This window comes from Hordeum vulgare, chromosome 6H, assembly GCF_904849725.1.
Source record: "Hordeum vulgare subsp. vulgare chromosome 6H, MorexV3_pseudomolecules_assembly, whole genome shotgun sequence".
Taxonomy (NCBI): Eukaryota; Viridiplantae; Streptophyta; class Magnoliopsida; order Poales; family Poaceae; genus Hordeum; species Hordeum vulgare.
In genome coordinates this window covers 23,552,932-23,625,020 of record NC_058523.1, presented here as the reverse complement: position 1 = coordinate 23,625,020, position 72,089 = coordinate 23,552,932, and positions in this window count along the sequence as shown.

Sequence of the window (72,089 nt, the reverse complement as noted above, 5' to 3'; positions counted from 1 at the left end):
TACGATTGGCAGATATCGAAGAACACTAATGGGGATTTTGGTCTGATTCTTCTCACCCATTCCGTTGCCTACCACAATATACCTGGAATAATTGCAAATGGGGCAATATTTCAAGGCCGCATACTCAAGCCTAAATAAGGCACATCCATTCTCACACGCATGTATCTTCTCATAGGGCATCTTAAGTACGCGGAGGATTTTCTATGACTGGTACAGGTTTGCAGGCAGTACATGGCCTTTGGGTAGAAAGCGTCCAAATATCGTCATCATCGCGTCGTAGCATTCTCTGCCTAGGTTGAATTGAGCCTTCAGAGCCATTACTTGCGCGATGGCATCCAGCTGACAAAGCTCAGTCTGCTCGTGGAGAGGACGTTTTGAAGACTCCAGCATTTCATAGAAGGCCTTTGCAGATTCCTCCATCTCATCGTCCGAATCACGAGCATCATCAAAGTCTTGCACCATGTCTTCAATCCCGGTACCATGCTCGTCGGTGCGACGACGAATCAACTCAGCTCTGGCACGTTGGTCAGACTCACCATGAAAAGTCCACACCGTATAATTAGGCGTAAAACCCCACTTCTGCAGGTGTTTACCCATTTCAAACTCTGTCTGCTTTCTCCAGTTGTCGCAGTTGGGACAGGGGCACCATGTTTTATGCTGGCCATTTGCAAATGCGGCTCTCACAAACCCCCTGGTTTTTGTTAACCATTCATGGGTCATGTCTTTCTGACTAGGGTGACCAGTGTACATCCAAGCACGATCACTCATGTTGCCTAGCTACCTATGGGGGCACAAGAAATAAATATATAATTCATCATCTATATTCATACGCTAATCAAGTTTGTCAATTTTATTACGTCCATGCAACCTACACGCTGATAGGTAAAGATAGGTCCTAATCCCACCCGAGTATATGTAGACTGGGTTCGTTTTCCCATGCTCTGCTCCAGATGCGACGCAGAATTTCGATAGCACCTCCCCGCTGTTCTCCTGATACACGTCACGGCAATAAGCAGAGAGGATGTGTACCCGGAGAACAACAGGGGAGGCACTGACGAAATTCCGCATCGGATCCGGAGCACAGCATACGGGAAAACAAACCCAATCTACACATACTCGGGCTGTCCATGGATAATGTTGGACAATTCGAAAGGATGGCGGTTATAAATATGCAAAGAAATGCATATTTATAGATGTCGCCCTTTCGAATGGGAGACGCATACTGGTCACGCATACTCATGATTGAAGAAACCTATAGCTAGCAAGTTTCATCGGCACGAAGACCGGGACAGAGCAAATTAAGGGGGTAGGAGGACAAGTCATTTGTGCTCACCAACAAACGCAAGGGCGGAGCTCGTCCAACGCACGTGGAGGTTGTCGAACAACTGCACATTGAAATTCACCCGATCAACACAAATACGATGTTTTTATAATTAACATAACTATATGACCTAACTCATAACTATGTGGGTCAGTGTCATCGGGGGTCGAAGGTCACTGGCGTCAGGGATTGGGGTCTTTTCGGTCAACAAGAGGCCGAAGAGGTGTCGGGGCTCGGGGGTTGGGGGTCAGTGGCGTCGGGGGTCGGGGTAGGGGGTCGGGGGTCGAGGGTGAGTGTTGTCGGGGGTCGGGGGTCGGGGGTCAGTGGCGTCGGGGGTCGGGGTAGGGGGTCGGGGGTCGAGGGTGAGTGTTGTCGGGGGTCGAGGGTCAGTGGCGTCGGGCGTCGGGGATCGGGGGTCAGTGGCGTCGGGGGTCGGGGTAGGGGGTCGGGGGTCGAGGGTGAGTGTTGTCGGGGGTCGGGGGTCGGGGTTACCTATAAAACTTTCCAGGTCACCTATAAAACTTCCCAGCTCCAACTAGCTAAAACTAGCTCTAGCGGTGGCATCCAAACAGGGCCATTGTGTCGTGCTTTCAGATGTGACCTCTACTTATACATAAACCAGCTCCAACCATGTTCCCCTAATCTTTTCAGATGTGACGTGGTAGTAATTTTAAATTATTTTATTCATAAACCAGATTACTTACTCAGTCTTCTATTGTATATACGATGCACTTTTTTCCATGATCTCTACTTATACATTGGTTTTGTTCACTAGATTCCTGAATTCAGGGCACGTGCGTCTGCTCGGATTGATGCATGGATAGTACTTGATGTCCTCTACATGTGCGATGAGTGTATAACTCTTTAACATCACATATTAGGGGCACTTTTACCCATCTTAATATCACATTGAGTTGGTGTAAATATAGAGAGTCGATACCAGGGTCTATATAATTGATATGCATACAACCAACAGGAAGTTAACACGCGCGTATCAAAACGGCCAAACATAGAGCCATGACACAAACTAAGCGCACTAGGGTATGGAGGGCTAATGACATGCTCCACATGCAGACACGCACCATTGTTCGCAGCAGTCTCAGAATTAAGTAAAACTGACATTTATATGTTAATCATATTTCCACAGCAGACAAAAAGATATTTGTATTTGCATAATTTCTATAACAACATTGTGCCATTCTACATATTCGAAGGTGTCACCTCCTTTATTTTGTATCATTTATTCAAAGAGAATAGATATTAGCATGAGAATATTTTCTTTGTGTAGGTATGATGTGTCATGTGTCCAAGAATTACTACCAAATTGATGGTAAATAGCAGTACGAACTCATTTTTTTCATTTTCTCCTATACCGAATAATCTCACCGTTTTTACAAGGAAATAATCTCACCGTTTTTGCTGGCTGCTCCGGCTAGGCGGCGAAGGAGGGTGCGGGTGACGGAGGGGGGTGGCGACGAGGCTCCAGGGCGTCCGGGGCGAGGAGAAGCGTCAGGGGGGCTGCTCGTGCTCCTGACGGCGTGGCCGGACCAGGGGAGAGGTTCGGCCTGCAGGGGGGAGCCGATGGGGAGGTGGGTGGCGACGGTGGGGAGGGCGGGGAGGCGCCGGCCGGTGGGGGACGGCGGGGAGGCGCCGGCCGGTGGGGGAGGAGGTGGCGACGGTGGGGAGGGCGGGGAGGGCGAGGAGGCGCCGACCGGTGTGGAGGGCGGGGAGGCGCCGGCCGGTGGGGGAGGCGCCGGCCGGTGGGCGCAAGGGAGGGAGCGTGCGGGAGGAGGGCGACGAGCAGGTGGTTTTTTTTTTAAACAACGAGGTGGGGTTGGAGCGTTAGTGGGCAGCCGGGGGTTGATTTCTTTGCCGTCCGCCGTGCTCCAAGGCGGACGGCAAAGGGGCTTTTGGCGGACGGCAAAGACACGGCGGTTGGAGCGTTAGTGGGCAGCCGGGGGTTGATTTCTTTGCCGTCCGCCGTGCTCCAAGGCAGACGGCAAAGGGGCTTTTGGCGGACGGCAAAGACACGGCCGATGGCAAATGTAATGGCTACAACTGCGATTTTCTTTGCCGTCTGCGTGGGCCATCTTTGCCGTCCACTAGCTGATGGCAAAGAAGCGACTCATGGCAAAGCACTTCTTTGCCATCTGTCAGATCTTTGCCATCTATTTTTTGGTAGCTGACGGCAAAGAGCTTCTTTGCCATCAGCCAGCGGACGGCAAAACCAGGCAGACGGCAAATTCTCTGATTCCAGTAGTGTGTGCAGAATAGAGGACTCAATTTTGCTCCTTTTCCAGTACAGAATTACAGCTGCCTGAATTCTCCCTCTTCAAACAAACCTTGCAAAATAAGAGAGAAAAGGCATAAATATGGTACCACAAAGTAATATAACAACCCATAAAGCGATAAATATCAACATGAAAGCATGATGCAAAATGGAAGTATCAACTCCCCCAAGCTTAGACCTTGCTTGTCCTCAAGCGAAAACCAAGTTCCATAAACTTGTCCACATGTTTAGGGTCGAAGGTGTCGATAAAACATAATACGGACATGAGGGCATCATGATCACAAATAGAACAGCAATACATCATAAAGATTCTTATGGGAAAGTAACAATTCCTTCACAAAGCAAAGTATGAAGCAAAAACCTTAACAAGAAGTAACCAACAACAGTCCAAAGTCATTGAAGCAATTGCAATTTATCATAACATCAGCAAGAGTCAAATAAGAGCTTGTAAGGCAAACCCACATACTCAATCATCTCTTTTGTTTTCCACAATTGTTACAAGTGGTACTCATGGTATCAAAGTTTCAGCAGGACACAAAGGAAGATAGAGGCTTATAGTTTTGCCTCCTAACTATTTACCTCAAGGTTAAGTCAACAATAATAAAGCATAAGTACTCAACTCCAAGTTGATATATGAATATAGATCTTTCCCAAGCATGTGACGGTAGCCAAGACAAAGGAAAAAATAGGGAATTGGTGAAGATCACCATGACTCTTAAAAGGGCAAAAAGTAAAGGTACAAGATAGGCCCTTCACAGAGGGAAGGAGAGGTTGTCAAGCGCTTTTGAGGTTTGAATGCGTGTCCTCTTAGTACGGAGGAACGTCACTTTATATTGCCTCCTGTGATAAAGAACTTTATTATGCAGTCTGTCGCTTTTATGTCTTCCTCGTCACAGGTTCGTATAAAGCTTATTTTCCACACACTAATAGATCATACATATTAGAGAGAAATTTTTATTGCTTGCACCGATGACAACTTACTTAAAGGATCTTATTCAAGCCATAGGTTGGTATGGTGGACTCTCATGGCAAAACTGGTTGAAGGTTTATGGATGCACAAGTAGTACCTCTACTTGGTGCGGGAGTTTTGGTTAATATGAAGTGGAAGCAATCGTCACATGCTAAGGGATCTCTAATCATATAACATTGTTTGGAACCAAGCAAACCAATTCATTATGTTGTCTTCCTTGTCCAACATCTACTCCTAAGTATGTAATAGTTTGGTGAGTGCTCACAATTGTAAAAAGTGTCTAAGATGATATATTTATATGTGAACCTCTCTTTCCTTATTACTTCTTATTAATTGCAACAATGACTGAGGTATATGTTGATTTATTCTCAACAAGTTTCAATCATCATACGTGTCATATGTGAAGCTATCACTTTCCATAAGATCATCTCATGATCTTTCATGATATCGTTCTTTTCATACTTTTGATCACGACATAAAGCAAAGCCCTTGACTAAGATAATATTTATTATATAGCTTGCAAGCTCGAATACATCGAGGGAGATACAAAGCAAAAGATTCAAACTAAACACTAAAGACTTATTCCACTAGGAGAAGAAATAAAAACTGAAAAGAAAAGAACTAAAACAAAGGTGAAAGCAAAAGATATAAAGGTGATACGATACCAGGGCAACTCCCCCAAGCTTGGCTTCTGGGATTTCCCATACCAATGCTTAGTTGTCTTCCTTTGGTGGTGATGGTGGTGGAGTTGTTGAAGTAGTCTAATCCTCCATCTTCCAAGGCATAGGTGCTCCATCATGGCAGGATGAACGAGTCGTCGGAATCCTCAAATATGCAGCCAACCTTATTGATTTAAATCTATACTCATACTCGCAGTTTTGGTTCTGCTTGTCATAGATCTGGCCCTGAAGTTGGTCAACCCTGTCATAGAGCCTAGAGAGGTGTTTCCCAATGTCAATGGCATCCATCTTGTGATTGCTAGTGAACTCCGTGATCATCATGTGGTTGGCGTTGAGTCCACGCTCCATCATCCCTTGGCACTTAAAGACTTGTTGCTCCATTGCTTCGAGCCTCGTCTCCATGCTTCCGGTCTTCTTAGGCCCCTCAACCACTACAAGGAATATGCTAATACACGACAATATATTTTCGTCGCTACATTGTCATGGTTTTTAGTTTACGATGATCTCACGACGAAAAACCAAGCGTCGAAAACGGAGCATCGCAAATGAACAACACTGACGTTTTGATCGAAATCGTCGTAACTTCTACGACGATTCCTGGATCGTCATAACCTTTACGACGATCCTAAATCGTCGTTGACAATATAACCCAGTCCTACGTGGCAAAGTTACGACGAAATCAAAACATCATAGTTGAAATCAGCCCAACCCATTTTTATTGATCACATGGGTTGGTTTTATTTTTTGGGCTTTTTCTTATTGGGCTTCTTTTTGGGCCTTACCCTATTTACATCCACTTTAGTTTTTTTTTCAAATTTTTTTGTATCATTATAATTTGGGCCCTGGCCTTTTAGTGCCCAAATACATTTGGTCTAGTTTCAGTTTTGGGCTTTTGAATTTTAGTTTTGTGTGTAGGTCCCACTTGTCATGTTCTTCTCATAATTTGTCCCATATGTCATGAAGTTCTGGTCAGGTTTTCATTTCACACATTCTCAAATCGCATACGATATGAATATTTCACATAGAGCAGAAAGGACATGTGAAATTCATCAAATTAACACGAAGGTAGTATATTACAATTTTTCCAATCTATTACAAAGCAGATATGTCTATTATTACAATATATAATATGCATTCTTGGATAAGTAGAGCTTCACACAATTGGCTTCAAGGCTTCGCACTTCAACTTTCTTAGGCCTGGAGGTCGTGCAGAAGAAACAACCATATTTGCAAGAGCTACAAGATACAGATCAAGAATAGAAATAAGGCACAAAAACAAGCAATCCATGGCGGAAACCTTGAAGCAACAAATGTTTCTGAACTCAGATGAGAGAAGTTTGAGTCTAGCCAATTAAACCAACTACCACTGATGTAACCTATAAAGATGGACTGAACAATAACAATACAAAAAAATGACAGCTGAATTATGAAGAGTCCTAAAATTGACCCCTTTTGGCCTTAATTAATTGTGTGAAGCTGAAATGATTAATCTAAAGTAAGATGCACCGGTATGTAGGCAGAAAATGTAGTTGAATGACCCATACTTGAATAACTCAAAAAAGAAGGCAGCATCAAATACTATAATAATTATTATTGGACATGATATAGTAAGGTACTCTCACTGGTTAAGGTACTCTGCAGTACACGTACGTCGTACCAAAGTATGCGTCCAGACAGTAAGCAGACACAATTAGCTAGTCTTGTACGCACATTTTTCCACATGTATTTATAATAATTATTTTTTAGTAATATATGTTGCCAATGCTATGTATCACTAATTCAGTCCAACTAAACCCACAAATGCTACGGGCAGAAGTCCCATCAGCATCACAAATCAGAAGAACATACCCCCCTAAGTCTGAACAACTAATCCTCGCTTGCGACTACCGAGATGATAGAATAAAACCCATGCGATTTAGTATGATAACAAAGTGCTGGTTTGACCGCCAACTCAAAACAGCAATTAATTTGTACACTATCTGACACGCAAGTGAAAGACCACTAACAAATGCTCTATCTAACAGTACCTCGGTGATGACACACTCTGGAGCCAAGTTCCTCGAATGCACAAACAGTAGTGTATGGAAATCTGAGTTCAAATGCTACAGGAGTAACCAGTTTTTTCAATGTGTAAATCATGTGTTGTTGAACAAAGCAGAATAATCATAAACAAACAGAACTACTGCAGATCCCATTGCAATGTCTAACAAGTAGATTAGAAGTATCTCTGCTACTGTACTAACCTCAAATGAGAGGCCAACCTATTGTTTTAAGTTAAGCCAAATGTGAGCTAGTAGTGAGTGCCAAGTGCCATCTAGATTGAAAACTACTGTAACGACATTCATCTACAATGGAAACTGATACATTTTGGCATCAATATTTCTTCTTGCCAAAATATGACAGCAAGCACTGCCAAGACATGATCCCCACATTTTTCACTCACAGCAAAAGTGCAAAGCATGCTATCACACCAAATAGACAAATCAAGAAACGCCTCCTATCAAGTGCAAAGCATGCTATCACACCAGAAAGATTTGGCAACAAATCACAAGAGAGCGAGCGAGCAGTAAGATCATACCCGTTCCTTCCTATGCATCGCCTCTCCCGCGCGCAACGAGTTGAACTGCGCAAGAGGAAACCAAGAAACGCTCAGGAACGCACTCCAGTCCAGACGAGTTGGGCGCCTCCCTCGTCTCCGCCACCGCGGGTCCGGCTCCATTGGAGGGGGCGTAGGAGCGCTCATGGGCCAGTTCTTGGTCGCGGCCGTCCTCGCCCGGTTCTGCTGCTCCTGAACCGGACGATTCCATCACGAATCTGCTAGTAGCAAGTAACATAATAGCTCAGTTCAGATCATAGCAAGAAACTTAACTCAGTTCAGATCATACTTATTGGAAAACAGTAGCAGATTGGCTATCAGAAGAATTCAGAAGTTCAGTACAGAATACATTACTGAAGCTTAACTCAATTCTTAACAGAGATAATAAAGATGCATCACAAGAAACTGCTTAAGCTCGCATGCCAAGATTAAGAAAACATATGCAGCAGCAGCTATAAGAACAAAATCCAACAACGAATGACTGAAGTCTGAAAGGATCCTTATTATTTAGAACAAGATTACAACAGCAGATAGCATCTGAGAACGAAATGTGGCTTACTGTAACAAGTAGCACGTCAAGCTTTCTCAAGAGATCACAAGCATATGAGATTCAGTTCCTGAAACAAAACAGGGAAATGCACTTGGATGTATCATCGTCTTGTCAGTCGCGAGCTACGCAGATGATTAGCAAAGCAGAGCAGAGCAAACCTTGCTCGTTCTTCCAACCCATCCCCTCGGCAGCCGGAACACCAGCTCGCCTGGAGTGAGAGCCCAGGCAGCTTGCCCAGGGTACTGGCTCGGCCTTCCTGCTTGTTACACACAATTATTCTTCCGAACAGAAAAGTAAATCATGCGTGGACGAGCGATTCATACAAGTTCTGTATATGCTGAACATTCATCCTAACCAAAGTTACCAGACAAGCCATTTGATTTCATTCCAAGCCGCTCTTGTGCAGAAACAGTATAGATGCACACAACACAAACAACAATATATAACCACACAATGGATATTTTGCCACAACAATGGGCAAGTAGACAGAGTTGTGGAGTTTCTACTCGGTACTATGTTTACCCCACAAATGGGCCATGGGCATGATAAATTGATGGTAATTATGTCATCAGTATCAGCGTAGCATTATTTTCTGTCAGAAAGGAAGATAATTAGGAGCAGAGCAGTACACTCTTGAGCATATGCATACAAATGGCTCGTGCCCATGGAAGATGTTCACTAAGAATTTTATTACACGCTTTTGTGCAGCACAAATCTCATAAACTTATTTATCAAACTCCTTTTGTTTCTACAGAATGAATATATAGGGAGATTTGGAAAGTCATTGACTACTAAAGAGACTGAAAAAACAATGAGCTCTAGAACTTCCTACTAGTAAACAATGGGTACCATAATCAAGCTAGCGAGGCAGTGGACATCACGACACCCGTGTTTAGCGGCTCCCTGACATGCTCCTCCTGGCTGTTCTCCGAAGTGATACGGAAGATCCCTTCCGCATGCATACATATCAATCGATTCCACCCACACAGATTAGTCTAGTCACTAGTGAATAAATTGGATTTTGGCAACGAACACAGTCAGCTATTTGCTCAGCTCCAAAATGAAGCTTCAGGAATCAGGAGCAAAGAGGAACAGAGTAATAGTGTGCGTGCGCAGTTGTGCTACCTTGAGGCCATCCTGGGAGTAGAGCCTCTCCTGCATGAGCAGGAGGATCTTGCGGACGGAGCTCCCCCTGTCATCGTAGCCGCACTGCATCGACTTCGGCAACATGCTGAAGACGCTGGCGCTGCAGGCCGGAAAGCATGGACATTTATTAGAAAACTGAACCGAATCCTCATCCTCATCCGCGTGGGCGCACGCACGCACGGCTCAGCAGGCAAGCAAGCAATAATAATAATCTACTAGAAGAAGAAGGGATGTATGTACCGGCGCTGGGGGCCGGGCAGGGGATCTGGAGCTCGAACTCGACGGGGAGGGCGAGGAAGCCCTGGAGGCGGTCGAAGGTGACGTGCTCGACGTGGCGGACGTCGGTGGGCCAGCCGATGTTCATCCCCTAGCCGCCCCTGCGGCGGCCGGGTCGTCCGCGTCCGCCATCTAGCACGGCAGCGCCACCGACTTGTGCACCACGGCGAGCAGCAGCTCCAGCACCTGCCCCTGCCTCTCTTGGTGGTTCGCCTTCCTCTCCAGCATCGGCTCCCCCATGAGTTAAATCCATCTAGCAAAAGGAACGAACAATAATCAGCCAGAGCACCACTAGGAATCGAAAATTACAACAACTAATAAGCGCTCAAGTTGACGGGGTTACCCATGAGGAAATCTGCAGCCGCGATGGATGGAGCAGGGTCGAGAACAGATCAAGGATGGCAGGGGCTAGGATCGACGGCTACGGTGAGGTGCGAGAGGATGCGGTGTCGACCTAGATCGGGGAGAAGGGGAGAAGGGGGAGGGGAGGCGACAGCGTTCTCGGGAAGGAAGGGGTCGAGGGAGGAGACAGAGTGTGCTAGGTTTAGGTAGGAGAGGTGAGTGTTTGGTGGACCGGTGGATTGGATGGACGGATGGATGGATATACAGATGGACGGATGTTTAACACCTCATCGATCCATGTCATAGGAGATTCCACCAATTAGAATTAAGCTGGTATAAATTTTGTTTTGTTTGTTTGTTTCTCTTATATTTTATCCTTTTATAGTTTGTTATAAAATTAATGTTCCAGCAATTTAATCATTCGAATGTTCCTGTGATTTTTTTTTCAATAATATCATAGCGGTTTTAGATTTTGTATTTTGATGAGCCTTTGACCGAAGCAAGCTGTAGGAGAGGTGAGTGTTTGGTGGGCCGATGGATTGGATGGACGAATGGATGGATATACGGATGGATGTTTGACATGTCATCGATCCATGCCATAGTAGATTCCACCAATCACAATTAAGCTTATATGGTAATTATTTTAAAAAGTGTTCTAGAAATTAGCTACCATGTGTGAAGACTCATGGAGGATAAAATACCAGCCCAATATAAAAGTAAGATGAAAAAAAATTACAAGCCCGTGCCATGAATGTGGTCACTATATTGGAGGGAAATTTTGATAGTTATTTTTTAGATAGATTTTCTGCATAATATTACAATCTTAAAATGGAGGACAAACCACAAACCAGCCCATTAGCAATCATGGAGGATAAAATACCAGTCCAATATAAAAGTAAGATGGAAAAAATAGCCCAACAGAAAAGTGGTATAAAAAATAGTTCAATACATGGATGAGGTGGGATAAAATGGACCCACGAGGGACATGTCAACATAGTTAAAACATGTTACGACATTTTTATAATTGTCGTAAAAGTTATGACGATCTCATCTTATGCGGTTACGACGTTTTTGACTCACATAATCGTAATTTATATGTAGATTTGATCCCCTCAAACGGTTTACGACAATCTCGGATGAAATCGTCATAGATTTATGACGAATTCATCAACGACGTCTTAGAAAACATCATGTATGAGCATATTTCTTGTAGTGAACATCACGGATGTGCAACATCCCCTCGCTCATCTTGATAGATTGAGGGTGTTTCAGCACTTCCGTAAGGTAGGGATTGATGACCTTCTCGAAGATCTTGTCCTTAGGAGCCTTTGTGGAAGTCATGATGATCTAAATTTGCCATAGAAACATGCTCGAAACGAAAACAGAGGAAATCTGCCCGATACGGAGATCAAAACCTTTGGGCGTATATATAGTGATTTTTTCTGAACCAGAAGGAGTGCTCCGCAAGAAAATGGAGCCCGGGAGGCACACGAGGTGCCCACAAGCCCTCTAGCCGCCGCCAGGGGGTAGGTGGCGGCTACCAAGCTTGCGGCCGCCTCGTGCGCTCTCCGGACTGCTTTTTATTTTTCTAATTTTCCAAAAAATCCAAAACGGATGAAATTTCCTATTGGGAAAGTTTCGGAGTCCAATTACTTACCGAAACAGATACCTCTTCGTTTTCCGGGTCTGAAACAGGCTGATAAACATCCCTTATGTACTCCTTTGGAGTTATGATATTGATGATATTGGTCTCAACATTTATGGGAGTACCGGAGATATAATGCTTGATTCTTTGCCCATTTACCACTCTAGGAAAATTTCCTTCCGTGTTATTGATTTTGATGGCACCGGAACGATATACTTCCTCGATAACTTAAGGACCTTCCCATTTAGAGAGAAGCTTGCCTGCGAAGAATCTTAAGCGAGAATTGTATAGCAGGACATAATCACCTACATTGAACTCTTGTTTTTGTATTCGTTTATCGTGCCATCTCTTAACCTTTTCCTTGAACAACTTGGCATTCTCATATGCCTGGGCTCTCCATTCATCTAATGACCTGATATCAGACAACCTCTTCTCACCGGCAAGTTTGAAATCGAAGTTGAGCTCTTTGATTGCCCCATAAGCTTTGTGTTCCAGCTCAAGAGGTAAATGACAGGCCTTATCGTAAAACATTTTATATGGCGACATGCCCATGGGATTCTTATAAGCAGTCCTATAAGCCCATAGTGCATCGTCAAGTTTGCTAGACCAATTCTTTCGAGATCTATTGACAGTCTTTTGTAGGATCAATTTGATCTCCCTATTACTCAACTCCACTTGACCGCTAGACTGAGGATGATAAGGAGATGCAACTCTATGGTTGACATCATACTTAGCGAGCATCTTGCGGAAAACACCATGAATGAAGTGTGAACCACCATCAGTCATCAAATATTTAGGGACTCCAAATATTGGGAAAATGACTTCTTTAAGCATCTTAATAGAGGTGTGGTGATCAACATTTTTAATGGGGATAGCTTCTACCAATTTAGTGACGTAATCCACAGCAACTAAGATGTGAGTGTACCCATTGGAACTCGGGAAGGGTCCCATGTAATCAAAGCCCCAGACATCAAATGGTTCAATGACAAGTGAATAGTTCATAGGCATTTCCTCACGCTTACTGATATTCCCTATTCTTTGGCATTCATCACAAGGAAAGACAAACTTACGGGCATCCTTGAAGAGAGTGGGCCAACAAAAACCTAATTGTAATACCTTATGAGCAGTTCTATCTCCAGCGTGGTGTCCTCCGTAGGTTTCGGAATGACACTTCTGCAAGATTTGTCCCTGTTCATGTTCAGGCACACAACGTCTAATAACACCATCTACTCCTTCCTTATAAAGGTGATGATCATCCCAAAAGTAGTACCTCAAATCAAAGAAGAATTTCTTCTTTTGCTGATAGGTGAAACTGGGTGCTATGTATTTGGCTATGATATAATTTGCGTAATCAGCATACCACGGTGCACTATGTGAAGTGCGGATGACATTTAGTTGCTCATCAGGAAAGCTGTCATAAATAGGTCGTGGGTCATCAAGGACATTCTCTAGCCTGGACAAGTTATCTGCTACAGGGTTATCAGCACCCTTTCGGTCAATGACGTGCAAATCAAATTCCTGTAGCAGGAGAACCCATCTGATCAGCCTAGGCTTAGCGTCCTTCTTCTCCATAAGGTACTTAATAGCAGCATGATCAGAGTGATTAGTGACTTTGGAATCAACTATATAAGATCTGAACTTTTCACATGCAAACACGACTGCTAAAAACTCCTTTTCCGTAGTGGCATAGTTTCTTTGGGCACTGTCTAGAGTTTTACTAGCGTAGTGAATAACATTCAACTTCTTGTCAACTCTTTGTCCTAGAACAGCACGAACAGCATAATCACTAGTGTCGCACATGATTTCAAAGGGAAAGTTCCAATCAGGTGGTTGAACAATAGGTGCGGTTATCAAAGCCTTCTTAAGTATTTCGAAATCTTCCTCACAATCCTCATCAAAAACAAAAGGAATATCCTTCTGCAAAATGTTGGTAAGAGGCCTAGAAATATTAGAGAAGTCTTTAATGAACCTTCTATAGAAACCAACATGACCTAGGAAACTTCGTATACCTGTGATATCTGTGGGGCAAGGCATTTTCTCGATTGCATCAACCTTAGCCTTATCAACATCAATGCCTCTTTCAGAAATTTTGTGTCCTAAGACGATGGCTTCATTAACCATAAAGTGGCACTTCTCCCAATTCAAGACGAGGTTGGTATCTTTGCATCTCTGTAAGACTCGATCAAGGTTGCTGAGGCAATCATCAAAGGAAGACCCATAAACGGAGTTGTCATCCAAGAAAACCTCGACAATCTTTTCACAAAAGTCAGAGAATATAGCCATCATACATATTTGAAAGGTGGCAGGTGCATTGCATAAGCCAAAAGGCATACGTCTATAACCAAAGGTACCGAAGGGGCAGGTGAAAGTGGTTTTCTCCTGATCGGATTGTGCAACAACTATTTGCGAGAAACCTAAATAACCGTCTAGAAAGCAGAAGTGTGTGTGTTTGGATAGCTTTTCTAGCATTTGGTCGATAAACGGCAAAGGATTATGGTCTTTCCTGGTTTCCTTGTTCAGTTTCCGGAAGTCTATCACCATCCTATAGCTAGTAATAATCCTTTGTGGGATTAATTCATCCTTATCATTAGGAACGATGGTGATACCTCCCTTCTTAGGTACGCAATGTACTGGACTTACCCAATCACTATGAGCAACAGGATAAATGATTCCTGCTTCTAGAAGCTTTAATATTTCTTTTCTAACAACCTCTTCCATCTTAGGATTTAATCTCCCTTGATGATGAGCAACTGGTTTAGAATCAGGATCGGTTTTAATCTTGTGCTGACATAGAGTGGGACTAATACCCTTAAGATCATCAGGAGTATATCCAATAGCAGCACGGTGCTTCCTCAGAGTTTTTAGTAACTTCTTCTCTTCGTGCTCTGAGAGGAGAGCACTAATAATAACAGGATATATCTCCTTCTCATCAAGATAGGCATACTTAAGAGTATCAGGCAACTGTTTAAGCTCGAACACAGGATCACCCTTTGGTGGGGGAGGATCCCCAAGCAGTTCAACAGGCAGATTATTCTTGAGAATAGGATATTGTTCTAAGACAATTTTGTCTATCTCATCTCTTTCCTCCATATGCATATCATTTTCATGCTCAAGCAGATATTGCTCTAAAGGATCCGTAGGAGGTACGACAATTGAGGAAAGTGCAATGATTTCATCCCTACCGGACGACTCTTTTTCATGGGGTTGTCTTCCAAACTTGGAGATGTTAAATTCATGAGACACACCCTCGAAACTAACTGTGACAGTCAATACTTAATGCAATCAATGTGAGCATTGATAGTGTTGAGAAAGGGTCTACCGAATATCATGGGACAAAAGTTATCTTGTGCAGTACCAAGGACGAGGAAATCAGTAGGATACTTCGTCTTACCACACAGGACTTCTAAGTCTCTCACAATTCCCAGAGGGCAGATAGTGTCTCTTTTAGCTAGTGTAATAGTGACATCAATGGGTTCTAGCTCAGCAGGTGCAATCTCATCTTTGATTTCATCATATAGGGAACGGGGTATTGCACTAACACTAGCTCCCGTATCACAAAAACCGTGGTAACAGTGATCTCCTATCTTGACAGAAACAACGGGAAGGCCAACTACAAGTCTGTATTTGTCTTTCGCGTGAGGTTTAGCAATTCTAGCGGACTCCTCACAGAATTTGATAGCATGCCCATCTATGTCTTCGGCTAAGAGATCTTTGATAATAGCAACACTAGGTTCAACTCTAATCTCCTCAGGGGGTGCAAGTGGTCGAATGTAACCCATACGTAACACAGTTGGAGATTTAGAATAATCCTTTTACCTAGCAAGGTAAGGTGGTTTCTCAGCGTAAGCACAAGGAACAACAGCATCACTAAAAGCAATGACTTTCTCCTCAACTAGATTGGTTTTGACTATGTTGCTTTCTACAGGAGGATGGTACTTAAACCACTTCTCTTTGGGAAAATCAACATGAGCAGCAAAAGATTCACATAGAGAAGCTACTATCTCAGAGTAAAGTACATACTTAGTGCTAAAATATCTAGAGGTGTTTGTTTCAACAAAAGATTTAACGCAATCAAACTGGAAATTCATACCTGACTCCTTACCTTCCTCCAGCTCACAATCTTCAGAGTTACGTTTGATTCTTTCCAATAATTTGCACTTGTGGCCAATATCCTTCTTCATAAAAGAACCGGAACAAGAAGTGTCAAGCATGGTACGATCTTCATGACAAAGCCGAGCATAAAAGTTTTGAGTAATAATTTCTCTCGAGAGCTCATGATTGGGACATGAATATAGCATTGATTTAAGCCTCCCCCAAGCTTGAGCTATGGTTTCCCTGTCATGAGGCCAAAAGGTATAAATATAATTCCGATCACGATGTACTAAATGCATAGGATAGAACTTTTGATGAAATTCCAGTTTCAACCGATTGTAGACCCATGATCCAGTATCATCACATAGCCTATACCATGTCAACGCCTTATCCTTCAAAGATAAAGGAAAGACTTTCTTATTTACCTCATCCTCGGGCAAACCTGCAAGCTTAAATAAACCACAAGCTTCATCTACATAGATCAGATGCAAGTCTGGATGTGAAGATCCATCTCCTGTAAAAGGATTAGCCAGTAGTTTCTCAAGCATACCCGAAGGAATTTCATAAAAGATATTTTCAGTAGGTACCTCAGGTTGAGGAACAACTCCTCGTTCTTCCGTTCATGGTGAAGATACCCCGAACAAACTCCTCAAAGGAACAGTTTCCATAGTGACAAGTGACAATAAATTTTAGCACAGTTTATAAATGTTTCCTTACCAATTCCCACTTACCAAAGGCGCTTCACTCCCCGGCAACGGCGCCAGAAAAGAGTCTTGATGACCCACAAGTATAGGGGATCAATCGTAGTCCTTTCGATAAGTAAGAGTGTCGAACCCAACGAGGAGCAGAAGGCTCTGGTAAGCAGTTTTCAGCAAGGTAATAACTGCAAGCACTGAAAGTAGCGGTAACAAGTGATGGTGTAGTGAGGTGAAATGTAGCAAGTGAAAAGTAACAAGTAACAATTAGTAGCAATGGTGCAGCAAGTGGCCCAATCCCTTTTGTAGCAAGGGACATGCCTAAACAAAGTCCTATAGGAGGAAAAAACGCTCCCGAGGACACACGGGACTTTCTGTCATGCTAGTTTCATCATGTTCATGTGATTCACGTTCGTTACTTTGATAGTTTGATATGTGGGTGGACCGGAGCTTGGGTACTGCCCTTACTTGGACAAGCATCCCACTTATGATTAACCACTCTCGCAAGCATCCGCAACTACAAAAGAAGAATTAAGATAACGTCTAACCATAGCATTAAACTAGTGGATCCAAATCAGCCCCTCACGAAGCAACGCATAGACTCGGGTTTAAGTTTCTGTCACTCCAGCAACCCATCATATACTTCCTACTCCCCAATGCATTCCTCTTGGACCAAGTATGGTGAAGTGTTATGTAGTCGACGTTCACATAACACCACTAGAGGAAAAGACAACATACAACATATCAAAATATCGAACGAATACCAAATTCACATGACTATTATTAGCATGACTTATCCCATGTCCTCTAGAACAAATGTGACTACTCACAAAGCATAATCATAATCATGATCAGAGGTGTAATAAATAGCATCAAGGATCTGAATATAAACTCTTCCACCAAGTAATCCAACTAGCATCAACTACAAAGAGTAATCAACACTACCAGCTACCTTACTAGTACCAATCGGAGTCGCGAGACGTAGATTGGTTACAAGAGATGAACTAGGGATTGGAGAGGAGATGGTGCTGATGAAGATGTTGATGAAGATGCTCCCCTCCGACGAGAGGAGTGTTGGTGATGACGATGGCGACGATTTCCCCCTCCGGGAGGGAAGTTTCCCCAGCAGGATCGTCCTGCCGGAGTTCTAGATTGGATCTGCTCAAGTTCCGCCTCGTGGCGGCGGCGAAACCACAAAAAAGCTCCCTCTTGATTTTTTTCTGGAACGAAACCCTTCAGATGGCAAAAGAGGGGGCCAGTGGGCCGTAAGGGATCCCACAAGCCCTGTAGCCGCCACCAGGGGGTGGCGGCTACCAGGCTTGTGGGGGCCCTGGTAGCTCACCTCTGGTACTTTTTTCGCCCATTATTTTTTATATATTCCCAAAAAAATCCACGTAAATTTTCAGGGCATTTGGAGTTGTGTAGAATAGAGGACTCAGATTTGCTCCTTTTCCAGTCCAAAATTCCAGCTGCCTGAATTCTCCCTCTTCAAATAAACCTTGCAAAATAAGAGAGAAAAGGCATAAACATGGTACCACTAAGTAATATAACAGCCCATAAAGCGATAAATATAAACAAGAAAGCATGATGCAAAATGGACGTATCAGGCAGCGGTAAGGGCGGCACCTCGTGATTCATCTCCGTGGAATGGCCTCCCGCAAAGCTTCAGCGCGTGTTGTCACCTTTAAATTGAAGGAAATATGCCCTAGAGACAATAATAAAGTTGTTATTATTATATTTCTAGTTCATGATGATTGTCCATTATTCATGCTATAATTTTATTAATCACAAACCGTAATACATGTGTGAATATATAGATCACAATGTGTCCCCAGTGAGCCTCTAATTGACTAGCTCGTTGATCAATAGATGATCATGATTTCTTGATCATGGACATTGGATGTCATTGATAACGGGATCACATCATTTGGGAATGATGTGATGGACAAGACCCAATTCTAAGCATAGCACTAGATCGTGTTGTTCGTCTCCTAAAGCTTTTCTAATGTCAAGTATCATTTCCTTAGACGTGAGATTGTGCAACTCCCGGCTACCGTAGGAGTGCTTTCGGTGTACCAAACATCACAATGTAACTGGGTGGTTATAAAGGTTCACTACGGGTATCTCCGAAAGTGTATGTTGGGTTGTATGAATCGAAACCGGGATTTGTCACTCCGTGTGACGGAGAGGTATCTCTGGGCCCACTCGGTAATCCATCATCATATTGAGCTCAGTGTGACTAAAGAGTTAGTCACAGGATGATGTGTTACAGAACGAGTAAAGAGACTTGTCGGTAACAAGATTGAACAAGGTATAGGGATACCGACAATGGAATCTCGGGTAAGTATCATACCGGTAGACAAGGGAATTGCATACGGGATTGATTGATTCCTTGACATCGTGGTTCATCCGATGAGATCATCATGGAACATGTGGGAACCAACATGGATATCCAGACTCCACTATTGGTTATTGGCCGGAGAGATGTCTTGGTCATGTCTGCGTGTCTCCCGAGCCCGTAGGGTCTACACACTTAAAGTTCGACGACGCCAGGGTTATAGGGAAATAGTGTAAGTGGTTACCGAAGGTTGTTTCGAGTCCTATATGAGATCTCGGACGTCACGAGGAGCTCAGGAATGGTCCGGAGTTAAAGATTGATATATAGGATGTGAGGTTTCGTACACCAGAAGTGTTTCGAGCGTCACCGGTAACGTACCGGGACCACCGGAAGGGTTCCGGAAGTCCACCGGGAGGGGCCACAAGCCCCAAGAGTCTTCATGCGCCAAAAGGTGAAAGTGGACCAGCTCAAAGTGGGCTAGTGCGCCCTCCCCTCTCTACCCAAGGCGCAAGGAGAGGTGGAGGGGGCAAACCCTAGGCGCAGAGGGGCCCAAGGCCCACCTAGGTCGCCACCTTAGCCGCTGGCCCTCCCTGGCCATCTAGGGCTTCCGCCACCCGTAGGGAGGGAACCCTAGGGATGCGCACCCTCTCTCCCTCCCTCCTATAAATACCCAAGGTTTGGGGCTGATTTGAGACACGAAAACTCTCTCTCGGCGCAGCCCTTCCTATCTCTTTCCTCGTCCTCCGCATAGCTTAGTGAAGCTCTGCCGGAGAACCATGTAGCTCCATCGTCACCACGCCGTCGTGCTGCGGGAGCTCTCTCCCTCAATCTCTCCTTCCTCCTTGCTGGTTCAAGGTGTTGGAGACGTCACCGGGCTGCATGGGTGTTGAACACGGAGGTGCCATAGTTCGACACATAGATCAGAATCCACCGCGATCTGAATCGCTGTGAGTATGACTACATCAACCACGTTGATAGTAACTCTTCCGCTTCGCGATCTTCAAAGGTTTGAAGATGCTCTACAACCTCTCTCATTGCTGGTTTCTCCATTTATATATCCTTGTATGGCGTAGGAAAATTTTGAAATTACTACGATCCCCAACAGTGGTATGAGAGCCAAGGTTCTATGCGTAGATTCTATGCACGAGTAGAACACAAAAGTTGTGGGCACTGATTTGTCAACTTGCTTGCCGTTACTAGTCTTATATTTTTTTCGGCGGTATTGTGGGATGAAGTGGCCCGGACCGACCTTACACGTACGCTTATGTGAGACTGGTTCCACCGAGAGACATGCACTTGGTGCATAAGGTGGCTAGCGGGTGTCTGTCTCTCCCACTTTAGTCGAATTGGATTCGATTAAAAGGGTCCTTATGAAGGTTAAATAGCATTGGCATATCAACGTTGTGGCTGTCACGTAGGTGAGAAATGTTCTTGCTAGAAACCCTAACCAGCCATGTAAAACTTGCAACAACAATTAGAGGACGTCTAACTTGTTTTTGCAGGGTATGCTATGTGATGTGATATGGCCAAAAGTATGTGATGTTACAAATGTGATGTATGAGATTGATCATGTTCTTGTAATAGGATTCACGACTTGCATGTCGATGAGTATGACAACCGGAAGGAGCCATATGAGTTATCTAAATTTATTGTATGACATGCAACGCCATGTTGATTACTTTACTTTATCGCTAACGGCTAGCTATAGTAGTAGAAGTAATAGTTGGCGTGACGACTTCACGAAGACACAATTATGGAGATCATGTTGTCATGCCGGTGACGATGATAATGATGCTGCCCTGAAGATGGTGATCAAAGGAGCAAGATGATATTGGTCATATCATGTCACTATATTATTGCATGTGATGTTTATCATGTTTTTCATCTTATTGCTTAGAACGACAGTAGCAAAGATAAGATGACCCCTCATTAATATTTCGAGATAAGTATTCCCCTAAGTGTGCACCGTTGCGAAGGTTCGTTGTCTCGAAGCACCACATGATGATCGGGTGTGATAGATTCTAACGTTCACATACAACGGGTGTAAGCCAGTTTAGACATGCAAACCACTTAGGTTTTCTCGACGATCCTAGCATGTACAGACATGGCCTTGAATACAGGCGACCGAAATGTCGAACATGAGTCATATGGTTGATACGATCAACATGGAGATGCTCACCATTGATGACTAGCCCGTCTCACGTGCTGATCGGACACGGGCTAGTCGACGTGGATCATGTAACACTTGGATGACTAGAGGGATGTCGATCTAAGTGGGAGTTCATTAGTAATTTGATTAGATGAACTTAATTATTATGAACTTAGTCTAATATTTTGTTTACAAATTTTGTAGATCCAATGGCCAATGCAAATGTCTAATTCAACTTTAACACGTTCCTAGATAAAACCAAGCTCAAAGACGATGGTAGCAATTATGCGGATTGGGCTCGTAACTTGAAGCTCATCCTCTTGGATTCCAAGAAGGCATATGTCCTTGATGCACCGCTAGGTGATCCTCCCATTCCCGCGGCAGACCAGGACGCTAGAAACACCTGGCAGTCGCGGAGTGATGACTACTCTCTCGTTCAGTGTGGCATGCTTTACAGTTTAGAACCGAGGCTCCAAAGGCGTTTTGAGCAACACGGAGCATATGAGATGTTCGAGGAGCTGAAACTTGTTTTTCAAGGTCATGCCCGGGTCGAGAGATATGAAGTATCCGACAAGTTCTTTAGCTGTAAGATGGAGGAGAATAGTTCTGTCAGTGAGCACATACTAAGAATGTCTGGGTTGCACAACCGCTTGACTCAACTGGGAGTTGAACTTCCGGATGATGCTGTCATTGACAGAATCCTCCAGTCGCTTCCATCTAGAAACAAAGGCTTTGTGATGAATTACAACATGCATGGGATGGAAAAGACTATTCCCTAGTTGTATTCAATGCTGAAATCTGGAGAGGTAGAAATCAAGAAAGAGCATCAAGTGTTGATGGTCAATAAGACCACCAGTTTCAAGGAAGGCAAGGGTAAGAAGAACTTCAAGAAAGAAGGCAAAGCTGTTGCCGGGAAGAAGTCAAAGCAAGGACCCCAAACCTGAGACTGAGTGTTATTACTGCATGGGAACCGGTCACTGGAAGCGGAATTGTCCCAAGTACTTAGTGGACAACAAGGCCGGCAACGTAAAAGGTATATGTGACATACTTGTTATTGAAGTGTATCTTACCAGCGCGCGTAGTAGCTCCTGGGTATTTGATACCAGTGTTGTTTCTCACATTGGCAACTCTAAGAAGTTACATAACAAGCATAGGCTTACTAAGGACGAGGTGACGATGCGCGTCGGAATTGGTTCCAAGGTCGATGTGATCGCCGTCGGCTCGCTACCACTGCATCTACCTTCGGGATTAGTTTTAAACTTTAATAATTGTTATTTAGTACCAGCTTTTAGAATGAACATTGTATCGGGATCTTGCTTGATGCAAGATGGCTACTCATTTAAATCTGAGAATAATGGCAGCATTAGTCCCGGTTCAAAAGGAAATAGGGACTAATGCTTCAAATGAAAGCCCTATTTTCTATTAGTGTTGAACCACAATAGGGAGAAAGGCCACACCCTTCTCTATGCCGATTACTTTAAGGATGGTACACTCTGCAGGTCAAATCAATTCCGTCGCCGATTTCGAATGAGAAGGCATGTGTTCACTCGTATTCGCGAGGGTGTGGTTGGACATGGCCCATAGTTCGAATGCAAAGAGGATACCCTAGGCAAGCTTGGTTTCTCTTCATACCAGAAATGCACAGCGTCTATCCGCATGCTTGCGTATGGAATTCCTGGTGATCTTGTGTATGAGTATGTTCATATGAGTGAGTCCACATGTCTCATATCTCTCTATAGTTTGTGCACGGCCGTGGTGGAAGTGTTCGGCCAATAGTACCTCAAAGAGCCAACTTCAGCTGACACAAAGCGGTTGTTGATGATCAATGCCGAGAGAGGCTTTCCGGGTATACTTGGTAGTATAGATTGTATGCACTGGAAGTGGAACAACTGTTCATTTGCTTGACAAGGGTAATACAAGGGGCATGTCAAAGGAGCCACTGTTATACTTGAAGCTGTGGCTTCACAAGATCTCTAGATATGACATTCTTTCTTCGGCATGGCCGGTTCTAAGAATGGTATTAGTGTTCTTCAGCGTTCTCCGGTGTTTGCAAGGCTTGTACACTACTAGGGAAAAGCTTATACACAGAATCTTACCAGTAGCGCTTGTTAAAAGAAAGCGCAACTGCTAATTACCCGTAGCGCGTGCACGTGAACCGCGCTACAGATACATGTGTAGCAGTAGCATGTTTTCTTGGGAAAGCGCTACTACTAAAATTCCCACTACTAAGCTGGTAGGCTACGAATAGCAGTACAGATCTTCGAAACACCGCGCTACCGCCAAGATTATAGTAGCAGTGCGTTTTCTGGGAAAAGCGCTACTGCTAATGAAAATAAAATACAATGAAAAACAAATTAAAAAGTAAATGAAAATGAAAGAAATAGAAAAAGGAGAAAGGAAAAAAGAAAAAGAAAAGAAAACGTAAAGAAAAAGAAAACAAAAAGGAAAATAAAGGAGAAAGGCATAGCAATAGCACGCATTATAGATAATGTAGCAGCACGTGTTTTGTAAACCCCCGCTATAGAAAGGGAAAAGAAAAAAAGAAAATAAATAGCTATAGCAGTAGCGTGTTGTGCAAAAAGCACTATAGCTAACTTAGCTATAGCGTTGTTTGTCTACCAGCGCTACCGCTACGTTTGACTTAATCCCCGCACGGTTACTCCCCCCCGGGCCACCACGTCTTCCCCAAATCCCTTGCCCCACTTCGCCGCAGTCTCCTGCCGAGGTCGACGCCCCCGGAGCCACCAGAGCCGCGCGCCGTCGACGCCACCGGAGCCGCCCCCAACGCCAACGGAGCCGCGCGGCCTCATCAACGCCACCGGAGCCAGCCTCGCCTCCACCGGAGCCACCCTCGACGCCCGTGCCTCCCTCGCCACGACTGCCTCCCTCGCCGTCACGGGAGACGCCCCTGCCTCCCTCGCCACCACTGCCTCCCTCGCCACCACCGGAGCCATCCTCCGTAAGCCCCCACCCCTCCTCTCTCTCTCATGCATAGCACAAACATTGGACATAGAACTAGCTAGCTAGGTTAACTAGTTTAATTAGGTTAATTATCTAGGTTAGTGCAAAAATTTATTTAGGGCTTTGACAGAGAACTAGCTAGGTTAAATAGTTTAATTATCTAGGTTAGTGCAAAATTTTAGTTAGGCTTTGACAGGGAACTAGCTAGGTTAAGTTGTTTAATTAGGTTAATTATCTAGGTTAGTGCAAAAATTTAGTTAGGGGCTTTGATAGAGAACTAGCTAGGTTAACTAGTTTAATTAGGTTAATTATCTAGGTAAACTAGGTTAACTAGCAAAAATTATTTGGACTATGGACCTGAATCTGGTCCAAATTTCATTCAAATGAAATTTTAATTATTTGAACTATGGAAAATTTGGTGAGGTCACAAGGGTTAGAGAAAATGGAGTTCCTTTGCAATTTAATTGGGTTCTGTCCTAGGCAGAGAAGGGTTATAGAAAATAATGTGTGTGTGTGCGATAGAGAGGAATAGTTAGAACATAATTTGGGTTTTGTCCTAGGCAGAGAAGTGTTTAGTGAGGTCATTTTGCAAAGGTTTTTTATTTTTGAAAAGACCGCTACTTTTCAAGGAAAAGAATTTAGGCAAGTTTTATTTTAAAGATGATCTCTTTCTAGACTTTTAGCTTTAAACAAAAAACAAAAGCATTTAGCTAAAAATAAAAAACAGTAGCTATGGCATTTAGCTATAAACAAAAAACAGAATTGATGTTATATGATATATGTCATTAATGTTCATTTGCAAATTCCATTATTGTTGATTATATCTTTTCATTGAAGTGGTCATGTTATATCTTTTCATTGAAGTGGTTCGATTGTGCCCAAATGGCCTTTTGTTGTTACAGGGAATGATTTCGAGTGGCCTATGTTTTGCCGGAATGTCGATTCATTTCCGTTCCGGCAAATTTTAGGTGCTCTATATGTCCAGTTTGTAGCAAAGGTCATGCCGAAATTTTCCGTGAATTTCGGCATGACTTGTGCTACAAACTAGGAAATATCGAGTGCCCGGGATTTGCCGCAACGGGAATGAATCAACATTCCTGCAAAACATTGGCCTTTTTTATGTTATTATTCATTTTATTAGGTCTAGAATTAATTGGCTAGATTTAATCATAGGAAACATGGCTAGCAATGACGAAGGACATGGTTTTGGTGATTGCAACGTCTACGCAGCGGCAGACACCTATTTGAACCTTCTCGATGAGCAACGGTTGTTGCAGGGCCCACCTGTCACATCCGAGACTGAGACCGACATCGAGACCAACGCAGAGACTGACACCGGCACTGAGACTAACACCGGCGCAGAGACTTACACCGGCGCCGACACCGGCGCTAAGACTGGCACCAGCGCCAAGACCGGCATCAAGACTAGCGAAGCCGGTATAGAAGCGAAACCAAAGAGGCAACGACGCCCAAACCAGCTCATCACTACTAGATTGGTGGTCACGGAGGTGGACGATGGCAATTTTGAGCCAAAAGAGCTTGCGAAAGCGCGTGCGTGCTTCGGTAATCAAATAGGCTGCATCCTACGGGCAATCGCCACCAACGATGCGAAACTATGGAGCCACGAGGACCAAGGTTTCCGTGGCTAGTGTCATACCAGGCCACGAGAATTTGGCACCTCCGGAACTAGGGGGAGATGATGACGACACCCCGCGGCGGCTTGGCGATTGCAAGAGTGGGTCCTGTTGTGGACAAAGAGTCTGCTTCGTCTGGAGGCGGCCGGGAGCACACCCACGACCACGCAACCTCAGCAGGGTATGAACATCAACACCCCACCTAACCAATTAGCGTCGCTTGTCGTGTCTGGTGATAGCGGACGGGGTGAGGAAGAGGCTCCGTTAGTCCGTGATGACGCCGCCGCCACCAAAGAAGCAATGCATGATATCAATGCCATCGATGAGGATGACGATGACACTCTACAGTATCTCAATACTGGCGCCTATGACGATGGAGGATTGATGGCTCAGCCGTATGAGTACTCAGCGTTTGAGCGCCATGAGTCAGTGCCTGAATTACCGCCTCCGGAGGCTGAACGTATTATAGACGACCTTCCAGTAGCAAAGAAGCATAGGAAGAGAGCGAGGAAAGGCAACAAAGCTGCTTCTATGATCCAGCCGCCTCCACAGTCTTGGGTTCAAGACGGTATACCTGTCATGGGTGCGGCGAAATACCATATTGTTGGGGAACGTCGCATGGGAAACAAAAATTTTCCTACGCGCACGAAGACCTATCATGGTGATGTCCATCTACGAGAGGGGATGAGTGATCTACGTACCCTTGTAGACCGTACAGCAGAAGCGTTAGAGAAGGCGGTTGATGTAGTGGAACGTCCTCACGTCCCTCGATCTGCCCCGTGAACAATCCCGCGATCAGTCCCACGATCTAGTGCCGAACGGACGGCACCTCCGCGTTCAGCACACGTACAACTCGACGATGATCTCGGCCTTCTTGATCCAGCAAGAGAGACGGAGAAGTAGAAGAGTTCTCCGATAGCGTGACGGTGCTCCGTAGGTTGGTGATGATCTCATCTCAGCAGGGCTCCTCCCAAGCTCCGCAGAAACGCGATCTAGAGGAAAAACTGTGGAGGTATGTGGTCGGGCTGCCGTGGAAAAGTCGTCTCAAATCAGACCTAAAACCTCCGTATATATAGGTGGGAGGGAGGGGGCCTTGCCTTGGGGCTCATGGAGCCCCAAGGGGGTCGGCCGAGTCCAAGGGGGAGGACTCTCCCCCCCAAACCGAGTTGGACTAGGTTTGGTGGGAGGGAGTCCCCCTTCCTTCCCACCTCCTCCTTTTTTTTTCTTTCTCTCTTGATTTTCTTCTCCTTGGCGCATAGGGCACTTGTGGGCTGTCCCACCAGCCCACTAAGGGCTGGTGTGTCTCCCCGAAGGCCTATGGGCTTCCCCGGGATGGGTTGCCCCCCCCCCCCCCCCCGGTGAACTCCCGGAACCCATTCGTCATTCCCGGTACATTCCCGGTAACTCCGAAAACCTTCCGGTAATCAAATGAGGTCATCCTATATATCAATCTTCGTTTCTGGACCATTCCGGAAACCCTCGTGACGTCCGTGATCTCATCCGGGACTCCGAACAACATTCGGTAACCAATCATATAACTCAAATAAGCATAAAACAACGTCGAACCTTAAGTGTGCAGACCCTGTGGGTTCGAGAACTATGTAGACATGACCCGAGAGACTCCTCGGTCAATATCCAATAGCGGGACCTGGACGCCCATATTGGATCCTACATATTCTACGAAGATCTTATCGTTTGAACCTCAGTGCCAAGGAATCATATAATCCCGTACGTCCTTCCCTTTGTCCTTCGGTATGTTACTTGCCCGAGATTCTATCGTCAGTATCCGTATACCCATTTCAATCTCGTTTACTGGCAAGTCTCTTTACTCGTTCCGTAATACAAGATCCCGCAACTTACACTAAGTTACATTGCTTGCAAGGCTTGTGTGTGATGTTGTATTACCGAGTGGGCCCCGAGATACCTCTCCGTTCACACGGAGTGACAAATCCCACTCTTGATCCATACTAACTCAACTAACACCTTCGGAGATACCTGTAGAGCATCTTTATAGTCACCCAGTTACGTTGTGACGTTTGATACACACAAAGCATTCCTCCGGTGTCAGTGAGTTATATGATCTCATGGTCATAGGAATAAATACTTGACACGCAGAAAACAGTAGCAACAAAATGACACGATCAACATGCTACGTCTATTAGTTTGGGTCTAGTCCATCACATGATTCTCCTAATGATGTGATCCCGTTATCAAGTGACAACACTTGCCTATGGCGAGGAAACCTTGACCATCTTTGATCAACGAGCTAGTCAACTAGAGGCTTACTAGGGACAGTGTTTTGTCTATGTATCCACACAAGTATTGTGTTTCCAACCAATACAATTATAGCATGGATAATAAACGATTATCATGAACTAAGAAATATAATAACAACTAATATATTATTGCCTCTAGGGCATATTTCCAACACATAACTCTAGTGAACCAATCCTACCTAAGGCAGCGTTAGAGGCCATATACGGCGATCTCAGGAGACTTCATGACGATGTGCCGCGAAGAGAGAAAAGCCTGATGACCTCGCAAAATCCAGGATACCCGCTCTATGTGGTTAACGTGCCGCAGCAAAGGTTGTACATCGACACATTCCCCGCTGAAAAGTTCTTCCTTCGATTCGATTACATCTTCGACATGTTTCACGTGAAAAAGTTGGATTTTATGTTTGTCCGCCTTTTTGCCTTGCACATGAACTATATCATCAGGATTGAGCAAATATCTTATATCTATGTCGCTGACCCGTACTTCATGCATGAGAGCTTCTTGGCAGTCTGCAAAGAGCATCGTGAATACGCGAGGTACTACATCGCTGATTTCATGGTCGGCAATAAGGACATTTCCCATGTAAGTCATCCGCGCGGATATCCTTCCTTCGATTTCAATCAATTCCTTTGCATGCATGGAGGCTAATTTGAGGTGTACTTATTTTGTGCAGTGATGGGCGTGCCGTCCTCATCATCATTTACCCACGAGTCCCCATGCTCTTTACTTAGACTCATAGAAGAACATGAAGAAAAAGGATTACACCCGCATCAAGTAAGTTCTCGACAGTGCTATCTTTACATACAGCGTACGGGGTGGAGATATCTCGCTCAGGAAGACAAGGAACCATGCTCCCTGCTTCGGCCATAAGACTGACTTCTTTTGTATCAAGAAATCGAGTGGTACTATCAGTGATGGCTTCTATGTCCTCCACCACATGCAGGAGTTCAGACGGGATCAACAGAATCTTCGCATGTCACCTAGATCCGGCGATGACCATAGTTTGCAATGGGCAAAGAACCTAGGAGATATCCCAAATGATCGACTTTGAGCTGAGTTCTATCACATCCAGCGTGAACTTACCCAAATCATCCTGAAGGAGGTCCTCGAAAAAAGCAGGGATGTTCTACGAAGAAGGGAAAATGTCGCGGGAAGACGTCCGAACACGCGTAGCCGCTCAGCGTCTGGACCTGAAGCCTTTCACTGCGCTCGGGGACTATCTCCCTGACTTGCATGGATGGCACGACAAGTTGGAGTGATTGACGATATATGACAATGTGTCCGTTTAGTCCATACTTTCTCTATGACGAAACTTCGACTTATGCACGACCAAACTTTATTTGTGATGTAATTAAACCGTCCTCCTCAACTAGCAAAAATCACTCTAGTTAGGGCATTTTGGGTACGATGAACTTTGTATGCTTATGATATGTTGCTTCTATTTTTGTCAAGTCTGTCTATTTTTATTGCCCAACTATATATGTTGCATATCATCAACTCATGTGACGATTCAGGTGCATAGATCATCGATGGCGAAGAGTGCTACGCCAGGAGTATACGGCGAGTGGCCGGAGTGTCAGGCCCAGGTGTACCGGTTTCAGGTTTCCAAGCGACAACCAGTAGTTAGTTTAGGTTCATGCTAGTGCGAGAGAGGGATATGAACCGACGCCTCAAGAAGTACTACATTATGTATGATGAGACATGTCATCTAACTTGTATAGCTATATCGTGATTATGATGTGACGCTATGATTTGTTTTGGATGATATGATGAGACTTTTATGTGTATGATATGATGAGCATATTGCATGTTTATGATATGATTAGAATACTGTATGAAACCTATACAGAAACATCGCAAATACATAGCAAAAAATTATATGAGAAAATATAGTAGTAGCGCTCTTTAGCGCTGGACAGGAAAACACTGCAACTAAAGTAACAGTAGCGCATGTCAAAACACGCTACTGATACACTTAGCAGTAGCGCCGTTACAGAAAGCGCTACTGCTAAGTAGGGATAGCAGTAGCGCGTGTCAAAATGTGCTACTGATAAACTTTAGCTGTAGCATCGTATCAGTAGCGCGGGTACCCGCGCTACTCATACACCAACTACCTGCGCTACTGCTAGGGTTTTTGCTAGTAGTGGTAGAAAGCCACTCCCCGGAGGTCAACTTTGAGATCAAGCGCCACCAATACAACATATGTAGCTGATGGTATCTATCCTCAGTGGTCCATTCTTGGGAAGACCATAACAAACCCGCTAGGTGAGAAGAGAAAGAGGTTTGTCCAAATGCAGGAGAGTGCTAGGACGGATGTGGAGCGTGCTTCCAGTGTGCTTTAAGTCTCGATGGGGTATCGTTTGTAACCCTGCATTGACATGGAGTACGAAGAAGCTTTGGGGGGTGATGGCTGCTTGTGTGTCATACGCACAACATGATCATGGAGGATGAGCGCGATGATAACATCTATGACCAAGGGTTTGATTTCGAGGGTGAAAATGTAGAGCTTGAACATGCACCTCCTACAACCGTTTAAAAGTAAGTTGAGTTTCATCAGGAATTATGTGATTGGGAATACTCATATCCAGCTTTAGAATCACTTGGTTGAACACGTCTGGACATACATTGGCAACCAATAGATGCATCTATTGGTTTAATTTATTTTCGTGCAAACAAATTTTAATTGGATTGTAATAATACTATTTGATATTACTTTTATTTTCAATTGGGTTGGAAACACACTATTTCAAACGTGCAACAGTTGACAGTTTAATTTCTAATAGGGTTGGATTTTCTCGAACGGACGAGATTCGACCAAAATGCGGCTGCTCGTTGGGAGCACGGCCGGTGCATCCAGGAATCCGGGCGGACGTGACCCCATTGCCAGCCCTAAATGGAGGAAAAGCGGACAAAACGGACGTCCGTTTGGGGTCGTGCATTGTAGTTGGCCTAAGGACCCCAAACGGACGTTCGGTTCGTCCGCTTTTCGTCATTTTGACGTAGGAAAATGGACACGCCTGTCCGCTTGCGGTCGTGCGGGAATCAGCGCGCCCAACGGGTCAGTCGCACTCCAAACGGTCTGTTTGTTTGAACTCGAAAATAAACCCCCAAAACCCCAAATTAAACATTAAAACCAAGCTCGAAAATATTAAACGCACACATTAAAACGACCACATTACCCAAGTTCGACATTAATATAAACAAGATAATAAAAACATTAAAAAATATAAAGGGTCGAAGCCACCGCCTTGGACGTCGTTGCTTGCTATGGCTGCCGTTTACTTGTCGCCTCGTCCTCGTCGCCGGTGAGGTCGACGTATGGAGGTGGCTGCTATGACCCACAAGTATAGGGGATCAATCGTAGTCCTTTCGATAAGTACGAGTGTCGAACCCAACGAGGAGCAGCAGGCTTTGATAAACGGATTTCAACAATGTAATAACTGCAAGCACTGAAAGTAGCGGTAACAAGTGTTTGTGTAGCGAGGTGAAACGTAGAAAGCAAAGAGTAACAAGTAACAAGTAGTAGCAATGGTGCAGCAAGTGGCCCAATCCCTTTTGTAGCAAGGGACAAGCCTGAACAAAGTCTTATAGGAGGAAGAACGCTCCCGAAGACACACGGGAATTTCTGTCATGCTAGTTTCATCATGTTCATATGATTCGCGTTCTTTACTTTGATAGTTTGATATGTGGGTGGACCGGCGCTTGGGTACTGACCTTACTTGGACAAGCATCCCATTTATGATTAACCTCTCTCGCAAGCATCCGCAACTACAAATGAAGAATTAAGACAAAGTCTAACCATAGCATTAAACTAGTGGATCCAAATCAGCCCCCCACGAAGCAACGCATATACTGGGGTTTAAGCTTCTGTCACTCCAGCAACCCATCATCTACTTACTACTTCCCAATGCCTTCCTCTAGGCCCAAATATGGTGAAGTGTTATGTAGTCGACGTTCACATAACACCACTACAGGAAAAACAACATACATCATATCAAAATACCGAACGAATATCAAATTCACATGACTATTATTAACATGACTTATACCATGTCCTCGGGAACAAAAGTAACTAATCACAAGATATAATCATAATCATGACCAGAGGTGTAATGAATAGCATCAAGGATCTGAACATAAACTCTTCCACCAAATAATCCAACTAGCATCAACTACAAAGAGTAATCAACACTACTAGCAACCTTACAAGTACCAATCGGAGTCACGAGATGAAGATTGGTTACAAGAGATGAACTAGGGATTGGAGAGGAGATGGTGCTGATGAAGATGTTGATGAAGATGCCTCCCCTCCGACGAGAGGAGTGTTGGTGATGACGATGGCGATGATTCCCCCCTCCGGGAGGGAAATTTCCCTAGCAGGATCGTCCTGCAGGAGCTCTAGATTGGATCTGCTCGTGGCGGCGGCGAAACCACGAAAAAGCTCCCTCTTGATTTTTTCCAGACCAGGACGCTTCATATAGCAAAAGAGGGGGGCTAGTGGTCCTTCAGGCAGCCCACAAGCTTGCCCTGCGCCACCAGGGGGTGGTGGCGGTGGGCAAGCTTGTGGGGCCCTGGTGGCCCCCCTCCGGTAGTTCTTTCGCCCAATATTTTTAATATAATCCAGAAAAAATCCACGTAAATTTTCAAGGCATTTGGAGATGTGCAGAATAGTGGACTAGGATTTGCTCCTTTTCCAGTCCAGAATTCCAGCTGCCTAAGTTCTCCCTCTTCAAATAATCCTTGCAAAATAAGAGAGAAAAGGCATAAATATGGTACCATAAGTAATATAACGGCCCAAAAAGCAATAAATATCAACATGAATACATGATGCAAAATGGACGTATCAACTCCCCGAAGCTTAGACCTCGCTTGTCCTCAAGCAAAAACCAAGTTCCATAAACATGTCCACATGTTGAGGGATGAAGGTGTCGATAAAACATAATACGGACATGAGGGCATCATGATAACACATAGAACATCAATATATCATAAAGATTCTTATGGGAAAGTAACAATTCCTTCACAAAGCAAAGCATGAAGCAAAAACCTTACCGAGAAGTAACCAACAATAGTCCATAGTCATCGAAGCAATTGCAATTTATCACAACATCAGAAAGAGTCAAATAAGAGCTTGTAAGGCAAACCCACATACTCAATCATCTCTTTTGTTTTCCACAATTGTTACAACTCACGCGGTACTCATGGTGTCAAATTTTCAGCTGGACACAGAGGAAGATAGGGGCTTATAGTTTTGCCTCTCAACGGTTTACCTCAAGGGTAAAGTCAACAACGATAAATATATGAATATAGATCTTTCCCGAACATGTGACAGTAGCCGAGACAAAGGCAAAAAGGGGAATTGGTGATGATCAGCATGATTCTTACAAGGGTAAAAAGTAAAGGTACAAGATAGGCCCTTCGCAGAGGGAAGCAGAGGTTGTCATGCGCTTTTGAGGTTTGAATGCTTGTCCTCTTAATGCGGAGGAACGTCACTTTATATTTCCTCTTGTGACAAAGAACTTTATTATGCAGTCTGTCGCTTTTATGTCTTCCTCATCACAGGTTCGTACAAAGCTTATTTTCCACACACTAATAGATCATACATATTAGAGAGCAATTTTTATTGCTTGCACCGATGACAACTTACTCGAAGGATCTTATTCAATCCATAGGTAGGTATGGTGGACTCTCATGGCAAAACTAGGTTGGAGGTTTAAGGATGCACAAGTAGTATCTCTAGTTGGTGCGGGAGTTTTGGCTAATATGAGGTGGAAGAAATCGTCACATGCCAAGGGATCTCTAATCACATAACATTATTTGGAACCAAGCAAACACAATTCATTATGTTGTCTTCCTTGTCCAACATCTACTCCTAGGCATGTAATAGTTTGGTGAGTGCTCACAATTGTAAAAAGTGTCTAAGATGATATATTTATATGTGAACCTCTCTTTCCTTATTACTTCTTATTGATTGCAACAATGACTAGGGTCTATGTTGATTTATTCTCAACAAGTTTCAATCATCATACGTGTCATAAGTGAAGTCATCACTTTCCATAAGATCGTCTCATGATTTTTCATGGTATCTTTCTTTTCATACTTTTGATCATGGCACAAAGCAAAGCCCTTGACTAAGACACTCTTTATTCTATAGCTCGTAAGCTCGAATACAACGGGGGAGAGACAAAAGCAAAAGACTCAAACTAAAAACTAAAGACTTATTCCTCTAAAAGAAGAAATAAAAACTGAAAAGGAAAGAACTAAAACAAAGGTAAAAGCAAGAGATATAAAGGTGATACGATACCAGGGCAACTCACCCAAGCTTGGCAGAAGCAAAGGGGATTGCCCATAACAATGCTTAGTTGTCTTCCTTTGGTGGTGATGGTGGTGTTGTTGTCGTGGTCTGATCCTCCGTCTTCCAAGGCATAGGTGCTCCATCATGGCAGGATGAACGAGTCACCGGAATCCTCAAATCTACAGCCAACCTTATCGATTTAAATATGTACTCATACTCACAGTTTTGTTTCTGCAGGTCATAGATCTGGCCCTGAAGTTGGTCAACCCTATCGTAGAGCCTGGAGAGGTGTTTCCCAATATCAATGGCATCTATCGTGTGATTGCTAGTCAACTCCTTGATCATCGTGTGGTTGGCGTTGAGTCCACGCTCAACCATCCCTTGGCACTTGAAGACTTGTTGCTCCATTGCTTTGAGCCTCGTCTCCACGCTTCTCGTCTTCTTAGGCCCCTCAACATCACGGATGTGCAACATCCCCTCGCTCATCTTGATAGATTGAGGGTGTTTCAGCATTTCCGTGAGGTAGGGATTGATGACCTTCTCGAAGATCTTGTCCTTAGGAGCATTTGGGGAAGTCATGATGATCTAGAGCTGTCACAGAAACAAGCTCGAAACGAAAAAGAGGAAAACTACGCGGTACGGAGATCAAAACCTTCGGGCGACTATATATTGATTTTTTCTAGTCCAGAAGGAGTCCTCCTCAAGAAAACGGAGTCTGGGAGGCACACGAGGTGCCCACAGGCTTGCTCACCGCCACCAGGGTGGTGGTGGCGGAGTGGGCCATTGTGGCTGCCTCGTTCGCTCTCCGGACTGCTTTTTATTTTACTAATTTTCCAAAAATTCCAAAACTGAGGAAATTTCCTCTGGAAAAGTATCGGAGTCCAATTTCTTTCCAAAATAGATACATCTTCGTTTTCAAGGTCTGAAACAGGCTGATAAACATCCCTTATGTACTCCTGTGGAGTTATGACATTGATGATATTGGTCTCAACATTTATGGGAGTACGAGAGATGTAATGCTTGATTCTTTGCCCATTTACCACTCTAGGAAAATTTCCTTCCGTGTTATTGATTTTGATGGCACCGGAACGATATACTTCCTCGATAACATAGGGACCTTCCCATTTAGAGAGAAGCTTGCCTGCAAAGAATCTCAAACGAGAATTGAATAGCAAGACATAATCACCTACATTGAACTCTCGTTTCTGTATTCATTTGTCGTGCCATCTCTTAACCTTTTCCTTGAACAACCTGGGATTCCCATATGCCTGGGCTCTGCAATCACCTAACGAGCTAATATCAAACAACCGCTTCTCATCGGCAAGTTTGAAATCAAAGTTGAGCTCTTTGATTGCCCAATAAGCTTTGTGTTCCAGCTCAGGAGGTAAATGGCAGGCCTTACCGTAAACCATTCTATACGGTGACATGCCCATGGGATTCTTATAAGCAGTCCTATAAGCCCATAGTGCATCGTCAAGTTTGCTAGACCAGTTCTTTCGAGATCTATTGACGGTGTTTTGTAGGATCAACTTGATCTCCCTATTACTCAACTCCACTTGACCACTAGACTAAGGATGATAAGGAGATGCAACTCTATGGTTGGCATCATAGTTTGCTAGCATCTTGCGGAAAACACCATGAATGAAGTGTGAACCGCCATCAGTCATCAAGTATCTAGGGACTCCAAATCTTGGGAATATGACTTCTTTAGGCATCTTAATAGAGGTGTGGTGATCATCATTTTTAGTGGGGATAGCTTCTACCCACTTAGTAACGTAATCCAAAGCAATTAAGATGTGAGTGTACCCATTGGAACTCGGGAAGGGTCCCATATAATCAAAGCCCCAGACATCAAATGGTTCAATGAGAAGTGAATAGTTCATAGGCATTTCCTGACGCTTACTGATGTTCCGTATCCTTTGGCAGTTGTCACAAGCCAAGGCAAACTTACGGGCATCCTTGAAGAGAGTGGGCCAATAGAAACCTTATTGCAATACCTTATGGGCAGTTCTATCTCCAGCATGGTGTCCTCCGTAGGCTTCGGAATGACACTTCTGCAGGATCTGTCCCTGTTCATGTTCAGGCACACAGAGTCTAATAACACCATCTACTCCTTCCTTATAAAGGTGAGGATCATCCCAAAAGTAGTGTCTCAAATCAAAGAAGAATTTCTTCTTTTGCTGATAGGTGAAACTGGGTGGTATGTATTTGGCTACGATATAGTTTGCATAATCGGCATACCATGGTGCACTAAGTGAAGTGCGGATGACATTTAGTTGCTCATCAGGAAAGCTGTCATCAATAGGTAGTGGGTCATCAAGAACATTCTCTAGCCTAGACAAGTTATCTTCTACAGGGTTATCAGCACCCTTTCGGTCAACGACGTGCAAATCAAATTCCTGTAGCAGGAGAACCCATCCGATCAGCCTAGGCTTAGCGTCCTTCTTCTCCATGAGGTACTTAATAGCAGCATGATCAGAGTGAATAGTGAATTTGGAGTCAACTATATAATATCTTAACTTTTCACATGCAAACACGACTCCTAAAAAATCCTTCTCCATAGTGGCATAGTTTCTTTGGGCACTGTCTAGAGTTTTACTAGCGTAGTGAATGACATTCAACTTCTTGTCAACTCAGCACCAACAACATAATCACTAGCGTCACACATGATTTCAAAGGGCAAGTTCCAGTCAGGTGGTTGAACAATAGGTGCGGTTATCAAAGCCTTCTTAAGTATTTTGAAAGCTTCATCACAATCCTCATCAAAAACAAAAGGAACATCCTTCTGCAAGAGGTTGGTAAGAGGCCTAGAAATTTTAGAGAAGTCTTTAATAAACCTTCTATAGAAACCAGCATGACCTAAGAAACTTCGTATACCTCTGATATCTGTGGGGCAAGGTATTTTCTCAATTGCATCAACCTTTGCCTTATCAACTTCAATGCCTCTTTCAGAAATTTTGTGTCCAAAGACGATACCTTCATTAACCATAAAGTGGCACTTCTCCCAATTCAAGACGAGGTTGGTTTCTTCACATCTCTGTAAGACTTGATCAAGGTTCCTGAGGCAATCATCAAAGGAAGACCCGTAAACGGAGAAGTCATCCATGAAAACCTCGACAATATTTTCACAAAAGTCAGAGAATCTAGCCATCATACATCTTTGGAAGGTGGCAGGTGCATTACATAAGCCAAAAGGCATACATCTATAGGCAAAGGTACTAAAAGTGCAGGCGAAAGTGGTTTTCTCTTGATCAGATTGTGTAATAGGTATTTGCGAGAAACCTGAATAACCATCTAGAAAGCAAAAGTGTGTGTGATTTGATAGCCTTTCTAGCATTTGGTCGATGAACGGCAAAGGATAATGATCTTTCCTGGTTGCCTTGTTCAGTTTCCGGAAGTCTATCACCATTCTATAGCCGGTAATAATCCTTTGTGGGACTTATTCATCCTTACCATTTAGGAACGACGGTGATACCTCCCTTCTTAGGTACGCAATGTACTGGACTTACCCAATCACTATGAGCAACATGATAAATGATTCCTGCTTCCAGAAGCTTTAATATTTCTTTTCTAACGACCTCTTTCATCTTAGGATTTAATCTCCTTTGATGATCAGCAACTGGTTTAAAGTCAGGATCGGTTTTAATCTTGTGCTGACATAGAGTAGGACTAATACCCTTAAGATCATCAAGAGTATATCCAATAGCAGCGCGGTGCTTCCTTAGAATTTTTAGTAACTTCTTCTCTTCAACGCTCTGAGAGGAGAGCACTAATAATGACAAGATATATCTCCTTCTCATCAAGATAGGCATACTTAAGAGTATCAGGCAACTGTTTAAGCTCAAACACAGGATCACCTTTTGGTGGGGGAGGATCCCCAAGCAGTTCAACAGGCAGATTATTCTTGAGAGTAGGATATTGTTCTAAGACAATTTTATCTATCTATTCTCTCTCCTCCATATGCATATCATTTTCATGCTCAAGAAGATATTGCTCTAACAGATCCGTAGGAGGTACGGAAATAGAGGCAAGAGCAATGATTTCATCCCTACCAGACGACTCTCTTTCATGGGTTTGTCTTCCAAACTTTGAGAAGTTAAATTCATGAGACACACCCTCGAAACTTACTGTGACAGTCTGCTTAATGCAATCAATGTGAGCATTGATAGTGTTGAGAAAGGGTCTACCGAATATGATGGGACAAAAGCTATCTTGTGCAGTAGCAAGGACGAGGAAATCAGTAGGATACTTCGTCTTACCACACAGGACTTCTACGTCTCTCACAATTCCTAGAGGGGAAATAGTGTCTCTATTAGCTAGCATAATAGTGACATCAATGGGTTCTAACTCAGTAGGTGCAATCTCATCTTTGATTTCATCATATAGAGAATGGGGTATTGCACTAACACTAGCTCCCATATCACATAAACCATGGTAACAATGATCTCCTATATAACAGAAACAACGGGCAGGCCAACTACAGGTCCGTGTTTGTCTTTCACGTGAGGTTTAGCAATTCTAGCGGAGTCCTAACAGAATTTGATAACATGCCCATCTATGTCTTCGGCTAAGAGATCTTTGATAATAGCAACACTAGGTTCAACTCTAATCTCCTCAGGGGGTGCAAGTGGTCTAATGTAACCCCTATGTATCACAGTTGGAGCTTTAGAATAATCCTTTATCCTAGCAGGGTATGGTGGTTTCTCGGTGTAAGCACAAGGAACAACAGGATCACAAAAAGCTATGATTTTCTCCTCAACTAGATTGGTTTTGGCTATGTTGCTTTCTACAGGAGTATGATATTTAAACCACTTCTCTTTGGGAAGATCAACATGAGCAGCAAAAGATTCACAAAGAGAAGCTACTATCTCAGAGTCAAGTCCATACTTAGCTCTAAAATCTCTAGAAGTGTTTGTCTCAACAAAAGATTTAACACAATCAAACTGGAAATTCATACCTAACTCCTTACCTTCCTCCAGCTCCCAATCTTCAGATTTGCGTTTGATCCTCTCCAATAAATTCCACTTGTGATCTATATCCTTCTTCATAAAAGAACCGACACAAGAAGTGTCAAGCATGGTACGATCTTCATGAGGAAGTCGAGCATAAAAGTTCTGAGTTATGATTTCTCTCGAGAGACTCCCCCAAGCTTGAGATATGCTTTCCCTGTCACGAGGCCAAAATTTATAAATAAAGTTCCGATCACGATGTACTAAATGCATAGGATAGAACTTTTGATGAAATTCCAATTTCAACCGATTGTAGCCCCACGATCCAGCATCATCACATAGCCTATACCAGGTCAACGCCTTATCCTTCAAAGATAAAGGAAAGTATTTCTTATTTACCTCATCCTCGGGCAAACCTACAAGCTTAAATAAACCACAGACTTCATCTACATAGATTAGATGAAAGTCTGGATGTGAAGATCCATCTCATGTAAAAGGATTAGCGAGTAGTTTCTCAAGCATACCCAAAGGAATTTCATCAAACACATTTTCAGTAGGTACCTCAGGTTGAGGAGAAACTCCTCGTGCTTACGTTCGTGGTGAAGATACCCCGAACAAACTCCTCAAAGGAAGAGTTTCCATAGTGACAAGTGACAATAAATTTCAGCACAGTATAAAAATGTTTCCTTACCAATTTCCACTTACCAAAGGCGCTTCACTCCCCGACAACGGCGCCAGAAAACAGTCTTGATGACCCACAAGTATAGGGGATCAATCGTAGTCCTTTTGATAAGTAAGAGTCTCGAACCCAACGAGGAGCAGAAGGCTTTGATAAACGGATTTCAGCAAGGTAATAACTGCAAGCAGTGAAAGAAGCGGTAACAAGTGATTGTGTAGCGAGGTGAAATGTAGCAAGCAAAGAGTAACAAGTAACAAGTAGTATCAATGGTGCAGCAAGTGGCCCAATCCCTTTTGTAGCAAGGGACAAGCCTGAACAAAGTCCTATCGGAGGGAAAACGCTCCCAAGGACACACGGGAATTTCTTCCTCATCACAGGTTCGTACAAAGCTTATTTTCCATACACTGATAGATCATACATATTTAGGGAGTAAATTTTATTGCTTGCACCGATGAAAACTTACTTGAGGGATCTTCTTCAATCCATAGGTAGGTATGGTGGACTCTCATGGCAAAGCTTGGTTGAAGGTATATGGATGCACAAGTAGTTTCTCTACTTAGTGCGGAAGTTTTGGCTGATATGAGGTGGAAGCAATCGTCACATGCTAAGGGATATCTAGTCATATAACATTGTTCGGAACCAAGCAAATATAATTCATTATATTGTCTTCCTTGTCCAACATCTACTTCTAAGCATGTAATTGTTTAATGAGTGTTCACAATCATAGATGGTGTCAAAGATGATATATTTATATGTGAACCTATCATTCTTCATTACTTCCTATTAATTGCAACAATGACCAAGGTCTACGTTTGTTCACCCACAACAAGTTTCAATCAACATTATTTTTATATGTGAAGCCATCTATTCCCATAAGATCACTATATGATCTTTCATGCTTTTGTTCTCTTATTATTCTTTTCTTTAGATCATGGCATGAGGCAAGGCCCTTAACTAAAACACTCTCTATTATATGACTCACGAGCTCGAATACATTGGGGGTGACACAAAGCAAAACTCAAGCCTAGAACACTAAGAACTTTATTCTTCTAGAGAAAGATAAAACCAAAAAGGATCGAACTAAGAAAAAGGTAAAGGCAAAAGATGTGATGCTCATACAATACCGGGGCAACTCCCCCAAGCTTGGCACAAGCCAAGGGGATTGCCCATACCCGTGCTTAGTTGTCTTCCTTCAAAGGTGATGGTGGTGGAGTTGTTGAAACCTGGGTTTGATCCTCCGTCTTCCAAGGCATAGGTGCTCCATCATGGAAAGATGATCCAGTCTCGGGAATCCTCAAATCTGCAGCCAACCGTATTGATTTAAATCTATACTCATACTCACAGTTTTGGTTCTGCGGGTCATAGATCTGGGCTTTGAGGTGATGAATTGTGTCATAGAGCGTGGAGAGGTGCTTCCCGATGTCATTGGCATCGATCTTGTGCTTGCTGGTGGACTCCGTGATGATCATGTGGTTGGCGTTGAGTCCGCGTTCCACCATCCCTTGGCACTTGAAGACTTGCTGCTCGATTGCTTCGAGCCTAGCCTCCACGCTTCTGGTCTTCTTGGGACCCTCAACATCACGGATGTGCAGGAACCCCTCGTGCATCTCGATAGATTGATGGTATTGCAGCACTCCCGCGAGGTAGGGATTGATGACTGATACGTCCATTTTGCATCATGTTTTCATGTTGATATTTATTGCTTTATGGGCTGTTATATTACTTTGTGGTACCATATTTATGCCTTTTCTCTCTTATTTTGCAAGGTTTATTTGAAGAGGGAGAATTCAGGCAGCTGGAATTCTGGACTAGAAAAGGAGCAAATCTTAGTCCACTATTCTGCACATCTCCAAATATCCTGAAAAGTTACATGGATTTTTTTGGGATTATATAAAAATACTGGGTGAAAGAAGTACCAGAGGGGGGCCACCAGGGCGCCACAAGCCCTACCACCGCCACCCCCCTGGTGGCGGAGGGCAAGCTTGTGGGCTCCCTGACGGCCCACTAGCCCCCCTCTTTGGCTATATGAAGGGTTTTGGTCCAGAAAAAATCATTCGGGAGCTTTTTTGTGGTTTCGCAGCCGCCACGAGGCGGAACTTGAGCAGATCCAATCTAGAGCTCCGGCAGGACGATCCTGCCGAGGAAACTTCCCTCCCGGAGGGGGAAATCATCGCCATCGTCATCACCAACACTCCTCTCGTCGGAGGGGAGGCATCTTCATCAACATCTTCATCAGCACCATCTCCTCTCCAATCCCTAGTTCATCTCTTGTAATCAATCTCTATCTCACGACTCCGATTGGTACTTGTAAGGTTACTAGTAGTGTTGGTTACTCTTTGTAGTTGATGCTAGTTGGATTACTTGGTGGAAGAGTTTATGTTCAGATCCTTGATGCTATTCATTACACCTCTGATCATGATTATGATTATGTTTTTTGAGTAGTTACTTTTGTTTCTGAGGACATGGGATAAGTCATGCTGATAATAGTCATGTGAATTTGAAATTCGTTCGGTATTTTGATTTGATGTATGTTGTCTTTTCCACTAGTGGTGTTATGTGAACGTCGACTACATAACACTTCACCATACTTGGGCCTAGAGGAAGGCATTGGGGAGTAGTAAGTATATGATGGGTTGTTGGAGTGACAGAAGCTCAAACCCCAGTCTATGTGTTGCTTCGTAAGGGGCTGATTTCGATCCACTAGTTTAATGCTATGGTTAGACATTGTCTTAATTATTTTTTTGTAGTTGCGCATGCTTGCGAGAGAGGTTAATCATAAGTGGGATGCTTGTCCAAGTAAGGGCAGTACCCAAGCGCCGGTCCACCCACATATCAAACTATCAAAGTAACGAACGCGAATCATATGAACATGATGAAACTAGCATGACAGAAATTCCCGTGTGTCCTCGGGAGCGTTTTTCCTCCTATAAGACTTTGTTCAGGCTTGTCCCTTGCTACAAAAGGCATTGGGCCACTTGCTGCACCGTTGCTACTACTTGTTACTTGTTACTTTTTGCTTTCTACGTTTCACCTCAGTACACCATCACTTGTTACCGCTACTTTCAGTGCTTGCAGTTACTACCTTGCTGAAATCCATTTATCAGAGCCTTCTGCCCCTCGTTGGGTTCGACACTCTTACTTATCGAAAGGACTATGATTTATCGCCTATACTTGTGGGTCATCAAGACTCTTTTCTGGTGGCGTTGCCGGGGAGTGAAGCGCCTTTGGTAAGTGGAAATTGCTAAGGAATCATTTTTATATTGTGCTGAAATTTATTGTCACTTGTCACTATGGAAATTGTTCCTTTGAGGACTTTGTTCGGGGTATCTTCACCATGAACGGAAGCACAAGGAGTTGTTCCTCAACCTGAGGTACCTACTGAAAATATATTTTATGAAATTCCTTCGGGTATATGCTTGAGAAACTTCTGGCTAATCCTTTCACATGAGATGGATCTTCACATCCAGACTTGCATCTGATCTATCTAAATGAAGTTTGTGGTTTATTTAAGCTTGCAGGTTTTCCCGAGGATGAGGTAAAGAAGAAAGTCTATCCTTTATCTTTGAAGGATAAGGCGTTGACATGGTATAGGCTATGTGATGATACTGGATCATGGGACTACAATCGGTTGAAATTGGAATTTCATCAAAAGTGCTATCCTATGCATTTAGTACATCGTGATCGGAACTTTATTTATAAGTTTTGGCCTCGTGATAGTGAATGCATAGCTCAAGCTTGAGGGAGGCTTAAATCAATGCTATATTCATGCCCCAATCATGAGCTCTCGAGAGAAATCATGACTCAAAACTTTTATGCTCGGCTTTCTCATGAAGATCGTACCATGCTTGACACTTCTTGTACCGGTTCTTTTATGAAGAAGGATATTGATCACAAGTGGAATTTATTGGAGAGAATCAAACGCAACTCTGAAGATAAGGAGCTGGAGGAAGGTAAGGATTCAGGTATGATTTTCCAGTTTGATTCCGTTAAATCTTTTGTTGAGACAAACACTTTTAGAGATTTTAGCGCTAAGTATGGACTTGACTCTGAGATAGTAGCTTCTCTATGTGAATCTTTTGCTGCTCAAGTTGATCTTCCCAAAGAGAAGTGGTTTAAGTATCATCCTCCTGTAGAAAGCAACATAGCCAAAACAAATCTAGTTGAGGAGAAAGTCACTGCTTTTAGTGATCCTGTTGTTCCTTGTGCTTACACTGAGAAACCACCATACCCTGCTGGGATAAAGGATTATTCTAAAGCTCCAACTATGATAGTAGGGGTTACACTAGCCCACTTGCACCCCATGAGGAGATTAGAGTTGAACGTAGTGTTGCTATTATCAAAGATCTCTTAGCCAAAGACGTAGACGAGCATGTTATCAAATTATGTGAGGACTCCGCTAGAATTGCTAAACCTCACGCGAAAGACAAATACAGACATGTAGTTGGCCTGCCGTTGTTTCTGTCAAGATAGGAGATCACTGTTACCATGGTTTATTTTATATGGGAGCTAGTATTAATCCAATACCCCGTTCTCTATGTGATGAAATCAAAGATGAGATTGCACCTGCTGAGTTAGAACCCATTGATGTCACTATTACGCTAGCTAATAGAGACACTATCTGCCCTGTGGGAATTGTGAGAGACGTAGAAGTCCTATGTGGTAAGACGAAGTATCCTAGTGATTTCCTCGTCCTTGGTAGACCCTTCCTCAACACTGTCAATGCTCACATTGATTGCATTAAGCAGACCATCACAGTTAGTTTCGAGGGTGTGTCTCATGAATTAAACTTCTCCAAGTTTGGAAGACAACCCCATGAAAGAGAGTCGTCTGTTTGAGATGAAATTATTGCTCTTTCCTCTATTGTCGTACCTCCTACGGATCCTTTAGAGCAATATCTGCTTGAGCATGAAAATGATATGCATATGGAGGAGAGAGATGAGATAGATAAAATTGTCTTAGAACAATATCCTATTCTCAAGAATAATCTGGCTGTTGAACTGCTTGGGGATCCTCCCCCCCCCAAAGGGTGATCCTGTGTTCGAGCTTAAATAGTTGCCTGATACTCTTAAGTATGCCTATCTTGATGAGAAGGGGATATATCTTGTTATTATTAGTGCTCTCCTCTCAGAGCAAGATAAGAAGAAGTTACTAAGAACTCTGAGGAAGCACTGTGCTACTATTGGATATAATCTTGATGATCTTAAGGCTATTAGTCCTACTCTATGTCAGCACAAGATTAAAACCGATCCTCACTTTAAACCAGTAGTTGATCATCAAAGGAGATTAAATCCTAAGATGAAAGAGGTCGTTAGAAAAGAAATATTAAAGCTTCCGGAAGCAGGAATCATTTATCCTGTTGCTCATAGTGATTGGGTAAGTCCAGTACATTGCGTACCTAAGAAGGGAGGTATCACCATCGTTCCTATTGATAAGGATGAACTAATCCCACAAAGGATTATTACCGGCTATAGAATGGTGATAGACTTCCGGAAACTGAACAAGGCAACCACGAAAGATCATTATCCTTTGTCGTTTATCGACCAAATGCTAGAAAGGCTATCAAAACACACACACTTCTGCTTTCTAGACGGTTATTCAGGTTTCTCGCAAAAACTTGTTGCACAATCTGATCAGGAGAAAACCACTTTCACCTGCCCCTTCGGTACCTTTGCTTATAGACGTATGCCTTTTGGCTTATGCAATGCACCTACCACCTTTGAAAGATGTATGATGGCTATATTCTCTGACTTTTTTGAAAAGATTGTCGAGGTTTTCATGGACGACTTCTCCGTTTACGGGTCTTCCTTTGACGATTGGCTCAGCATCCTTGATCGAGTCTTATAGAGATGTGAAGATACCAACCTCGTCTTTAATTGGGAGAAGTGCCTCTTTATGGTTAACGAAGGTATCGTCTTAGGACACAAAAGTTCTGAGAGAGGCATTGAGGTTCATAAGGCTAAGGTTGATGCAATTGAGAAAATGCCTTGCCCCACAGATATCAGAGGTATACGAAGTTTCCTAGGTCATGTTGGTTTCTATAGAAGGTTCATCAGAGACTTCTCTAATATTTCTAGGCCTCTTACCAACCTCTTGCATACGGATGTTCCTTTTGTTTTTGATGTGGATTGTGAGGAAGCCTTTGAAATACTTAAGAAGGCTTTGATAACCGCACCTATTGTTCAACCACCTGACTGGAACTTGCCCTTTGAAATCATGTGTGACGCTAGTGATTATGTTGTTGGTTCTGTTCTAGGACAAAGAGTTGACAAGAAGTTGAATGTTATTCACTATGCTAGTAAACTCTAGACAGTGTCCAAAGAAACTATGCACTACGGAGAAGGAATTTTTAGCAGTCGTGTTTGCATGTGAAAAGTTCAGATCTTATATAGTTGACTCCAAAGTCACTATTCACTCTGATCATGCTGCTATTAAGTACCTTATGGAGAAGAAGGACGCCTAGACAGATCAGATGGGTTGTCCTGCTACAGGAATTTGATTTGCACGTCGTTAACCGAAAGGGTGCTGATAACCCTGTAGCAGATCACTTGTCTAGGCTAGAGAATGTCCTTGATGACCCACTACCTATTGATGACAGCTTTCATGATGAGCAATTGAATTTCATCTGCACTTCACATAGTGCATCGTGGTATGCCGATTATACAAATTACATCGTAGCCAAATACATACCACCCAGTTTCACCTATCAGCAAAAGAAGACATTCTTCTTTGATTAGAGACACTACTTTTGGGATGATCCTCACCTTTATAAGGAAGGAGTAGATGGTGTTATTAAACGTTGTGTACCTGAAGATGAACAGGGACAGATCTTACAGAAGTGTCATTCCGAAGCCTACGGAGGACACCACGCTAGAGATAGAATTGCCCATAAGGTATTGCAATCAGGTTTCTATTGGCTCACTCTCTTCAAGGATGCCCGTAAGTTTGTCTTCTCTTGCGACGAATGCCAAAGAATAGGGAACATCAGTAAGTGTCAGGAAATGCCTATGAACTACTCACTTGTCATTGAACCATTTGATGTCTGGGGCTTTGATTATATGAGACCTTTCCCGAGTTCCAATGGGTACACTCACATCTTAGTTGTTGTGGATTACGTCACTAAGTGGGTAGAAGTTATCCCCACTAAAAATACTGATCACCACACCATATAATAAGATGCTTAAAGAAGTCATATTCCCAAGATATGGAGTCCCTAGATATTTGATGACTCATGGCGGTTCACACTTCATTCATGGTGTTTTCCGCAAGATGCTAGCTAAGTATGATGTCAACCATAGACTTGCATCTCCTTATCATCCTCAGTCTAGTGGTCAAGTGGAGTTGAGTAATAGGGAGATCAAGTTGATCCTACAAAAGACCGTCAATAGATCTCGAAAGAACTGGTCTAGCAAACTTGACGATGCACTCTGGGCTTATAGGACTACTTATAAGAACCCCATGGGCATGTCACCGTATAGAATGGTTTACGGTAAGGCCTGCCATTTACCTCTTGAGCTGGAACACAAAGCTTATTGGGCAATCAAAGAGCTCAACTTCGATTTCAAACTTGCCGGTGAGAAGCGGTTGTTTGATATCAGCTCGTTAGATGAATGGAGGGCCCAGGCATATGAGAATGCCAAGTTGTTCAAGGAAAAGGTTAAGAGATGGCACGATAAACGAATACAAAAACGAGAGTTCAATGTAGGTGATTATGTCCTGCTATACAATTCTCGTTTGAGATTCTTTGCAGGCCAGCTTCTCTCTAAATGGGAAGGTCCTTACGTTATCGAGGAAGTATATCGTTCCGGTGCCATCAAAATCAATAACACGGAAGGAAATATTCCTAGAGTGGTAAATGGGCAAAGAATCAAGCATTACATCTCTGGTACTCCCATAAATGTTGAGACCAATATCATCATTGTCATAACTCTAAAGGAGTACATAAGGGATGTTTATCAGCCTGTTTCAGACCCTGAAAACGAAGAGGTATTTGTTTCGGTAAGAAATTGGACTCCGACGCTTTCCCAATAGGAAATTTCCTCCGTTTGGGAATTTTTGGAAAATTATAAAAATAAAAAGCAATCCGGAGAGCGCACAAGGCGGCCACAAGCTTGGACGCCGCCACCTACCCCCCTGGTGACGGAGGGAGGGCTTGTGGGCACCTCGTGTGCCTCCCGGACTCCGTTTTCTTGCGGAGCACTCCTTCTGGTCCAGAAAAAATCAATATATATTCGCCCGAAGATTTTGATCTCTGTATCGTGTAGTTTTCCTCTGTTTTCGTTTCGAGCTAGTTGTCTGCCGCAGATTTAGAGCAAAGATGTCTCAGGAATCTGTTGGGGAGAATGATCTTCACCAAGTTCATGATGAAGTAGATGCTGATCTGAAAAGGGTAGAAGTCACGGAAGCCAGGGACCAAGCTAAGGAGAAAACCCAAGCTAGGGAGGAAGTTCAACCTATGTTCAATATTGAAGACGTTGAAGGAGTAGTTTTTCTCCAACCCTTCCTCCACGTGTTGTCTATATCCTTGATTGAACTCTTGAGGTTTTGCGAAACAACTCTTGCTCGCAATTTTCCCCTTTCTCGTGAAGTTGATTTGCTGGAAAACCATGTCACAGATCTCAAAGGTATAAATCAAAGATTGATAGCTCTCTTGGAATCAAAGGCAACAACTCCACCACCTTCACCACCAAAGGAAGACAACTAAGCATTGGTATGGGCAATCCCCTTGGCTTCTGCCAAGCTTGGGGGAGTTTCCCTGGTATCGTATCACCTTTTTATCTTTTGCTTTTACCTTTGTTTTAGTTCTTTCCTTTTCAGTTTTTATTTCTTCTTTTAGAGGAATAAGTCTTTAGTGTTTAGTTTGAGTTTTTTGCTTTTGTCTCTCCCCCAATGTATTCGAGCTTATGAGCTATAAAATAAAGAGTATCTTAGTCAAGGGCTTTGCTTTGTGCCATGATCAATAGTATGAAAAGAACGATAGCATGAAAGATCATGAGACGATCTTATGGAAAGTGATAACTTCACATATGACACGTATGATGATTGGAACTTGTTGAGAATAAATTAACATAGACCTCAGTCATTGTTGCAATTAATAAGAAGTAATAAGGAAAGAGAGGTTCACATATAAATATATCATCTTGGACACTTTTTACAATTGTGAGCACTAACCAAACTATTACATGCTTAGGAGTAGATGTTGGACAAGGAAGACAACATAATGAATTGTGTTTGCTTGGTTCCAAACAATGTTATATGATTAGAGATCCCTTAGCATGTGACTATTGCTTCCACCTCATATTAGCCAAAACTCCCGCACCAAGTAGAGATACTACTTGTGCATCCATAAACCTTCAACCCAGTCTTTCCATGAGAGTCCACCATACCTACCTATTTATTGAATAAGATCTTTCAAGTAAGTTGTCATCAGTGCAAGCAATAAAAATTGCTCTCTAATATGTATGATCTATTAGTGTGTGGAAAATAAGCTTTGTACGAACCTGTGATGAGGAAGACATAAAAGCGACAGACTTCATAATAAAGTTCTTTATCATAGGAGGCAACATAAAGTGACGTTCCTCCGCACTAAGAGGACACACATTCAAACCTCAAAAGCGCATGACAACCTCTCCATCCCTCTGCGAAGGGCCTATCTTGTACCTTTACTTTTTGCCCTTTTAAGAGTCATGGTGTTCTTCACCAATTCCCTATTTTGCCTTTGTCTTGGCTACTATCACATGCTTGGGAAAGATCTATATTCATATATCAACTTGGAGTTGAGTACTTATGCTTTATTATTGTTGACTTTACCCTTGAGGTAAACCGTTGGGAGGAAAAACTATAAGCCCCTATCTTCCTCTGTGTCCAGCTGAAACTTTGACACCATGAGTACCACGTGAGTTGTAACAATTGTGGAAAACAAAAGAGATGATTGAGTATGTGGATTTGCCTTACAAGCTCTTATTTGACTCTTTCTGATGTTGTGATAAATTGCAATTGCTTCAATGACTTTGGACTATTGTTGGTTACTTCTCGGTAAGGTTTTTGCTTCATGCTTTGCTTTACGAAGGAATTGTTACTTTCCCATAAGAATCTCTATGATGTATTGCTGCCCTATGTGTGATCATGATGCCCTCATGTCCGTATTATGTTTTATCGACACCTTCGTCCCTCAACATGTGGACATGTTTATGGAACTTGGTTTTTGCTTGAGGACAAGCGAGGTCTAAGCTTGGGGGAGTTGATACGTCCATTTTGCATCATTCTTTCATGTTGATATTTATTGCTTCATGGGATGTTATATTACTTTGTGGTACCATATTTATGCATTTTCTCTCTTATTTTGCAAGGTTTATTTGAAGAGGGAGAATTCAGGCAGCTGGATTTCTGGACGGGAAAAGGAGCAAATCTTAGTCCACTATTCTGCACATCTCCAAATGCCCTCAAAAGTTACGTGGATTTTTTTGAGATTATATAAAAAAATATTGGGCGAAAGAAGTACCGGAGGGGGGCCACCAGGGCGCCACAAGCCCTGCCACCGCCACCCCCTGGTGGCAGAGGGCAAGCTTGTGGGCTCCCTAACGGCCCACTAGCCCCCCTCTTTTGCTATATGAAGTGTTTTGGTCCAGAAAAAAATCATTCGGGAGCTTTTTCGTGGTTTTGCCGCCTCCACGAGGCGGAACTTGAGCAGATCCAATCTAGAACTCCGGTAAGAAGATCCTACCGGGGAAACTTCCCTCCCGGAGGGGGAAATCGTCGCCATCGTCATGACCAACACTCCTCTCGTTCGAGGGGAGGCATCTTCATCAACATCTTCATGAGCACCATCTCCTCTCCAATCCCTAGTTCATCTCCTGTAATCAATCTCCGTCTCACAACTCCGATTGGTACTTGTAAGGTTACTAGTAGTGTTGGTTACTCTTTGTAGTTGATGCTAGTTGGATTACTTGGTGGAAGAGTTTATGTTCAGATCCTTGATGCTATTCATTACACCTCTGATCATGATCATGATTATGTTTTGTGAGTATTTACTTTTGTTCCTGAGGACATGGGATAAGTCATGCTGATAATAGTCATGTGAATTTGATATTCGTTCGGTATTTTGATTTGCTGTATGTTGTCTTTTCCTCTAGTGGTGTTATGTGAATGTCGACTACATAACACTTCACCATACTTGGGCCTAGAGGAAGGCATTGGGGAGTATTAAGTAGATGATGGGTTGCTGGAGTGACAGAAGCTTAAACCCCAGTCTATGCGTTGCTTCGTAAGGGGCTGATTTGGATCCACTAGTTTAATGCTATGGTTAGACGTTGTCTTAATTCTTCTTTTGTAGTTACAGATGCTTGCGAGATAGGTTGATCATAAGTGGGATGCTTGTCCAAGTAAGGGCAGTACCCAAGTGCCGGTCCACCCACATATCAAACTATCAAAGTAACCAACGCGAATCATATGAACATGATGAAACTAGCATGACAGAAATTCCCGTGTGTCCTCGGGAGCGTTTTTCCTCCTATAAGACTTTGTTCAGGCTTGTCCCTTGCTACAAAATGGATTGGGCCACTTGGTGCACCATTGCTACTACTTGTGACGTGTTACTTTTTGCTTCCTACGTTTCACCTCACTACACCATCACTTGTTTCCGCTACTTTCAGTGCTTGCAGTTATTACCTTGCTGAAATCTGTTTATCAGAACCTTCTGCTCCTCGTTGGGTTCGACACTCTTACTTATACAAAGGACTACGATTGATCCCCTATACTTGTGGGTCATCAATGACCTTCTCGAAGAACTTGTCCTTCGAAACTTTTGGGGACGCCATAGCGATCTAGATCTCTCTACAGAGTAGCTCGAATCGAAAACAAAGGATATTTGTGTGATACGAGGATCAGACTTTCAGGAGAATATATAATGAATTTTTTCCCACCAAAAGGAGTACTCCGCAAGAAAATAGAGTCCGAGAGGCACAAGAGGTGCCCACAAGCAACCCAGGCTCGACCAGGGGGTGGCCCGTGCCTGGCAGGCTTGTCGCCTCCTTGTGCGCTTTCCGGAGTACTTTAAAATTTTCTATTTTTCCAAAAATTCCAAAACGGAGAAAAATTCCTACTAGAAAAGTTTTGGAGTCTATTTTCTTACCGAATCACATACCTCTTCGTTTGCGGAGTCTGAAACAGGCTGATAAATATCCCTTATGTATTCCTCCAGAGTTATAGTATTGATAATATTGCTTTCAACATTTATGGGAGTACCTGAGATATAATGCTTGATTCTTTTCCCATTTACCACTCTTGGAAAATTACCTTTCGTGTTGTTGATCTTGATTGCACCGGAACGATATATTTCCTCAACAATGTAGGGACCTTCCCATTTAGAGAGAAGCTTTCCTGCAAAAAATCTTAAACGAGAATTATATAGCAAGACATAATCACCTACATTCAAGTCACGTTTTGTATCCTTTTATCATGCCACCTCTTAACCCTTTCTTTGAAAAACTTGGCATTTTCATATGCCTGAGCTCTCCATTCATCAAGTGAGCTAATATAAAATAACCTCTTCTCACCAGCAAGATTGAAATCAAAGTTGAGCTCTTTGATTGCCCAATAAGCCTTATGCTCTAGCTCAAGAGTTAAATGCCATGCTTTACCGTAAACCATTTTGTACGGAGACATGCCCATGGGATTCTTATAAGCAGTTCTATAAGCCCACAGTGCATCATCAAGCTTCTTAGACCAATTCTTTCTAGACCTATTAACAGTCTTTTGCAGAATTAGTTTAATCTCTCTATTACTTAGCTCTACTTGACCACTGGAGTGAGGATGAGAGGGAGATGCAACTCTATGGTTGACATCATACTTACCAAGTGTTTTATGGAAAGCACCATGAATGAAATGTGAACAACCATCAGTCATTAGATATCTAGGGACTCCAAATCTAGGGAAAATAACTTCTTTAAGCATCCTGATAGAGGTGCTGTGATCAGTACTACTAGTTGGGATAGCTTCTACCCACTTAATAACGTAATCAACAACAACTAGGATATGAGTATACCCGTTTGATTTTGGAAAAGGTCCCATATAATCAAAGCCCCAAACATCAAATGGTTCAATGACAAGTGAATAATTCATAGGCATTTCCTGACATTTATTGATATTACCTATTCTTTGGGATTCGTCACAAGACAAGGCAAACTTACGGGCATCCTTGAAGAGAGTGGGCCAATAGAAACTTGATTGCAATACCTTGTGTCGAGTTCTATCTCCCGCATGGTGTCCTCCGTAAACCTCGGAGTGACACTTCTGTAGGATCTGTCCCTGTTCATGTTCAGGTACACAACGTATAATAACACAATCTTCTCCTTCCTTATAAAGGTGAGTATCATCCCAAAAGTAATGGCTCAAATCAAAGAAGAATTTCTTCTTTTGCTGGTATGTTAAACTAGGTGGTATATATTTGGCAACGATATAATTTTCATAATCAGCATACCAGGGTGCACTACGTGAAGTATTGATGGCATTGAATTGCTCATTAGGAAAGCTATCATCAATAGGTTGTGGGTCATCAAGAATATTCTCTAACCTAGACAAGTTATCTGCTACTGGATTCTCATCACCCTTCCTATCGACAACATGCAAATCAAATTCTTGTAGCAAGAGAACCCATCTGATAAGTCTAGGTTTAGCGTCTTTCTTTTCCATGAGTTACTTAATAGCAGCATGATTAGTGTAAATAGTGACCTTGGAATCAACAATGTAAGATCTGAACTTTTCACATGCAAACACGACTGCTAAAAATTCATTTTCAGTAGTAGCATAGTTTCTTTGGGCACTGTCTAGAGTTTTACTAGCATAGTGAATAACATTCAACTTCTTATCAACTCTTTGTCCTAGAACAGCGCCAAAAGCATAATGACTAGCATCACACATAATTTCAAAAGGTAAGTTCCAATCAGGTGGTTGAACAATAGGCGCAGTTATCAAGGCCTTCTTAACTATTTTGGAAGGCTTCCTCACAATCATCGTCAAAAACAAATGGAATATCCTTTTGCAAGAGATTAGTAAGAGGCCTAGAAATCTTAGAGAAGTCTTTAATTAACCTTCTATAGAAACCAGCTTGACCAAGGAAACTTCTCATACATTTGATATCTGTAGGGCATGGCATTTTCTCGATCACATCAACCTTAGCCTTATCGACTTCAATACCTCTTTCAGAAATTTTATGTCCTAAGACGATGCCTTCATTAACTATAAAGTGGCACTTCTCCCAATTCAAGACAAGGTTGGTATCTTTACATCTCTGCAAAACTCGATCAAGGTTGTTGAGGAAATCATCAAAAGAAGACCCGTAAATGTAGAAGTCATCCATGAAAACCTCAACAATATTTTCACAAAAGTCAGAGAATATAACCATCATACATCTTTGAAAGGTAGCAGGTGCATTACATAAGCCAAAAGTCATACGTGTGTAAGCAAAGGTACCGAAAGGGCAAGTAGAAGTGGTTTTCTCCAAATCAGATTGTGCAACAGGTATTTGGGAGAAACCAGAATAACCATCTAGAAAGCATAAGTGTGTGTGTTTAGAAAATCTTTCTAGCATTTGGTCCATAAAGGGCAGAGGGTAATGATCTTTCCTAGTGGCCTTATTCAATTTCCTAAAATCAATCACCATCCTATAGCCAGTAATAATCCTGTGTGGGATCAATTCATCTTTATCATTAGGGAAAATGGTAATACCTCCTTTCTTGGGGACGCAATGCACCGGACTTACCCAATCACTATGAGCAACAGGATAGATAATACCTGCTTCCAGGAGCTTTTGTATTTCTTTTCTTACTACCTCTTTCATCCTAGGATTTAATTTCCGTTGATGATCAGCAACTGGTTTGGAATCAGGATCGGTTTTAATTTTGTGCTGGCATAGAGTGGGACTAATGGCCTTAAAATCATCAAGAGTATATCCAATAGCAGCACTGTGCTTCCTTAGAGTTTTCAATAATTTCTTTTCTTCATGCTCTGAAAGGCTAGCAATAATAATAACAGGATATATCTCTTTTTCATCAAGATAAGCATACTTAAGAGTATCAGGTAGCTGTTTAAGCTCGAACACAGGATCACCCTTTGGTGGGGGTGGATCTCCAAGGAGTTCAACAGGCAAATTATTCTTAAGGATAGGATATTGTTCAAAGATAACTCTATCTATCTCATCCCTTTCATCCATATGCATATCATTTTCATGCTCAAGAAAGTATTGCTCTAAGGGATCAGTAGGAGGCACATCAATAGAATCTAGGGCAATAGTTTCATCCTTACTAGACAACTCTTTTTCATGAGGTTGTCTAGCAAAATTGGAGAAATTGAACTCATGTGACACACCTTCAAAGCCAACAGTGACAGTTTGCTTCTCACAGTCAATATGAGCATTGATAGTATTGAGGAAAGATCTGCCAAATATCATGGGACAAAAGCTATCTTGTGTGGTAGCAAGAACAAGGAAATGAGCAGGATACTTCGTTTTACCACACAAGACTTCAACATCTCTAACAATTCCCAAAGGGCAGATAGTATCTCTATTGGCAAGCTGAATAGTGACATCAATAGGTTCCATCTCAGCAGGTGCAATCTCGTCTTTAATTTCCTCATATAAGGATTGAGGTATTGCACTAACACTAGCACCCATGTCACATAAACCATGATAACAATGATCTTCTATCTTAACAGAAACAACAGGCGTGCCAACAACAGGCCTATGTTTGTCTCTAGCATGAGGTTTAGCAATTCTAGCATCATCTTCACAGAAGTGAATATCATGGCCATCAACATTGTCGGACAGGAGATCTTTGATAATAGCAATGCTAGGTTCAACTCTAATTTGCTCAGGGGGTGTAGGTGTTCTAATGTAGCCCCTACGTATCACAGTTGAAGCTTTAGAATGATGCTTTATCTTAACAGGGAAGGGTGGTTTTCTCAATGTAATCACTAGGAACAGTAGGATCATTATAGGCAATGACTTTCTCTTCAGCTGGATTGACTTTAACTACATTGACTTCTAAGGGAGGATGATATTTAAACCACTTCTCTTTAGGGAGATAAATATGAGCAGCAAATGATTCACACAATGAAGCTACTATCTCAGAGTCAAGCCCATATTTAGCGCTAAAATCACAAAAAGTATTTGTTTCAACAAAGGATTTAACGCAATCAAACTTGAAATTCATACCTGACTCCTTACCTTCATCAAACTCCCAATCTTCAGAGTTGCGTTTATTTCTTTCCAATAAATTCCATTTGAAGTCAATATCTCTCTTCATAAATGAACACGTACAAGAAGTGTCAAGCATGATGGGATTATCATGAGAAAGCCGAGCATAAAAGTTCTGAATAATAATTTTTCTCAAGAGCTCATGGTTGGGGCATGAATATAACATAGATTAGATCACCGAAGCAAGAGGGTTCTCACCTAAAGATATTACGCAAAAAAACCAAGACGAGTTACATCATACTATATTACAATGAGAGGACAAGTGCCTACACATTTGGCGCCTAGTCTGTGTGGCGAGCCCTATGCGGGTGATATTGCCATTCGTTCTTGGCCAAACATCCAACGATCCTGTGCAGTGTAGCTAGACTGGGACACGCTGGGACACAGAGCCATCGTCCAAAGCTATTTTAATGGTAGCGCGAGTGGTCGGTGGTCTCATTTTGCAGCCTAGCTATCTATCTAGGGCATCTTCAACCTATAATCTGGCATTTTTTTATATTAATTCGTAAACAGGAGGATCAGTTCATGAACACGGATGCGAAGGCTGCCATTAACACTGGCGCTTACATTTTAACATCATCGAAACTAACCGAATAAATTTATGCAAACACGACAGGGTTTCATACAAACATGACGGTATCTAGGCAAACAAAACGGATTTTCATTAGGTTTCAAATATTTAGAACAAAAAAAAACCGTTCCGACCCGACCCTAAACCTATCCTATGACGGCATCCGACGTCCAAATTTGTGTCGTCCTCCATCCGCCATCTCCATGAGCACCACCGATAAAATCGATAAAGTGAAGTTGTAGTGTTTGACAAGTAAGAGTAGAACACACGAGACAGACTAGCCCGCATCGGACACAATGCCTTGCCACCTACCATGTCCTACTCATCATTGCAGGATTCTGCACCTTGTCCATCACCGGTGTACGTGACGTCCACGATTGTCTAACTGGTCTGCCCGATAGTTCGTTGAAGGAGCATAGGTGGCGCAACTCACATTGTTCTAGTCTGCGACCGCATGCAGCTGCGCATCTGCGGTGTCCGCTTCGAGCGAGCGGTGTGTTGTGCGCGGATGACATCGTAGATGACACGCTACTTCGTGACAAAGTTGGGGTTCGCCGCGGCCATGGCCTCCTCACTCAGCATAGATATATTCCTCCACCAACCGGTCCTACTCCAGGAGGAACATACTCTAACGATGTTCCTCCTGCACCTCCTGGAACACCGACATAGGCGCCGACTCAGGCTGCACCTCCACCATGGCGGGTTATAGTCCGTCGGCGCCTGCTCAATGGTGAAACCGTCATGCATAGCACTTGCGCTGGGGTTGTGTCATAGGAGCCCGTCCCCATGAGTGGGGTCATCCTCGTCGTCGGGTTCCTCCAGCGATCTGGCCAACAAGCGAGGCTCGATCCGCTTAGCACGACGGCTCTGCTAGGCGGCGGTAAGGGCGGCACCTCGTGATTCATCTCCGTGGAAAGGCTCTCCCGCAGAGCTTCGACGCCTGTTGTCACCTTTAAATTGTTGGAAATATGCTCTAGAGACAATAATTGTTGGAAATATTTCCAGTTCATGATAATTGTCCATTATTCATGCTATAATTGTATTAACCAGAAACCGTAATACATGTGTGAATATATAGATCACAATGTGTCCCTAGTGAGCCTCTAATTCACTAGCTCGTTGATCAATAGATGATCATGGTTTCTTGATAACGGACATTGGATGTCATTGATAACGGGATCACATCATTGGGGAATGATGTGATGGACAAGACCCAATCCTAAGCATAGCACTAGATATGTTGTTCGTCTGCTAAAGCTTTTGTAATGTCAAGTATCATTTCCTTAGACCCTGAGATTGTGCAACTCCCGGCTACCGTAGGAGTTCTTTGGGTGTACCAAACGTCACAACGTAACTGGGTGATTATAAAGGTGCACTACGGGTATCTCTGGAAGTGTCTGTTGGGTTGTACGAATCGAGACCGGGATTTGTCACTCCGTGTGACGGAGAGGTATCTCTAGGCCCACTCAGTAATCCATCTTCATATTGAGCTCAGTGTGACTAAAGAGTTAGTCACAGGATGATGTGTTACAGAACGAGTAAAGAGACTTCCGGTAACGAGATTGAACAAGGTATCGCGATACCGACGATCGAATCTCGGGCAAGTATCATACCGGTAGACAAATGGAATTCCATACGGGATTGATTGAATCCTTGACATCGTGGTTAATCTGATGAGATCATCATGGAACATGTGGGAATGAACATGGATATCCATACCCCACTCTTGGTTATTGGCCGGAGAGATGTCTCGGTCATGTGTGCATGTCTCCCGAGCCCATAGGGTCTAGACACTTAAAGTTCGACAACGCCAGGGTTATAGGGAAATAGTGTGCGTGGTTACCGAAGGTTGTTCGGAGTCCCGGATGAGATCTCGGACGTCACGAGGAGCTCCAGAATGGCCCGGAGGTAAAGTTTGATATATAGGATGTGAGGTTTCGGACACCGGAAGTGTTTCGGGCGTCACCGGTAACGTATCGGGACCACCGAAGGGTTCCGGGGGTCCACCGGGAGGGGCCACCAGCCCCAAGAGGCTTCATGGGCCAAAAGGTGAAAGGGGACCAGCCCAAAGTGGGCTGGTGCGCCCTCCCCTCTCTGCCCAAGGTGCAAGGAGAGGTGAAGGGGGCAAACCCTAGGCGCAGAGGGGCCCAAGGCCCACCTTGGTCGCCGCCCTCCTCTCCACCTTGGCCGCTGGCCCTCCCTGGCCGTCTAGGGATGCTGCCACCACTAGGGAGGGAACCCTAGGGATGCGCACCCTCTCTCCCTCCCTCCTATAAATACCCAAGGTTTGGGTCTGATTTGAGACACGAAAACTCTCTCCCTCGGCGCAGCCCTTCCTCTCTCTTTCCTCGTCCTCCGCATAGCATCGTAAAGCTCTGCCAGAGAACCACGTAGCTCCACCGCCACCACGCCGTCGTGCTGCCGGAGCTCTCCCCCTCAACCTATCCTTCTTCCTTGCTGGTTCAAGGTGTTGGAGACGTCACCGCGCTGCACATGTGTTGAACGCGGAGGTGCCGTAGTTCGGCACATAGATCAGAATCCACCACGATTTGAATCGCTGCGAGTATGACTCCATCAACCACGTTCATAGTAACGCTTTCCGCTTAGCGATCTTGAAAGGAATGAAGATGATCTACAACCTCTCTCGTTTTGGTTTCTCCATAGATAGATACTTGTATGGCGTAGGAAATTTTTGAAATTGCTACAATCCCCAACAGTGGTATGAGAGCCAAGGTTCTATGCGTAGATTCTATGCACGAGCAGAACACAAAAATTGTGGGCCATGATTTGTCAACTTGCTTGCCGTTACTAGTCTTATCTTTTTTCGGCGGTATTGTGGGATGAATCGGCCCGGACCGACCTTACACGTACGCTTATGTGAGACTGGTTCCACCGAGAGAGATGCACTTGGTGCATAAGGTGGCTAGCAGGTGTCTGTCTCTCCCACTTCAGTCGAATTGGATTCGATCAAAAGGGTCCTTATGAAGGTTCAATATCATTGTCATATCAACGTTGTGGCTGTCACGTAGGTGAGAAACGTTCTCGCTAGAAACCCTAACCAACCACGTAAAACATGCAACAACAATTAGAGGACGTCTAACTTGTTTTTGCAGGGTATGCTATGTGATGTGATATGGCCAAAAGGATGTGATGTTACATATGTGATGTATGAGATTGATCATGTTCTTGTAATAGGATTCACGACTTGCATGTCGATGAGTATGACAACCGGCAGGAGCCATAGGAGTTGTCTAAATTTATTGTATGATATGCAACACCATGTTGATTACTTTACTTTATCGCTAACGACTAGCTATAGTAGTAGAAGTAATAGTAGGTGTGACGACTTCATGGAGACACAATGATGGAGATCATGTTGCCATGCCGGTGACGATGATGATCATGCTGCCCCTAAGATGGGGATCAAAGGAGCAAGATGATATTGGCCATATCATGTCACTATATGATTGCATGTGATGTTTATCATGTTTTTCATCTTATTGCTTAGAATGACAGTAGCAAAGATAAGATGATCCCTCATCAAATTTCGAGATAAGTATTCCCCTAAGTGTGCACCGTTGCGAAGGTTCGTTGTCTCGAAGCACCGCGTGATGATCAGGTGTGATAGATTCTAACGTTCACATACAACGGGTGTAAGCTAGTTTACACACGCAAAACACTTAGGTTGACTCGACGAGCCTAGCATGTACAGACATGTGCTACGGCGACAGAAATCCTTCTATCGTCTCTTGAGCCTGCGTTGGTTTTTCCCTTGGAGAGGAAAGGGCGATCCGTCACAGGAGCAGTAAGTATTTCCCTCAGTTTGAGAACCAAGGTATCAATCCAGTAGGAGAATCGCGTCAACTCCACAGTACCTGCGCAAACACAAAAGAGCTTGCACCCAACGCTATAAAGGGGTTGCCAATCCCTTCAATATTGATTGCAAAGTGAGATCTGAAGGCGGAATGTGCAACGAGGTAAAATTGTAGGGCTGAAAATATGATGTGAAGTAGACCCGGGGGCCATAGTGTTTACTAGAGGCTTCTCTCAAAATAGCAAATAATACAGTGGGTGAACAAATTATTGACGAGCAATTGATAGAACCGCGCAAAATCATGACGATATCTAAGGCAATGATCATACATATAGGCATCACGTCCGAGACAAGTAGACCGATACTTTCTGCATCTACTACTATTACTCCACACATCAACCACTATCCAGCATGCATCTAGTGTATTGAGTTCATGACGAACAGAGTAACGCTCTAAGAAAGATGACATGATGTAGAGGGATAAAATCAAACCAATGATGAAACCCCATCTTTTTACCCTTGATGGCAACAACACGATGCGTCCCTCGCTACCCCTCCTGTCACTGGGTGAGGTCACCGCACGGTATGAACCCAAAACCAAGCACTTCTCCCATTGCAAGGATCATAGATCAAGTTGGCCAAACAAAACCCACAACTCGAAGAGAATTACAAGGATATGAAATCATGCATAAGAGAGATCAGAAGACACTCAAATAAGATTCATAGATAATCTGATCATAAATCCACAATTCATCAGATCTCGACAAACACACAGCAAAAGAAGATTACATCGGATAGATGTCCATGAAGATCATGGAGAACTTTGTATTGAAGATCCAAGAGAGAGAACAAGACATCTAGCTACTAGCTATGGACCCGAAGGTCTATGGTGAACTACTCACTCATCATCGGAGAGGTCATGGTGTTGATAAAGAAGTCCTCCGCATCCGAATCCCCTTCCGGCAGGGCACCAGAACGTAGCCGAGATGGGATCTTGGAGAGACAGAAGCTTGTGGCGGCGGAAAAGTATTTTCGTGGATCTCTCGCACAGTTTTGGACATTTTCTGGATTTATAGGTGGAAGAGGTAGGGCAGACGTGCCATAGGGGGCCCACAAGCCTGCTAGGCGCAAGCCCCCTGGCCGCGCCTAGGGGGCTTGTGGGGTCCCCTGCTGGCCCCTGCCTTGGTTCTCAAGTCTTACACATATCTTTTATCCGGAAAAAATCTTTTCGGAAGTTTTATTCCGTTTGGACACTGTTTTAAATCCTCCTCAGAAAAGGTTCAAAAACACGGAAAAAACAGGAACTGGCACTTGGCAGTGAGTTAATAAGCTAGTCCCAGAAAAGATATAAAAGGCATACAAAACATCCAAAGTTTGACAAGATAATAGCATGGAACCATCAAAAATTATAGATACGTTGGAGACGTATCAAGCATCCCCAAGCTTAACTCCTGCTTGTCCTCGAGTAGGGAAGTAATAAAGACTGAATTTTTGATGTGGAATGCTACCTAGCATATTTGTCCTTTGTAACTTCTTTCATGTGACATGAATGTTCAGATCCGTAAGATTCAAAACAATAGTTTGCTATTGACATGAAAACAATAATACTCCAAGCAAACTAGCAAGGTAATCATGAACTTTTGAAATAACAAGGCCAAATAACGTTATCCCTACAAAATCATATAGTCGGGCTATGCTCCATCATCCTCACACAACTAACTTAAATCATGCACAACCCCGGTATTGGCCAAGTAATTGTTTTCGCACTCTTACTTTCTCAAACCTTTTTCAACTCTCACGGAATACATGACCGTGAGCCATGGATATAGAACTATAGGTGGAATAGAGTGTGGTGGTGGTTGTGAGACAAAAAGGAGGAGATGGTCACATTGACTCGGCGTATTAAAGGGCTGTGGAGATGCCCTTTAATAGATATCAATGTGAATAAGTAGGGATTGCCATACAAACGATGCACTAGAGCTATAAGTATGTGAAAGCTCAAAAGGAGAACTAGTGGGTGTGCATCCAACTTGCTTGATCACAAAGACCTAGGGCAATTTTGAGGAAGTCCATTGCTGCAGCAACAAAAGTCCTTCCCTGGCGCGTAGGAATTCTTCTTGTTACTTCTCTGGTTTGTGTCGGTTTTTCCCTTGAAGAGGAAAGGGTGATGTAGCACAGGAGCAGTAAGTATTTCCCTCAGTTTGAGAACCAAGGTATCGATCCAGAAGGAGGGCCTCATCAAGTCCAAAGTACCTGCACAAACACAAACAAGCTTGCACCCAACGCTTCAAAGGGGTTGTCAATCCCTTCAAGATTGTTTGGAAAGTGAGATCTGAAGGCGGAAAGAGCAACGAAATAAAAAGTGTAAGGCTGAAAATATGGTGTGGAGTAGACCCTGGGGGCCACAGTGTTCACTAGAGGCTTCTCTCATAATAGCAAATATCACGGTGGGTGAACAAATTACTGTCCAGCAATTGATAGAACCGTGCAAAGTCATGACGATATCTAAGGCAATGATCTAGCATATAGGCATCACGTCCGAGACAAGTAGACTGATACTTTCTGCATCTACTACTATTACTCCACACGTCGACCGCTATCCAGCATGCATCTAGTGTATTGAGTTCATGACGAACCGAGTAATGCTTTAAGCAAGATGACATGATGTAGAGGGATAATCTCAAACCAATGATGAAAACCACATCTTTTTACCCTTGATGGCAACAACACGATACGTGCCTCGCTACCCCTTCTGTCACTGGGTGAGGTCACCGCACGGTATGAACCCAAAACCAAGCACTTCTCCCATTGCAAGAATCATAGATCTAGTAGGCCAAACAAAATCCACAACTCGAAGTGAATTACAAGGATATGAAATCATGCATAAGAGAGATCAGAAGAAACTCAAATAAGATTCACAGATAATCTGATCATAAATCCACAATTCATCGGATCTCGACAAACACACCGCAAAAGAAGATTACATCAGATAGATCTCCATGAAGATCATGGAGAACTTTGTATTGAAGATCCAAGAGAGAGAAGAAGCCATCTAGTTACTAGCTATGGACCCGTAGGTCTATGGTGAACTAGTCACGCATCATCAGAGAGGTCATGGTGTTGATGAAGAAGCCCTCCGTATCTGAATCCCCCCTCCGGCAGGGCACCAGGACGTGCCCCAGATGGGATCTTGCGGAGACAGAAGCTTGCGACGGGGGAAAAGTAATTGCGATCATATCTTGATTTTTTTGGGAATATTTGGGAATATATAGGTGCAAGATCTAGGTCAGGGGACCTCCAGGGGGGCCACAAGCCTGGATGACCTGGCCCCCCTGGCCGCGGGGTGGGGTCTTGTGGGGCCCATGGGGCTGTTCTGGCTTGGCTCCCAAGTCCTCCGATCTTCTTCCGTTCCAGAAAAAATCTTTTCGGGGATTTTCTTCCGTTTGTACTCCGTTTCAAAATCTCCTCTGAAAGGGGTCAAAAACATGGAAAAAACAGGAACTAGCACTTGGCACTGAGTTAATAAGTTAGTCCTAGAAAATAAATAAAAGCCATGCAAAACATCAAAAGTTTGACAAGATAATAGCATGAAACCATAAAAAATTATAGATACGTTGGAGACGTATCAAGAATCCCCAAGCTTAACTCCTGCTCCCTTGAGTAGGGAAGTGATAAAGAATGAATTTTTGATGTGGAATGCTACCTAGCATAGTTGTCCTTTGCAACTTCTTTCACGTGGCATGAACGTTCAGATTCGTAAGATTCAAAACAATAGTTCGCTATTGACATGAAAAAAATAATACTTCAAGCAAACTAGCAAGGTAATCATGAACATTCAAAATAACAAGGCCAAAGAAAGTTATCCCTACAAAATCATATAGTCTGGCTATGCTCCATCATCCTCACACAACTAACGTAAATCATGCACAACCCCGGAATTGGCCAAGTAATTGTTTTCGCACTCTTACTTTCTCAAACTTTTTATAACTATCACGCAATACATGAGCGCGAGCCGTGGATATAGCACTATAGGTGGAATAGAGTGTGATGGTGGTTGTGAGACAAAAAGGAGGAGATGGTCACACTGACTCGGCGTATCAATAGACTATGGAGATGCCCATTAATAGTTATCAATGCGAATGATGAGGGATTGCCATACAAGAGATGCGCTAGAGCTATAAGTATGTGAAAGCTCAAGAGGAAAACTAGTGGGTGTGCATCCAACTTGCTTGCTCACGAAGACCTAGGGCAATTTTGAGGAAGCCCATCATTGGAATATACAAGCCAAGTTATAAAAAGAAGATTCCCACTAGCATATGACAGTGGCAAAGCAAGGAGCTCTCAATCATGAATAACATGGTGCTAACATGAAGCACAAGTGTGGAAAAAGATAGTAGCATTGTCCCTTCTCTCATTTCTCTTTTTTGGTGGGGGCTCTTAGGCCTCCTTTTTCTTTTCTCTCTTTTTTGTTTTTTGTTTTTGGGCTCTTTGGCATCTTTTTTTCCTCACATGGGACAATACTCTAATAATGATGATCATCACCACTAGTGGAGAAAGGGGTATTAGAACCGGTTGGTAAGGGCCTTTGGACCCGGATACACATCCGGTGCTACGTATCCGGGACTAAAGCCCCCCCCCCTTTAGCACCGGTCTCTTACAAACCGGTGCTAAAGGCCTCCACGTGGGCGCCGAAGAGTGCGCGCAGGCGGAGGACCTTTAGAACCGGTTGGTAACACGAACCGGTCCTAATCTTTTTTTTTCTTTTTTTTTCCTTTTCTTTTCAGGGTTTCCGATTCCGTATTTCGGTTTTTCCGTGTTCCCTATTTTTAGGGTTTTCGTTTACGTGTCTCCGGTTCCGTATTTCCGTTTACGTCTTTCCGATTCCGTGTTTCCGATTCCGTGTGTCCGTGTTCCGTTTTTTACGAACACGGAATCGGAAACACGTAATCGGAAACACGTATCCGGAAACACCGATTCCGTGTTTGCGGTTAAGTGTTTTCGATTCCGTGTTTGCGGTTAAATGTTGATGCACCAAATAAAAGTACATATATACATGTAACACGAAGTACTGGACCGATTATCATTACATAATTTGAAGTTCGTTTCCTATAGCTGTATACTTGCATAGAGAAGGGAGCTGGCTATTGGTTCATAGGATGGAAAAATTCTCTGCCTTCATCTATGAGTTGCGTGAGGAGAAATCCTGTCAATTCCTCTGCAACTGCCTTGCAACGTTGGATTGGTCTGAGCATCACCCGCTTTCGTTGCAGCTTTAAAAGAAGTAGATGAAAACAATTAAGTTATGAAAAAAACTAAACATAATTGATGGCTACATAAATAAAGTTGTGAAGATCCGATTACGTACCTCTAGATTTCTGGAAGTACGGGATTTCTCATTGATAATCCTGTGAATGTACTCGCAAACATAGTATCCACAATAATCAGTGCCTTGTGGTTGTTGCGGGACGCCCTATATACGAGAACATAATTCAGTCAAATTAATAATAATCAAGAGAATGGTAATGGTATTGAAACCAGGGTACGTAGTACTACTTACTTTGTTAATCTGAAAGTGGAACTTGTCTGCCCATGTACCGGGTTCTTCCGTGATGAACATTTGCCAAACCCTGGCCGACAAAGAAAAATGAATACAAGAGTTAATTATTACTTACTTGATATCAGGAAATGAACGAAAAAGAGGCCGATGAACGAAAGAGGCTGATATATATATATATACCTTTGAAGCATCTGACGCGCGCTCTTCCATGTGTCAGCGTCCCAGGTTAACGGGTCCCAGACTTCAACTTGTCCTTGATCGATTCTAATGATGAACAATATGAAGTGGGACCTGCGCACGTGTACACACGCAGTCATGCATACTCATCAATTACACTTAACATCAGGTAAGCAAAATGGAATGTGTACAAGACAGTAACACTCACTTGAATCCGTAGGGCCAAAGTATTTCTTTTTTGGTACTTTTTCGCTTCAAAAACCTTAGCAAATCATCCGGTGTATTCTTGTTGAACTTTTCTATTGTCTCTTGATGAAACGAATACGGGTCAATGAACCCAAAGTCCCAGATTCCTGCCAGCCTGCATTCACGAATCTTCATTCTGCATAGTAGCGTACAAAAAGAATGTCTCGTGAGTGATAATTATACGGGCAATGAACGCGAGCTTAACTAAATAATTAAATTACACAAATAAATCACTTACAAACAGTAGCAGCTGACGATAGCTTTGTCGAGGGCACGTTGATTGTACATCTGGAAAAATCATCGAACCCAACCTCCACACCGTACTCTCCGAAGTAGTGTTGATCCTGAACTGCCGCCATGATACAGTCTCTCTTTTGCCTTGCGGCCTCCAAGTACCAAACATGTAAATTCCATAGTTGGGTTGTTAGAGCACTAGGATTTTTGACCAGAGGGTGCTCGGGCTTATATTTATATACCACATCAGCAATAGCGTAACCTACGTCGCCCATGCGTGGACCGGACACTAAAGCCTGGTCAGATAACACCTTGAGCGGGGCAATTGACTGTGCTTCTTGTTGTCCGAGCTGGGGAACTTGTTTCCCGCATTTCGTCTGCTCCGCCTGCTACATCTGCTCCGCCTGCTTCATCTGTGCGGTGTGCATCTTTTCAATGTACCGTTCATAGTCCGAAAGGGGCGGCGGTGGCGGCGGTTCAGGATAATATAAGTTGTCGATGGTGCGCTCAATTTTTCACTTTGTTACGTTCTTCAGAGTTTCCTTCCAGATGTCTGGAGGGGGCTTCAGGGGAAACCGTGCGAACCATGCTTTGTTTTTGGCTTTCACGGCCTCGTCTAGTTCCTCCGGAGTCATCAGGCCTGGTAACTTCGGGGGAGTCTTGACTTTATTGGGTTTCCTTTCTCTCTTCTTGGGAGGAGTCCCGTTTCTTCTGAACTGCAGCTTCCGCTTTGCCGTACCCGTAGTGGGCGCATCCGTCGGCTCACTCGAGTGCACGGGCGATGGACTCTCGGCCTCGGGCTCCCAATCTTCGTTGTGGGGTGGACTTGGAGGTGCGTTGGGGGGTGGACTTGGAGGTCGTGCATTCTCTGTACGAAAGTGAAAAAACTATTAAAAATAGGCTTACATGTGGTGCAACATTCAGTAATTGTTGGAGGTGGTGCATTTGTACCTGGAGGAGTTGGTGGCCTTGGCGCCGCGTTAGGAAACACGGTGTGTTTCTTCTTCCACAAGATGATACCAAGCTCCATTTCTCCCAGTGTCTTCTCGCCTTCACCTCCAGGAATATCAAGCTCAATTGACTGGCATCCCGGCGTAATTGTTGACAACCAGACACGAGCATGGGATGCTGGAATCTGACCACCATGGTAGGTTGCTCCAGGTTGATTCGGTAAAGCATAGCCTGACGCCACCATGAAGGATATGTTCACCATTGGCATATGTATCTCACAGTTTGTCTTCTCCGTGACATCATCCACGGGGTAGTGAGGCGCCGACGGTTCGACTGCAGGACCGTCTTCTAGCTGCAGCTGCGTGGAACCCACACTGCTTCTATGCTAAGATGGGACGGCATCTGCTACAGGATCGTCTTCTAATTGCTGCTGATCAGCGTCAGGTGCAGGATCTTCTTCCTCCTCTTCAGTGTCAGGTACAGGGTGTCCCCCTTTCTTCAAGAGAAACGCCACGTTTTCTTCTAATGCCGATATCCGTTCCAGCGCCTTCCTCTTGCTTCTACCATGGCTTCTCTAAGTGCCAAGGTCCACCGGAAACCCTTGGTTCCACGGGGTAGTGGCTCCAAAGCCTCGTGTTCGTCCCCACTTTTCGGGGTTCCCGAGTGCCTTCGTCAACTCGTCGTTCTCTCTATCGGGAACAAAAGTTCCTTTTCGAACAGCTTCTATTGCCTTCTCTAGATCTGATACGACTTGTGTTATTTTTTCCGACCATGGTCCCTCCGCAGCAATCATCCCAGTCTCAGCGTCCAACGTTGCCCCATGGGCGAACAACCAGAACTTGGACCTATCGGGCCAGTCATGTGTCTGTGGAATGATATTTCTTTTCTGAAGCGCATCTTCATAGCGTCGCCACCTAGGCAGGGCAGTCATGTAGCCACCTGACCCCAAAATATGGTGATATTTCTTCTTCTTCGCATTCTCCGTATTTGTGGCTGATTGGGATGTAAAGACACCCGATTTCTTGTACGCCTTAAAATCAGGCCAAGCGTCTCTTATCTTCACTAGGTGCCCACTGAAAACTGGATCTTCGTCCTTATATTTCTTCCACAAGTCTTTCTTCCACCTCCGGAATTGTGTGGCCATCTTCTTCAAAGCCCACTCCTCGACTTTCTTCTTCTTATCTTCCGCTACGCTGAAATTTAGCCAGACCGTGTCGCAAAGCACTCTTTTCAATCTGTCATCGACATAAGTAGCTCCAACGTTGGCGCCGGTCTTCGGCTTATTCCATTCTATTAAGTTGATCGGGACCAGGTCTCTTACAACAACTCCGCACTGATTTACAAATTTGCGATAAGTTTCTCGGGGTTCCAGTGGTTTGCCATCAGCAGCAACTTTATCGATCGAGTACCTTTCAGTATCTTTCAACCTTGCGGCCGTGCCTCGTTTCGACTTTGTCTCAGTACTTGCGCTAGCTGTTCCGGAGGGCGCCTAAACGGGAAAATAATGATTCGTTAGTAAGTGCAATACAAATTAATTGTTGCGTCAATAGTGACTTGAGATATACATTGGCAGAGTTTGTTCCGGAGGGCACTTCTGCATCTACTACATCTTCTATATTCTCAACTCCGTCACCGGAGTCGTTCAAAAATTGATTGCTAAACGCATGTCCACCGTCGTCATCATGATATATGGCCGTTGCATCTTCAAAAATCATCTGGCACATGTATCTTTCCTTCTCCGCCTCACCCATTCCCGCGAGCTGATCGTCGTGTTGATCATGTGGTTCTTGGGGATCCATAGCTCAACACCTGCTAGTAACAAGAATTTAACTTAGCAAAATTATTTACGGAAAAGTTTTACGGAACCGGAAAGTTTACGGAAAAGTTTTACAGAATCATCGGAGTCGTAATCGTCGGAAAGTTTTACGGAATCGTCGAGAAGTTTTACGGAATCATCGGAAACTTTCCCGAGCAAAACTAATGAGAGGTCGGGGGGACATGACGAAAGGGTCCCTTTTCTGTTTTCTTTTACATTTATTTATAAAATCAAAGTAGACTCAAAAAGCTTTGGTAAAATCAAATATTTATAAAAACATATTTATATTTTCTGATATTTTGTGTAAAAATTGTCTAAATGTCATTTAAAACAATAAAAAAATAAAAAATAAGATATTTATCAAACTAATTTGAAAATATAAAGATATTTTTTGTTTCCTTTTTCTTTTTCCTGTTTCTTCTTTTATTTTTCTTTTTTGTTTCCCTTTTCTCTTTTCTTTTACATTTATTTACAAATTGTCTAAATGTCATTTTAACACTTAAAAAATAAAAATGATATTTATCAAAATGGTCAAATTTAGTGGAAACTGGTCAAATTTTTGATATTTATCAAAATGTTCAACACAATTACATAAAAGGTTTAATACATTATTACACATCACCAACAACACCCCCTATCTATTTTTCTTCTTGCCTTTCTTCTGATTGCGCCATAACCATGGAGTATCTTCATCATTTAACGGGATGCTTGGATCATCTTTGACTTTGAAGGGAGGAATTTCATCAAATTTATTGTAATCTTCTGACATGTCTGTCTTGTCCTCGACTCCCACGATGTTTCTTTTCCCTGAAAGAACTATGTGGCGCCTTGGCTCATCGTCTGATGTATTCGCTTCCTTATCTTTTCTTTTTCTCGGTCTGCTAGACATGTCCTTCACATAGAAAACATGAGCCACATCATTGGCTAGGACGAATTGATCATTGCCGTACCCAAGATTCTTCTGATCCACTGTTGTCATTCCGTACTTCGGGTCTATCTTCACGCCCGACAGGTTGAACCATTTGCAACAGAACAAAGGGACCTTAAAGGAAGGTCCGTAGTCAAGTTCCCATATCTGCTCTATGTAACCATAGTATGAGACCCTTTGCCCGTTGTCGTCTTTTGCATCAAACCGGATGCCACTGTTTTGGTTGGTGCTCTTTTTATCTTGGTCTGCCGTGTAAAATGTGTTACCATTTATCTCGTACCCTTTAAAGGTCAATACAGTCGAAGATGGTTGCTTGGCCAACAAGTATAGCTCATCTTCAACAATGTTGTCATTAATGATACGTCTTTGCAACCAACCGCCGAAAGTCTTCGCGTGTTCTTTAGCAATGAAATCTTCAGGTTGCTCTGGGTATTCCGAGCGTAAAATATCCTTGTGTTCCTGGATATATGGAGCCGCCAAGCTGGAATTAACTAGAACTGTGTAGTGTGCTTGAGTGAAAGATTGCTCGTCCATACATGTTGTTGATTTCATTCCTAGCGTGCCTTTTCCACGCAGTCTCCCCTCATGGCGCGACTGAGGAACACCGATCGGGTTCAGGTCAGGAATAAAGTCAACACAAAACTCAATGACCTCCTCTGTTCCATAGCCCTTGACCATGCTTCCTTCTAGCCTAGCACGGTTTTTAACATAATTCGTCAAGACTCCCGTGAACCTCTCAAAGGGGAATATATTGTGTAAGAATACAGGACCGAGAACGGAAATCTCTTGGACTAGGTGAACTATGAGGTGCATCATAATATTGAAGAAGGTTGGTGGGAACACCAACTCGAAGCTGACAAGACATTGGACCACGTCCTTCTGTAAACTTGGTAGAGTTGCTGGATCGATTGCCTTCTGAGAAATTGCGTTGAGGAATGCACATAGCTTCACAATGGGTACTCGCACGTTTTCTGGCAGAAGCCCCCTCAATGCAATCGGAAGTAATTGGGTCATGATCACGTGGCAGTCATGAGACTTTAGGTTTTGGAACTTTTTCTCTTCCAGGTTTAGTATTCCTTTTATGTTCGACGAGTAGCCAAACGGGACCTTGATACTGGTCAGGACTTGGAAAAAGATCTCCTTCTCTTCCTTGGTAAGAGCGTAGCTGACAGGACCTTTGAAATTCTCTGGATTCATCAGGTCGTCTCGTTCGTGCATACGTTGGTGGTGCAGTCGTGCTTTTGGTGTATCTCTCGACTTCTTCCCATGCACGCCCAATAAGTTTAGCAGGTTCACGCAAATATTTTTCGTCACGTGCATCACGTCGATCGCAGAGCGAACCTCTAGGAATTTCCAATAGGGTAGTTCCCAGAATATAGATTTCTTCTTCCACATGGCTACGTGGTTGTCGGCGTCATTCGGAACAGATTGTGCGCCAGGACCCTTACCAAAGATTACTTTTATATCTTTGACCATGTCCTATATATCAGTACCTTTAGGGAGGGTTGGCTTCCTCCGTGTATCTGCCTCGCCTTTGAAATGCTTTCCTTTCTTTCTTACGGGATGCCTGTCTGGAAGAAATCGACGATGCCCCGGGTACACATTCTTGCCTATATGTATACTTTCAGTCTCGCCTAAACAGTGTGTGCATGCGCTGTATCCCT